This window comes from Semicossyphus pulcher, unplaced genomic scaffold, assembly GCF_022749685.1.
Source record: "Semicossyphus pulcher isolate SPU_LCO1_2020_fin unplaced genomic scaffold, fSemPul1.0.p SCAF_10, whole genome shotgun sequence".
In the NCBI taxonomy this organism is placed as follows: Eukaryota; Metazoa; Chordata; class Actinopteri; order Labriformes; family Labridae; genus Semicossyphus; species Semicossyphus pulcher.
The window spans coordinates 32150868-32222956 of NW_027211604.1; the positions used below are offsets into that span (position 1 = coordinate 32150868).

General features: G+C 40.3%; 1 protein-coding gene and 1 pseudogene across 3 annotated transcripts; one reads left to right on the forward strand and one right to left on the reverse strand.

Annotated features, from left to right (window-relative positions):
• Nucleotides 1-3064: 3064 nt before the first annotated feature.
• cblb (Cbl proto-oncogene B, E3 ubiquitin protein ligase) lies at nt 3065-55313 on the reverse strand. Of its 3 annotated transcripts, XM_069667903.1 has the most exons (20): nt 55088-55313; nt 54190-54360; nt 52076-52326; nt 41506-41652; nt 40033-40189; nt 38387-38508; nt 33488-33625; nt 32871-32958; nt 32074-32205; nt 30097-30297; nt 27867-28061; nt 26997-27362; nt 14098-14189; nt 9324-9458; nt 9155-9219; nt 8417-8518; nt 7490-7678; nt 7243-7359; nt 5936-6832; nt 3065-3801 (listed from the first exon to the last, which is right to left on the reverse strand). In XM_069667903.1, the coding sequence occupies exons 2-19, from the start codon at nt 54355-54357 to the stop codon at nt 6579-6581; spliced, it is 2919 nt and encodes a 972-aa protein (XP_069524004.1). In that variant the 5' UTR covers nt 54358-54360; nt 55088-55313; the 3' UTR covers nt 3065-3801; nt 5936-6578. The 3 variants fall into 3 exon arrangements, with proteins under 3 accessions (XP_069524004.1, XP_069524011.1, XP_069524019.1); XM_069667910.1 differs by lacking the exon at nt 33488-33625; XM_069667918.1 differs by lacking the exons at nt 3065-3801; nt 5936-6832 and having other exon boundaries at nt 7249-7359; nt 7485-7678.
• On the forward strand, nt 36883-36975 carry LOC138605919 (U6 spliceosomal RNA; annotated as a pseudogene).
• Nucleotides 55314-72089: the final 16776 nt, after the last annotated feature.

Sequence of the window (72089 nt, forward strand, 5' to 3'; positions counted from 1 at the left end):
ATCATATCTTAGAGAGCTCATAGTGCCATATTACCCCTCTAGAACATTGCGCTCCCAGGATGCTGGCCTGCTTGTGGTACCTAAAGTCTCTAAGAGTAGTGTTGGAGGTAGAGCCTTCAATTACCAGGCCCCCCTCCTCTGGAACAATCTACCAGTCAAGGTCCGGGAGGCAGACACCCTCTCTTCTTTTAAAAGTAGACTTAAAACTTTCCTCTTTGATAAAGCTTATAGTTAGGGCTGGCTCAGGCTTGGAGTAGCCCATAGTTATGTTGCTATATTTAGACTGCCGGGGGGATCTGACACACCAAGCTTCTCTCTCTCTCTCTCTCTCTCTCTGTTTCTCTGTCTCTCTCTCCCTCTCTCTCTGTCTCTCCCTCTCTCTCTCTCTGTCATATTAATGCAGCTCATTAACTCTGTATCTTCAGGTCCCATTAACATTACTAACCATATATCTTCCCGGGAGTTCTTGTGCTCCCTTGTCTTGAAGGTTCCTGGGGATCGTTGCTGCAGACCACCTGCTGCTGTGGACCTGCTCAACTGCAACAACTACTAACATCAGCCTTCCCCATAGTATCATTATTGTTGCTGCTAATGCTAAATAGTAGACCTGTTGACTTCAACTGTTACAATTACGATTACCTCAGCCTTTATCATTACTCTGCTTCTCTCACTAATTTATTTATTAATTTATTTTGCTAATCTTCACCCTAGTCTACCACTATTATTGGCATTGTAACCATAAGTATGTGTCTGTTGTTGCTCTCTTTGCCTGTCTCTATCCTGCATCTCCTTCTATCCCATTTTCGGCGCATCAAGTCGAGGCAGATGGCTTTTTCGACATGAGTCTGGTTCTGCTCGAGGTTTCTGCCTGTTAAAAGGAAGTTTTTCCTTGCCAATGTGCCGAATATTGCTCAGTGCTACTCATGGTGATTCATGTTGGGCCTCTCTTTAAATAACATAACAAAGAGTCGGTCTAGACCTGCTCTTTCTGTAAAGTGTCTCAAGATAACTCTGGTTATGATTTGGCGCTATACAAATAAAATTTGATTGATTGATTTGATTGATTGATGTCAACGTCTTGGGTGTTCGTCAACATATAAAAAGTAGAAAAATAGGTTGTAAAGCACTACAGGTTACATGATAATCATGAAATATAAGGAGAGCTCAAGAGTGTGCTGCCGTTCACTCTGCCGCCATAACCGGAACTCTTGTCGTCATTATTAATGACAATGCACTGTGGAACTCTTGGCTCCTAGGATGTGTAGTCAAGGCCCTTCCAGGGTTCCAACATAATTCAAAGACCCATCACCAAGCCTTGTCTGCTCCTGGTTGCAGCTGACTGAACCTATGAGCCCTTTCCTTTCAGTCACATGCACCTCTGACTGACGGATTGAAGGACTCTACGGACTCTTGGTCTCTGAGCCCTCAGCAAAGGCTACCTTTGAACAGTAGAACAATGTACTAACACACCCGTACATACTCATCACTGATCTTACATGGACTTTGAAAGATTGCATAGAATTATGGACTTGAGTATGCAATGTTCTATTGACTTAAAAAGGCAAATTGCCAGAGACAGATGTCTTCCTATGTATAGGACTAAGCAGTTATGGGCTGGTATGTTGGAGCCATTTTTTGCTTTAATCTAATTGTTATAGTTAGAGTAGTTGATGTTTGTGGGATTACTTACTTGCTCTGTGAGTTACCTTATTCAATTGGTCTTGTACCTTTAAAATGACAGTCTACCCCTGCTGCGGCTATAGCGCATATCAAATTGCTTCATGAACCTGTTCCTGCCATAGACTGTACAAATAATGGACGTAGCAACCTAGACGTCACCCAATGGTTTCTCAACTGCGTAAATAAAGCCTAGAGTTCCAGATTTGGCCGCCTCCATGTTGGTTTTCTGGAGCCAGAAGTGACCCTATACGGAAGAGAGGTTAGCGCTGGAGGGTCGAGGGGTTGGCAAACACCAAGTAATCAGGGCTAAACAGTCTACTCTTGTGGCTGATTCATTAGCTGGTGAATGCTAGTTTAATGCTGTTTATTGCTGTCAGTCTCGCCCTGTGAGAGAGCTATGGCTGAATGTCATACAGAGAAACTTAAAATAATAAAATAAGTCTTCTCATCACCGCAATCTGCCATAATTTCTCTGGGGGAAAGCCAACAACAATACTGACTTCTATGCACTGACCGATGAAAAAATAAATGTATGATAATCACTGAACAAGCTAACAAGCCAGGTACAGTGTGCACAGTATACCTGCTACTTAGTGGAATTGTATCACTGCAATAATACTAGAATTTAACTCATTAAATACAAACTTCGTGGACGGCCAGATAGTTCCATAAATTACACAGTACGTCAGATTATTTGTCTGATTTTTGCATGACAAACTCCCCAACAGACTTCATTGACTGTGTGGGTTTGTGTCTGCCAGCAGCCTCCCCCTGTCACTCAAGTGACCCCGCCCCTATAATTTGAGGCTTAATACTGTATAATAAAAAGGGGTGAGTTAGATAAAAATTCACTCCCATACAGTTCTTAGAATGGAGAAATTAGGTATTTATAACTAAACCGTTTTTGTACAAAGCTGTAAACATGCTTTTTCTGCTGTGAAAATGGCCATTTTAATACGGGGCCAAATTAATCTTTTGGCTTTTGGAGCCAGTGTCAAGTGGACACTCAACACTCCCTACAGAGTTAAGAAACTTTGTTCTTTGTCCTCTTTGCACCCAGCATCCCTCATTATCAGCAATTAACATTGTATTTATAAGGTACATGTTAAGATGCTCAGCTAATTCCAAAAACACCACCATGTAAAGACAGTCTTTTACATCCTTACATAATAAATATGTCAATGCTTAAGAAAAGACCAGAAAAAAAGGAATTGATTAGTATCATTAGGACTGTGGCCAGCCTTTCCTCCTGCTTAACTTTCAGGAGGGTCCAAATAAACCTTCATCACTAAAATTAATCAACTGCTTGAGCTCCTTAGTGAATTAAACTACAAAACATGTTGATGTGATCGGCTAATGCTCATTGTGTGTTTATTTGGCTTGTACATGGGTACACGAATGGAATAACTCACAAAGGGGGAACATCAGCACAAACGCACATAGAGATCTCCCTGCTGAAAGAGACCCATTTGCTCAAACAACTGTTAGTGTAATTAAAACTATTAAAGTCCTGATATTGGGTAGTTAGGATGACATACAGTCCCCTCCAAAACTATTGGAACAGCGAGGCCAATTCTGTTATTTTTTGCTGTACACTGAAAACATTAAGGTCATCAAAAGATGAATATGAGACAGTATTTCAGCTTTTATTTCCGGCTATTTACATCTAGATCTCTTAAAAAACTTAGAAGACAGCATCATTTGTAATGGAACACCAAATTTATAGATGAGCAAAAGTACAGGAACATGCTTCAAATAGATTAGTATAGAAGTGAATAATAATTAATATTTAGTTGCAAATCCTTTGCTTGCAATTACTGCGTCAAGCCTGCGACCCACTGACATCACCAAACTTTTGCATTCTTCTTTTGTGATGCTTTTCCAGGCCTTCGCCGCAGCCTCTTTTAGTTGTTGTTTGTTTTGGGGGGTTTCTCCCTTCAGTCTCATCTTTAGCAGGTAAAATGCATGTTCAATAGGGTTTAAGTCTGGAGATTGACTTGGCCAGTCTAAAACCTTCCACTTCTTTGACCTGATGAACTCCTTGATTGTTTTGGCAGTGTGTTTTGGGTCGTTGTCTTGCTGCATGATGAAGGATCTCCCGATCAGTTTGGTTGCATCTCTCTTTAAATTGGCAGACAAAATGTTTCTGAGTTAATTTTGCTGCTGCCATCATGTGTTACATCATCAATAAGATCAATAAGCCTGTCCCAGAAGAAGCCATGCAAGCCCAAGCCATGACATTACCTCACACGTGTTTCACAGATGAGCTTGCGTGTTTGGGATCATGAGCAGATCCTTTCTTTCTCCTCACATTAGCCTTTCCATCACTTTAGTAAAGGTTCATCTTTGTCTCATCAGTCCATAAAACTTTGCCCCAGAAATTTTGAGCCTTGTCTCTGTACTTTTTGGCAAATTCCAATCTGGCCTTCCTATTCTTATTTAAATTCTACAGGTATCATTTTAAATGCCAGGCTTTACAGGATGTTTTAACTTTTTCTTTAACAGCTTGGGCTTTATTTTTGTAGTTTTTGCCACAATTTCTGTTATATCTGCCAGAATTAAAGTTTACTCTCCATACAACAGAGAACTTGACGTCAAGAAACATAGCTAAGGAAATCAAAAAACAAACATTTTTTAACAACAGTGGTGTAGATAATGTACATCATTTACAGCCTGTGTGATTGTCGGTTTTAATTTAAGACTTGTTGTAGTGATCACCATGTTCCCACTTCCAGAACTCAAAAATATTGTGTACAATGTTATCATAATCAGTGGTTAGGGCTAAAACAACCAATTTAAGTCCTAAAAACAATGGAATTATCTTTGAATAGAAATACTATTAATACCCCAGTTTCAACCCATAAATAAAAAGGGGGTAAAATATGACTTGTGCAAGGGAAAAACTGCATCTCAACCAACATCTTGCCCTTCTATCCTACCCTTCTAAAACCAGAAAAAGGTCATTAAACAATACTGTGTTACATTTGAACAAATATAATACACATAGGTGAGATATCTTGCAGCCATTAGGCATAAATACAGCTTCCAGATTCTGAGGTAAGGGGGTTTAACTAAACCTGTACTGCACAGTGAAGGTGCATATGACTCATCTCTTGGTAAAGGTAAAAGGGTAAAGCTATCTCATCCAGAACTAATGCATTCATATGCTTGCTGAAAAAAAAACTAATTTAAAAAAGGCCCCAGGTGATTAATCCTCCCTTCCAGTAAAAGAAGCAAAGAGTAAAATTAATCCTTCCACACTCCCACTGCTTTACTCTTCTAGTTCAAATTAAGACACTTAGGGGGGAATTCACTAAGAATTAATTGCTGCCGCTGACAGCTCCATAAATCACGCATCATTTGCCCCCACTATCTGGTCCGATTCACAAAGCAAAATGCACTGATGTTATTCAAGTGCAAAAACCCATAAAGTTCCACAGATCCATGCTGTTTGCTTTTGTTTTGTGTTTGATTGTGGAGAGAAGCTGTCTGCACCTCCACTCTCTGCTGTGCGGTGCTGCACTCTCAGGCATCAGTTGAGCTCCACACTGATGGATCTCAACTCCATGCAGAGATTGATGATGAGCAGGGAGAGGAGGGGGCAGCTCTTTAAGAGTTTATTTTAAAGTCCAGACTCGACAGGTGTTTACTAGTTTAACTGTCTGTAACTCATTTTTTTTTTTTTTTTACGAGCGTGCAACAGCAGCTAGTCCAGATAATAATCCCCGCCATGTGTAGCGATGTGTAGCAGCTCCAGACCGTATCCACACATGGACAAAATGAGCCTGTGTGCCGGGGTTGAGCCCCGGACTTATTGGTGTCCCGATTATAATAATGACAATATATTATTATCAGATTGTATTTACAGACAAATAAATTTTTTCATCATACAAAAGGTAGAGTTGTCATCATGATCACTGTAAACTCAGAGTGTGACAGCCCTTATCATACTGGGCCACAGTTACCCCCAGCTCTCTGCAGACGGCAATATTTTCACTATAACTGCTGTTAGCGCTGGCATTTATGAATTAGGTGCTTTTTGCCACAAGGCTCATTTGCATAGGTAGGGACTAAATTTGCACTGAATGTCTGCATAATGATTCATTTTAAATACACGCAAATGGCATAGGAGCACAGAGACACTGTTTGCTCTGCAGCGCACTTTGGGGTGTGCTTCAAGATTGAGGCAGAGTCTTTTCCTTTAGTGAATTCCCCCTTAGTCTAACAAGGGTGCTCAACCATAGCTGTCACATACCTTTCTCCAGCTCTGGGGGAAGCAAGTGAGTCAATAAGGCATCCTTGGGCTCCACCTAACCACTCCTGACTACCGACCCAAGAGTCTTTCAGACTCTGAGCAGACAGAGAAGTATCCTGAGATGGGTAAACAACATCGAGAGGAAGAGAAGGAAGTAGGTTAATCAGGAGACATGTAGAAGAGTTAGTAAAGAGAGCAGTGGAGTCCAGCTCCCCCCACTGGATGTAAATAAAAATGACTGTAACACTTTGCTAAGCATGTAGGCTGAAATGAGCAGGATCAGAGCTTGTCTACAATCCTAACCTGAGACAGAAGCATTGAAACCAGAGGCCAGCACTGGCAGAGCTCACTGTAAACAATGACAGGTCTGGTTATTTTTCTCGCAGGTTTAAATCACTATATGCTCTTTTCTCCCTATTTTGGATCCTATGTGTTCTGCCATGATTTGTTTTTTGTCACTATGTTGTGTCGTGTCATCTCTGTTCTGTAACAAAATACAATTCTCCCATTAAAGATTTCTTTGTTTCTGCAGATTATTGTTGTTCCAACAGTCCAAAGCCAAGTAGACCAAAAAAGCCCATTTAAGTCAGTCCATTCAGAGGAACCCCTTCATTGTTGTGCTCCTTTCACAATGTCTCTAGGACTAGAGGTTCAGTCTTGGGGCCACTAAGGCAAACTCTCGTAGTATGTTTCGGGCCATGTCCACTTTGTACTGGGCGATAATCAGCGCCCGCTTCACGTCCTCAAAAGAGTAACCCTCCCCCATCAATTTGGCTATCTTGGCATCCACATTCTCTGGATACAGGCAATGAGGTTCGCCCAGCTGACTGTCTGGAGGAAGCTTCCTGGGGAGTGGCTTGGGCGGCCTGGCAGGGGCCAGCAAACAGTCCATTGAAACTTGGAAATACAGGAGAGGAATCATGTCAGATGAAAATTGCCCCACGCACACAGTCATAAGCTTGTTATTAGTGATCAAGAACTAAGGCTGTGACATTTTTCCAAAACTTTTGGAACCATTTGTAGTGGGTACCTTTATTATTACCAAACACAAAAAAAGTATATGAAATTCAAAGTTTCAGACAAAGAGCTACTCAGGACTTCCTATTATTGTTGTCCATGTTAATTGATCAAGTTTTTCTTTGGGTGTAAGATTACGACCAAAATCCTTACTACTAAAAATCCCTCATATGGTTGTTTCCTCTTTTTTTCCCCATTTTTGTGAATTACACACTCATCAAGTTCTGGACATGTTTAATTTGTAAAAGCCATTTATCTGGATTCCATCCTGTAGTCAGATGTGATTCTACCTTGACTGGCTGGTACATGGTCGTACTCTAGGCAACCTCCGGAGCCTTTTACAGTTTCTGTGTGTCGTCTGACTGGAGGCAGAGGAGCAGAACTGTTCAGCATGTCAAACACCGTATCTAAACCACAGATCACACAGAAACAAAAAACAGCTATCAGTCTCTTTCAGTCAACAAAGTCAGGCTATAAATCATGTGCGGTATGATACTTCTTCTGTTCACTTCAGTTCTATTGAGGGAGTCACCTCACCAGGGGTTAACAGCAAGTGCTCCTGTCCAGAGGACAGCCTGTGTGCTTGTGTGAAGACAGATGAGGAGGATGTGGAGGAGTAGCAGGATGAGGACGGTGAAGAGGAGAGGAGATCTGTGAAGCTGTGTCGAGCTGGTGGAGGAGGCGGAGGGTGGGACGGAGGGTGGCCGTTAAATGCGTCCTCTAATGCTGAAACACAACAGTATCGACAGACAAGACTGAGCTCTCGGCTCTGATTCACATTTATACGTATCCCATGAGGAGGGGGCTAGCGCTGCTATAGAGTCCAAACCAAACACAGACCATGCTATGGATTACATGCTGGAGAGCAGCTAGCATGCTACCCTTTAGAGAAAAGCCCAGAGAGGATATTTTTGAGAGGGGACTTCCCAGTAGACATAAGGGTAGGAGGACTGGGGCGGGAGGTGCAAGAAAGTAGGTTGTGGTAACTTGTGGTAAAAGTGATCAAGAGAAAAGGATCAGGCTGTTTATTGTATTTAATTATTTACCCATGTACACTATACAAATGTCTGTTTTTGTTTAGGCTAACAGAATCCTGAAGTGATACTGGGTTATCAGAATCCTTGAGCAGTATATATGTTTTAATAAAATTATACTGAACATTTCATTTTACTTACCTGCCCAGGGACTTCGGGCAGAAAATAGCAATTTGCTAAAACCCGGTAATCTTTCCTTGTTTTATAAAGGGTTAATGTTCTTTGTGCATTGTCCCTGCTCAAATAAAAAAACATAACAAGTTATTGTTTTGGGGGGTTTATGAATACATCTTCTGTTAATCTGCCTGTAGTGCATCAAACTGAACTTCATTCAAGAAAAGCATACAGTGTGTGAATACTGAAAAAGACAGATAAGGCTGCGACAGACAGGGAGTTGTGGCTAAGTGAGGTGGGTGTCTGAGTAAGCTACCTTGAGGGGGCAGCAGAATGTCATAGTCGGAGGGTGACTTGTTGGTGTTAAAGGGGCAGAGGGAAGTATTTGCCGCCCCCTTGAGCAACTCAGAGTGTCCACCTGAGGAAAATAAGCAAAGTGCAGTAAAAGGTTTACACAGCCTACTCCATTTAAAATTGTGCTTTTTCAATGAACAAAAAAGTGTCCCTTTTTCACACATTGTTTGTTGTTCTGTGTAAACTGCATTAAAAAGAGAATGAGATGGATCCCCAAGCAGGTTTAAAACTTTCTGAATTAAAAACTATTAAAGTTAGTTGTGGCAGGAAGTAACACGGGAAGCTGCCAAAACTGCATTTTCTTTGTTCTCTCTCAGTATGAGGAGTCATGTCTCCCTTTCTCTCAGACTTCTATCTAATATCTGTTCAAGTTTCTAGTTTGTTTTGAGAACGTGATATATTTTTCTGAGTTTATAATTTGGTTCATTACTGCCTCCACAGTTGACATCTTTTTCTTTGTACGTTGAGAATACTGAGGATCAGGACTCTGTATCCAGCATTTCAGTTGTTCATTTTCCCATTTACTTCATGTTGTTGTCAGCTGCTCCAAACTCATTCGTTCTTTGGAATTGAACCGAGCAGGTTTGAGGACTCACTACATTAGACAAAGTTATTAATTATGTCATGGTAAAAGGTACAAAGGTCACTTATTTGTGAATTGTGGTGTTTAAATGTCATCTCTGCTGGTTTTAGGACTCACTGAGCTCTGGAGGGCGAAGCTTCTTCTCCTTGATGAAGGGATCTGAAGAGCCGTTCTTAACGTTTCTGAGATGAGAGAGGATGAGAGAGGTTTACAGCAGCTTAATTAAACTCTAACTTAACCATCATTTGTGTATAATCATGGAAATACAGTGAGAGAAGGCTGGTACCTGCTGGGTATGGAGACGCTGGGGGGAACCTGACTCAGGCAGAGGTTGGATGAAGGAATGTGATAGTCATACTGCTCCCGTTCCATCACTCCCCACTGATGCTCTGTCACAGGACTGCTGAAAGGGTTGGAGGGTCTGTAAAGATGCCCATAAATCAAACTTTACACCAGTGTGACTTATCCAGTTATTACATTCAATCTGCAGTCACTGATATATTGAACCTTTGCGAGGAGAATGGGAAAATGAAAGACACAAGCCTTACATGTAAAAAAAAAAAAAATCTTGCTCAATCGGTATTTTATGTAACTTTTGCTGGTTGTCGAATGCAACATGTCTAACTTCTGACAACCTCAGATACAGCAGTCAAAAGTTGTGACTGAAAAGATTAGTCGGTGTAACTTTGTAAACAGTGTGGTAGTGCTGAACCCAACATTACATGTGTGTGAGCATACTTTTTCATCCCTGATATACTATACATGAACGGTTGGGAAATGTCCTTCAGTTTATTCAACTGCAACATGATTTCTTGCATCTACAGGATCTGCTCTCTTTAACTTTTCTTTACAAAAGATATTATGTACGTATATTTATACACAACAGCAGGTTCCCATGAGCAAACAAAACGCTTGTAACCTGTATTGGTATGTGTGTGTTTTTGCAGATTGTTTGTTTTCATTGTTTGTTTAATGTTAAATAAGTATCTACCAGTGTTGTTACCTAGTCATCTTTACTCAAGTCCCAAGTAAGTCTCAAGACATTTGGTCCAAGTCTCAAGCAAGTCTCAAGTCATTTTTTCTTGGGCAAGTCAAGTCACTTTTTTTCCACCCAAGGCACAGCACTCTTACCTGTAGTATCCGGTCTTGATAAACAGAAAAGATAAGGTGCTAGTAGCTCGTCTAATAACGATATTATTGGCCAATTTATATAACCTGTTCAAAAAGTATGACAATGAATTGTATGTAGGTAGTATCAGCTTAGGGGTAAGCTGATACTACCTACCCTACCATATGGCTTCTATCGGCCCCCACAACTCAAACTTGTAGTTAAATGGACAGCCAGAGCCAGCACATCAACAGGGTTATCAAGTGGGCACCTCCCTTCACCGGTGTTGCTAACAAAATCCTTATGTAAACAATGCAACTATTCCTAGTGCCGACGTTATGAAGAAGGAACAGCATAGAAGAAGGATTACTATTTGTTTTGGCCCCCAACTGGCATTATTTCTCCACATCGAAATCCACAGACTTGTTTCAACTGTTTTGTCTGACATCTCCTTTACTGCCTTTCACAGACTCCACGGACTCCCAGTTCTCCCATTAATGAGATAGTAGATTGTTCTATGAACCCTCTCCATCCCACTTCTACAGGACAAACTGTACTAACCTTCCATCCTCACTATTCAGCTTCTCCTGCCAAATTTGCATATCTGAGCTTTTCCCTTTAATATGCCTCCTCCCAGGGCACTGTCAGTTCTATAAAATAAACTCCGCTCTCGCTGACTCGCAGACCATAACACTATGTCAGGCCTCAAGTTAGTGAAAACTATTTCCTGTGGAACAACGAGTCTTCATCCCAAGTCTACCTTCATCTCAATCATTTGCACCCTTTAGCTGGCCTGACTCTTGCCTGCTCAAACCCCTACCTCCTCTACATTTCTCCCCCTCATGGACAAATTGAATAGCTGCACTCTTTTCCTGATTGCATCCTGAATTCACCTGTAATGTGAAATTATGCAGCACAACTTATCAACTGACTCCATGTTGTGGCTACCTGCTGTATGTGGTCAGGGTGAATTGTGAGCGAGGGCGAGTAAAATCGTCAGGCTGTCCGCCACTTTGGCAAACAGGAAATATGCACGACAGAAAGACTAATTTAGAAATATAAGCGTATATTAGAGCCACACATTCAACAGTCACTCAAACCTACTAGGCTCTATAAACGCAACGCTATTGGCTGTAGAACAGGTTTCGATTTGATAGACAGTCGAAATGCAGACTCGCAGCACAGAGAGGGAGAGCTGCTGCGAAGGCGCTCAGAGGGAGGGAGTAGGTGAGAATGGGCTGAAGTGATCAAGTGATATGAAATTTTGATCATGAAGCCTGATGCTCCCCTCTGTGTTTATTATTGAAATATATGAACTAAACAACATACGGACATATGACAGCATGTTGAGACGGAGTTCATACTTTATAGTAGCCTGTCTGTGCACGGAAAAACGGACAGATCACGACGTTATTGAGTCAAATACAGAGCATGAGAGACAAGCACAGATCGGTGTCCTCACTGCTCTGCATGATTATTGCCACCGTCTCTCCCTCTCGTCGGTTCGGGATCGTCCCCTATTAAAAACTTTTTCAGACTCCTTACTGAATAAACACAGACATGATCTGTCTGCATTTACGTGCATGTGACCATGATTTATGCGGCTCTGCCTGAGAGAAATTTGTTTAGGAACGGATAAGCAGAATCGAAATTAAAATTTCTTATGATTCCTTTGGAATCGGTGTTGAGAATACAGTGCTTCAATGCATTATCATCACACTGTAGGCTAATAACTTTACATGTAATGTTTCTTGTGCAAAGATATCAAACATTAACCCCTTACCACTCCTGTTATTTACGCCTAAAAATAGCATTAAAAAGTAAATAAAGGTCTGTTTTTGAACCATTTGGAGTATATGCATGGTGTAGGGCTTATTTAAAAGGCAAGACTCTGATTTCTTCCTCAATCAGTCAGTAACACTGTCAGTGCTACTAGCATTGAGTTATTTAATTTGGAACTCCTTTCTTTGCAAAAAAAAAAGCCTGCAGAGGATTACAGAGGTATGACCTGGAAAACACAATGGGGCCCTAGCAAAAGTTATAAACGTCCAAGGTAGATGAGAATAACACAAAAAAAGAATTTTTTACACCTGTTTTTCTAAAGGTATTTCATGCTTTTTCCAAAATGGACCATTTGGAGACCCAAAAGGACCCATGGTAACCAAGGCCACACACTGAGGATAAAACAGCTATAACTTTTGAATGCTTCAAGCAACAGACATGGTTCAGGGCTCTAATGAAAGGTGACACTTAGAGGTACCCTATCCCCTAGATTCACTGTCAATACTTCTGACACAGAACTATTGAAGCATAAACAACTTTTTAGTGCACTTTTATCCTTTTGAAACTAAACTTGTGCATATAAAAGAGTCAAAGAGTTTATATAAAAAGTAACACAAAGAAAACTATTTACATATCTACATGCACACACATGTACTCCAATTGGTTCCGGAACGGAGCGGTAATTCAAAGGGAATATGAAGTTATTACAGTAAATACACGGGGAAATGCAGCATTTCTGACGGCCGATTAGTAACGACGAACGGCGATCCATGGATACTTATTGATGGAATAATGCTTTTGGACTAAATACTTTATTATATCATCTGGACCTTTAGCAATGTACCAGGAGTGAATTTAAGAAAATAATATGCATCAGTGGATTACAGTGAGCCTTCATCTGTGAGTTACGTCAATTTTGTAAATGTTTGTTTATGTACTGTTGCCGTTGATTGCCTCCGCCGTGGTGATTGTATTTTTGATGGTTTATATCAATAGAATCTTGAGAATCGTAGCTTTTAGACGATGTGACACACGAGTGGCAACATAGAGCTATCATCTTAGCTGCAGGGCAAATGTTACAGTAATCGCCATGACGGCCCGCCGGAGGGCCGTAGAGTGGATGACAATATTATTTACATGAAACGATGTCTAAATATTTTTTCTTTCAATTAGCGCATATATTTCAAAAGTGGCATATACAAAATCTGAGTGGCAAACATAAAAAATGACTTGCCTGCCACAGTGGCAGGCAGTGAAAAAAGTTAATTTCAGACCCTGGTTACAGTACAATGTTATTGTGCTACAAAGACCACTTATTGTTGCGCCATTTGTAGAAAATTATTAAATAAGGCGACAGTGAAGGAACTGGTATGATTTCTTTGGCCAATCAGAAACAAGAATCACCTAGGCAGCCTTGTCCTGACATAACAGCTGTAAACTAAGCTAAAAGATATCAATAGATAGATAGCTATTACCAAATAAACACTAAGGTTAGGACTGTTGGGAATGAAAAGTCTGTAATTTTGTTCATGACTTACACTGTTTTTATCTATGATAAAATAGCTATTGTTGGAACAACTTAGTAACCACATGATTTCAGTGCATGCCTGCTTGTCCTGTTATTCCAAACCGGAGGCTACACAAAGTCTACTTTAAAACTGCAGCCCACATGGCTATTCTGTCCCCACTTCTTTCAAAGATCTGTTATCCAAACCTGACACAGTGTAATACCAAAAATTAATATAGCTGAGACTCGAAAAGAATAGGCATGCTAGCTCCAACTATAAAAAAATATGTTGTCCTGCAATTAATCATTGTTCTATGTTGATTCTCTCACACACACACACACACACACGCACACGCACACGCACACGCACACGCACACGCACACGCACACACACACACACACTCATTTTGATACACCACTTTTAAGTTGAGTATTGTCATTGAGTAAAAACCCACTGGTTACAGAAATGTACCACTGCATAAATGGAGTTCAAACTCACCCGCTCCTATGAGTACAAAGAAGCACTACAGAGATAGAAATTGAATATCACCTCAATGTTTTCAAGATATTTCCAAGGAAACTTCATTTATATCTTTCTGAATAAATAATCCCACTATATATATATATGTGTGTGTGTATATATATATGTGTGTGTATACTCACTTTTGGTTACTGGTAATTGTGGACTGCGTATGCAAGTACCGCGAGGGAAGGATGTCGTATTCATCGCTGACTTGCACACCTTCAGAGAAGGGCTGCACACAAGATAAGAGAGAGGGTATTCATAAAAATCAACTACTAAAAAGGTGTATGTTAAATCAGATATACTTAATGATATTTTATTATCACTCAGCAAGGTGACCCAAGCGTCCCTTTCCCCAGCAACATTTTCCAGTTCCTCCTGGGGGATTCTGAGGCATTCCCAGGCCAGACAGGATATATAATCCCTCCAGCGAGCTCTGGGTCTGCCCCGGGGTCTCCTCCCAGTTGGACGTGCCCGGAAAACCTCCAAAGGGAGGCGCCCAGGAGGCATCCTAACCAGATGCCCGAACCACCTCAACTGGCTCCTTTCGATGCGAAGGAGAAGCGGCTCTACTCCGAGCTCCCCCCGGATCTCCGAGCTCCTGACCCTATCTCTAAGGCTGAGCCCAGACACCCTCTGAAGGAAACTCATTTCGGCTGCTTGTATCCGCGATCTCATTCTTTCGGTCACCACCCAAAGCTCGTGACCACAGGTGAGGGTTGGAACGTAGATCGACTGGTAAATCGAAAGCTTTGCCTTCAGGCTCAGCTCCCTCTTCACCACCACAGTCCGGTACAACGCCTGCATTACTGCTGATGCTGCACCGATCCGCCTGTCAATCTCACAATCCATTTTACCCTCACTACTATAACGTTAGTTAATACTATATACCGTTAGAATTAGGGCATAGGTTACATGAATTATCTAGCTGGTTTTCCGTTATAAAAGGAAATGGATGACAGCGACATGCTCACAATGTTAGCTGTAACATTGATTAATAAATGTTGAAGATGGAGAGTTTGGAAAGAGAGGATCTGGAGCCATCTTTGGCTACTGCAGCACCAGAGACAGGGTGCCTACGCTAACTTATGCTGTTTCCTGAAAGACTGAAGTGAAATAGCTACATCATTCAGTTCTAAAACCGCATTTGGAGATTTGACCAGTCAAATCTTTTGCAACTCCACGCAACGGCTTCAGACGCTCTGCAACTAACCAGTTCAAGTGTGCTGCAAATGAATGAGTGCTGCTGCAAATGAATGACACAGGAAACTGCATGATAGACCTCCCCTATGACCAAGATTGGTTTTAATCTCACACAAAAAAAGTCTGTTTTCACAAGGAGGGCACGTACTGCCTGATTAGCCAGTTCTGTTACTATTTATACTGCCCTTGTTACAAGATATAATAATAATAATAATAATAATAATAATAACTTTATATAGCACCTTTTAAAAAAAACAGTTTACAAAGTGCTTTGAAAGCCAAACAACATGGCTGACACAGCAAGACAATACAAAGTTCCAGTCAATATGAAGTTAAAGCAAGAGGACAAAAGATGTCACATAAAGACATCACATAAAAGCAAGTCTATAAAAATGAGTTTTAAGTCATGTAAAAATGTCACTGATTTTGCGTTTTTTTCTCCTCATGCAGATCGTTTCAAAGCCGAGGGGCTTTGCCCTGATGGCAAAAGCATGAGTTCCTTTAGTTTTTTTTTGTCTTGAAGGTTCCTGAGGATCGTTGCTGCAGACCACCTGCTGCTGTGGACCTGCTCGACTGCAACAACTACTAACATCAGCCTTCCCCATAGTATCATTATTGTTGCTGCTAATGCTAATAGTAGACCTGTTGACTTCAACTGTTACAATTACGATTACCTCAGCCTTTATCATTACTCTGCTTCTCTCGCTAATTTATTTATTTATTTATTTATTTATTTAGCCAATCTTCACCCTAGTCTACCACTATTATTGGCATTGTAACCATAAGTATGTGTCTGTTGTTGTTCATGTAACAAGGACATATGTTGTTGTGGTAACAAGAACATATGTTGTTGTTGCTCTCTTTGCCTGTCTCTATCCTGCATCTCCTTCTATCCCATTTTCGGCCATCCAGTCGAGGCAGATGGCTGTTCAACATGAGTCTGGTTCTGCTCGAGGTTTCTGCCTGTTAAAAGGAAGTTCTTCCTTGCCAATGTGCCGAATTGCTAAGTGCTACTCATGGTGGATTCATGTTGGGCCTCTCTTTAAATAACTTCACAAAGAGTCGGTCTAGACCTGCTCTTTCTGTAAAGTGTCTTGAGATAACCCTGGTTATGATTTGGCGCTATACAAATAAAATTTGATTGATTGATTGATTGATTGATTGATAGTTTTAAACCTCAACTTAGGAACAAGCAGAAGGCACCTCCCCCCCCCAACAATTCTGTAAGGTAGCTTGGAGCCAGACCCATACGTGCTTTGAAAGTGATAAGTAAAATCTTAAAATCAATTCTAAAAGTAACCAAAAGCCAATGTAGAGAAGCCAAGACATGGGTGATGTGATGTCATCTGTAACAACCAGTAAGAAGCTGAGTCGAGAGAGTGCTTTCTGATTCACTCCAGAAAGGAGGGAGTTACAGCAATCTAGTCTGGAGAAGATGAGTGCATGGATGACTTTTTCAAGGTCCGAAGAAAATTCAGAAAGTATAGGTTTTTTTCTGGAGGTAATGCATAATTGGAGGAAGCATGAACTTTTTTGATGTGTTTCAAAGGTAAGATTACATCAAACATTACTCCTAAATTTCTGGCAGCTGGCTTTTTATTTGCAGAAAGTGCAGCGAGGCCGCGTTATGTGGGTATGTGGATAGCACAGTAAGACTTTGATGACTCTGATTTTGAATTGTTGAGTTGTAGAAAATGTCATGCCATCCAACAGTTGATGTCACTAAGACCAAGGTCTCAAGGTATATCTGCGTGTCGTCTGCATAGCAATGAAAAGAGGTGTTGTGATGCTGGATTATGTGCCTGAGTGGAAGCATATAAATAGAGAATAAAGTTGGATGAAAAACTGAACCTTGTGGTGCACCACAGGTCGTTTTAGTGGTAGAGGAGCAGTAATTACCTATGGTGACCTGGTAGGTTCGTTCTATATGTTTTTTTGTTTTTTAAGATTATTTTTTTGGCTTTTATTTTATGCCTTTATTTGAACAGAGGACAGTGGATAGAGTTGGAAACAGAGGAAGAGAGAGTGGGGATGACATGCGGCAAAGGGCCGAGGGCAGGAGTTGAAAAATATATATAAGTTGGGTTGAAACCACTTTTTCTAAAACTTTTGATAAAAATGGAAGTTTAAAAATTGGCCTAAAATTTTTACGATCAGATGGATTAAGGTTGTTGTTTTTAAAAGGGTTTGAACCACAGTGTGTTTAAAAACAGGTGGAAATCTGTCTTCTTTCAAAGAGATGTTGATAATTACTGGGTCCACAGTGTTAAAAACCTTTTTACAGAACTTGGTGGTAATACATTCAAGGCTGCACGTAGTTGATTTCGTATGGAATATGATTTCGGATAGAAAGTGCAGGGTTACAGATTCAAAACTGCTAAAATAAAGTTTCCCTACTGGCATATAAAATATGGCCTGGCTGGGTGATTTGTTGCCTTATGTCCTTTATTTATAAATGAGATTAAAAACTTCTCACTCGTCTCTTGAGAGGCATTAGTAAAATTGCAGGGGAAGAAGGTGGTGACAGAGTTTAAAACCTTTGAACAATTTGTAAAAATTAAGTTAGAATAAAAAGATCCTCTTACGTCTTTAAATGTCTTTTAATAGTTCTGCATTGCGTCTTTCTAGATGTTATAAAATACAATTTTTTTCTATTTCTGTTCCTTTCTTCCACAGCGGCAATACTTAACCGGCGGCTCCTGAGCCGCATACAGCTCTACTTGAAAAAAAAATCCCCAAAACATATTTAAAAAGGGAAACATTATCAGATGAAATGCAAATCATGTCAATCTCTTACGCCCCCAATGATTTAAGGTGCTATTTTTTGATCAGCGTGCATGGATTGTGTGATCACACAGCTTGCTTTTATGCCAGTCTGTGAATCAGACAGACAGACAGACGTAGATGATAAATAGAGAGAGGAGAGAGAGACCAGCAGCAGCAGATGATGAGAGGTAAACAGCAGACACTACACCTCATTAATGTATCTGAAAATATGTGTGATTGTATGAAACCCTTTGAAATATTACCCGATGGTAAAATAAATGCATTTATTCTCCAACTCTGATCATTAAACGTTTAATAATAGCAGCTGTGCATCAAATGTGAGGTACACACCTCAAATTATTTTACATGATTGTTCTGAATGTAAATAAGGGGCCCAGAGTGCAAAAATAGCATCATAGAGGTTGATTATCGTAAAAATGCGATCTTAAGTTGTGAAGTTTTTTTTCTTCAAGTGAATCCATTTTTGAAGGTTAACAGTAAATAATAAAGTTAATAACTCTCGAAACTCTGACCACTTTCTTTTTCATTAACATCATACTTGTACTTTTACTTTCAATACTTAAGTATAATTAATATGAGAAATATACTTTTGATACTTAAGTACAAAAAAGATCAGAGACATTTACTCAAGTAATATTAGAGTAGCTGACTTTTACCTTTACCAAAGTCTTTTTCTGGTTTGATAGCTGTACTTTTACTCAAATATGGCTTTCAGGTACTTTATCCAGAACTGCACTCCACATTTGCAAAGTTCAAGTGTCTAAATGATGTGATGGCAAATGCAATCAAAGTGGTTAATTACATCTGGGCCCATGCAACAAAACACTCCAACTTTTTTTTTATTTTTAACTTTATTTTTGTTACATCATTGATTTTACAGTATCCAAGAAAGAAAAAAGAGCACAGATGTTAAAAAAAAAATGTACTGGGGGAAGATGAGCCATAATGATAACGTGTTCAATTTAAGAGATAGAGCTAGGTCCAGGGTTTAGAGACACTTCAGTCCTTTTGTTCCACTTGTCCATAGTCTTTCCTTCCCATATAAACAGGGCAGAAGCCCTCTCATATGGGTGCACAATAAGCATTGAGAGAGTACATCGAACAGGACATTAGTGGGCAATTTACTCAAACAAAAAAAACGAAAAAAAATAAAAAAATAAATAAAAATTATTCGAGATGAGCTGTCCATTTCCTCCAGTATGTAGTGAATTTGTCCATACACAGGTTCAAAGAAAAAGTCAGTTTTTCCATGTCATATATTTCTTTAACAATTGCAATCCACTCCTCTTTCGATGGGGACTCTTTTGATATCCATCTTCTTGTAATAGCTTTTTTATCAAATATTTATCAGTAACATTGATTGTGGGGGATATATTACCAAGATAAATTGTGCAAAAATCATATTTAATCTCAAAGCCTACTATTGTTTTAATTTCCTCCACTACATCCTGCACAATAGGATCGTATAGTCGGACAGTCCCAGAAGACATGGAAATGGTCCTCCTGAGCATTCCCACACTCTCTCCAGCACCTTCCATAACTGGGCTGACCTTTCTGATGCTGTTAAATTTTTGGAGTGATAAAAAATCAAATCATATTTTTCCACGAAAACTCCCTCCAGTGACCTGAACTGGAAGTGCTCATTTGAGTTTTACAAATATTTAGCCATTCATCTTCTGAAATGGTTATTTTTGCTTCTTTTTCCCAGTTGGATTTAACGTAAAGAGTGGAAAAGCCATTGAGTGATTGTAAACAGGAATAGATTCGGGAAATCAATTTCAGGTTTAGTTTAGATTTGTATGCGTCAATCAAAATGTTAATTAAATCAGAATTGCCTTCCTCTGTTGTTCTTATATCACAGTTAAAATGAGCTCTAACTTGAAGGTATCTGAAGAAGTCTTGATTTTCTAAATTGTAGTTGTCCTTAAGTTTTTGAAAACAGTGTAGTCTCCCTTTATCAGAAATAAGACAGTATGTTGTAATACCTTTGGAGAGCCACTGTTTGAAACGCCCATCAATCTGGGCGGGTTTAAAATCTTTATCATGTGCCACCCATCGCAATAATTTGATGTGGTTTTCCAGTTTGTATTTACGACATTCACCAAACCAGATGTTTAGGGGCGTTCTTGTCCAAGCTTTGTTTATGCAGCAAGTATAGATTTCTGTCTCCAAGCAAGCTCTGGAGGGGAATGTCCAGTTGGCTTAGTTCTAGATTTTTCCATTTAGCATAGTAACATGGGTTGCACAAATGAATCAAATATCTAAGCTGTGCAGATTTGTAGTAGTTCACTATGTTTGGCAAAGATAGTCCTCCTTTTTCTTTGGACAGTTGCAGTGTTTTGTACCTGATCCTTGGTTTAAGGCCTTTCCAGATGAACCCAGATAGCATTCTCTTCCACTCTGTTAATTGTTTCTCAGGTATTTCTATTGGTATTGACAGAAAAAGAAAAAGCAGTCGTGGTAAGATGTCCATTTTAACTATGTCTATTCGGTTATGTAAGTCCAGTGGTAATAAGCTCCATTTATTTAAATCTGTCTTTATCTCCTTAGTAATTGGCAGATAGTTAATTGCGTAGATGTTGGTTAAATCCTTTGGAATTTTTATTCCTAAATATTTAATGATATTATTCTCCAGTTTAAAATTGCACAGGTTATTTATTTGTACTGAGGGAATATAGTTAAATGAGATAACTTGTGTTTTATGAGTGTTTAACTTGTAACCCGAGTAATAACCAAATGTTTTCAAGGAGGACATTAATTTTGGTAAACTCAAATCTGGCTGCAAAAGAGTGATCAATACGTCGTCTGCGTATAGGCAAGTCTTATACTCAGTGTCTTTAATCCAAATTCCTCTTATGTCCTGGTCTTCCCTCATTGCCTGAGCCAGAGGTTCGATAAATAGTGCAAACAAGGCCGGACTTAAGGGACATCCCTGCCGACAGCCTCTTTTAAGTGGCACAGGGTCGGTCAAACTACCGTTTATTTTGATTCTGGCTGAGGGAGAATGATATAAATTTTTTAGATATGAGACGACTTTAATATCAAAGCCAAATTTATGTAATGTTAGGTATAGGTATTCCCAACTAACTGAATCGAATGCCTTTTCGGCATCAAGGCTGAGAACAATGGATTTGTCTTTATTTTTGCTCATATGCTCCATTAAATGTAAGGCCCGTCTTACGTTATCTTGTGTCTGTCTGGTTTTGAGAAACCCCGTCTGGTCTTCATCTATTATGTCCGGGATAATATTTTCTAATCTTTTTGCGATTATTGAGGCATATAGTCTATAATCTAAGTTTAAAATCGATATAGGTCTGTATGAACCGCACTCAGATTTATCTTGCCGTCCTTAGGGATTACTGAGATAATGGCATGTCTCCAAGAAGTTGGTATTTCTCCTCCATTAAGTGTAAAATTAAAGCATTTCAATAATGTTGGTGATTGTAACTCTCTGAATGTTTTGTACCATTCTGCGGAGTATCCGTCCTCACCTGGCATTTTGTTTGTTTTGATTCTCGAGAACACATTATCCAGCTCTTTTTGTGTTATGTCATTCATCATTATTTTATTCTGATCTGATCCAATGGATGGTAAATCCAGTGAGTTAAGAAAATGTGTAATACTCAAAGGATCAGCTCCTTTCGGTTGTGTGTATAAATCTTTATAGTAATTTTCAAAGGACTTTTGTATTTCTTTTAATTTATAACATATTTTTCCAGATTGCGCGTCCTTAATTTTATGGATGGATCTTTCCTCTTGTTGCCTTCTTATCCTCCAGGCTAACAGTTTCTTAGCTCTTGGTCCATTATCATAGTACCTTTTGTTTGATGAACTTTGCCTTTATCTCCTCATGACTATCATATAGTTTGTTTAAGTTTTGTTTAGTGAGTTTTATATGATCTAATAATTTGGGATCATTAAGTTCCATGTGTTTCATTTCTAGGTTTTTCAGTTCCTGTAATAAGTCTTTTATTTGCTTCTGTTTCTCCCTCTTTTTAATTGAGGACCACAATATAAGTTTTCCTCTTATTACTGCCTTAGCGGCATCCCATACAGTACCTGGAGACACTTCATCATTATCATTTTGTTCTAGATATTCTTTAAATTAATTATGAATGTATTGGTTGCACAAAGGATCATTTAGTAAACTTGTGTTAAGCCTCCATGTCGTGTCTTTAATTTCAGTCCAGATGAAGGGATAGATATACACCCGCATGGTCTGAGATATCTTTGACCCCTATTTGACACTTTAAGATTCTGTGTCTTTCTGAATTAAACATGAAAAAGTAGTCAATTCTTGAATGAGCATTATGGGGGTGGGAGAAAAAGGTAAACTGCTTTGCTGTTGGGTATAGTTCCCTCCAAACATCCATCATACCTGCTTCAAGAAGAAGTTTCTTAACAGTGACCGACCCAGAATTAATTCTTTTTGTTACATTAGTGGAGTCAAGGGAGGGTTGTAATTGTATATTCCAATCGCCACCACAAATAAGGACCCCGTCAGTCTCTTCAGCAATCAAGTCAAATATTTTCTTCATAAATGTTTTATCATTACTTGGGGGTCTATACACATTTAATAGTGTTACCTGCTTGTGGTCAATGTAGCCTTTCACTAGAATGTATCTCCCCTCAGTATCCTTTATCTGTTTTGAGATCTTGAACACAACTTTGTTAGAGATTAATATTATAACCTCTCTTTTGTCCATGTTTGTAGGATGAGTGATATGTATTTTTAAAGCCCAAGTGTTTAAACTTTTCATGCTCTTTATCACTAAGGTGAGTCTCCTGCCAAAAAATAATATGTTGTTTCTCTCTTTTCATTTTAGTTATCAACTTGCTCCTTTTGACAGGATTTTGCAGACCATTAACATTTAAAGTAATTATGTTGTATTCCTGATTTAACATTCTACCTCTTAATTCTAACGTACTTATTTCCCCCCTCCATTATTCCAAACTTGTAAATAAAAAAAAACATCTGTGCTGAACAAAACAACCAAACAGAGATAATCTCCAACAGTGAAGTACAGTAACAACTTCTGAACAGGGAGGGGAGGCCTCTAAAAGGAGGGCCCCTCCAGATGCATCCTAACATCGTCCTATAAGCGTTATTTTAGTTCACACAATCAGTGGTTTGGTGTAGTTTCTGACACCCAGTGAAACAGTCCAGTCAGTATTTTCATAATATTATGAGCTAAGAACTTTAACATTCAACAAGTGTTCAATCAAAAATAAAAGAGAAAACACCCTCACAAAAAACTCCTGACAGATCAAGTCTTTGAAATAATTATCATCATTGATAATTTTGCTTTCCTCTCATTATCACTCACGCGTGCATCTCAGGTCATGCTCTCCTGCAGTGTAGTAGCTTGCTGGAATCTCCGGAGCTTTTCTCTGGCCTGCTCAATGTCAGAAGCCCGGTTCCGACGTCTGGAGGAGCCACTGGTCTGCCATGTGTTTTTTTCAAGCTTCTTGCTGGGTGTCACAGCTGTCTGGGGTGTGTCGGCGGGTATGTCACCCTCGTCGATTCCTTCGTCAGCTGTCAGTATCCCCTTCTTCAGCATATCCTCCGTCGCCTCTTCTGCATTATTGTATGTGGTGGGTCCTTCTTCATAAAAGACCCAGAGTTTTGCTGGTGCGGGTTTTTGAAATCTAAGTCCCCGTTTTTTTTACACTTTCCTCAATGGCGCATATTCCTTCCTCTTCTTTATAACTTCAGCTGGATAGTCGTGGTCAAAGTACACCCTTTTCCCATCGAGAAGTACTTCTTTCTTTTTCCATGCGGTGCTCAGCACCAATTCCTTGGTTTTATACACGAGGAAACAAGTGATCACAGATCTCGAGGCAGCTTGCGGTGGTGGTTTAGGTCCAAGTGACCGGTGACAGCGTTGTATTTTGAGGTCAATGTCGGGGAGTTGTAACTCTGACTTGATGAATTTCTGCAGAAACTCACAGGCATTGTTCCCCTCCTCTCCCTCGGGGATCCCGAAGATGCGGAGGTTATTTCTGCGGGAGCGTGTTTCCAAATCTGTTAACTGGACAGAATGCGCTCTTGCTCCTTCAAAGCCTGGAGAAGCGCATCCTTCGCGTCAACATTCCACTCCTCCACCTCAGCCACTCGTTTCTCCACCTCCTCCATCCTAGCCTCTGTGTTCTTAAGTTCTGCCCCCGATCTTGCTTAGTTTCTGGTTAACTTCTTCCTTAAAGTTTCCGAGCTCTTCCTTCATGTCTCTTTTGATTGTCTCACAAAATCCGCTCAGTTCCATTTTCATGTCTAAGTGTCCCGCTTTTATGTCAGCGCGGATAGCGTCTATGCTAGCTTGCAGGGCATCCATCGTAGCATGCGCGTTAGCTCCACCTCTATCGACGTCTCCTGTCGCCATATCCTCGGTTTCCTCACTATTTGGACTCGTTGTGGTCTTAGCGTTTCTTAGTTGGTATTTCCCCATAAGAATTTCACAGAAATGGTCAAGTTAATTACATTAGAGCCGGGGAAATGTCGGACCGTTCAGGGAGCACTCGAACTACACCACCAACCAGATCACCGCCATAACCGGAAGTCCAAAAACACTCCAACTTTTAACCGCCATGTGAGGAGTTTAACACTCACTGTAAGAGATCAGATTGCTATCCAAAGAACGTATGCTTGCACATTTTATGGACATGCTTGAACCACTGAAAGCCTTTATTGTGGGTCAAGGGAAGACTTCCTGTTTTTCCTTTTTGGATGACAAGGAGTGGGTGTTTCTGCTGCTTTCCTGTGTGACATTACACAGCACTTGAACAAATGTAATGTCAAGATGCAGGGAAGAAACAAGACTGTGTATGAGCTCTACATGGCTGTCTGAGGATTTTTGGATAAATTATATGTATTCGAACAAAGTGTCTGCAGTTCTGATTATCGCTTTTCCTCCCCTCGCAGAAGTGATGCTACAGCTGCAGGTGGATGCTGCCCCATCCTGTCAGTCATAATTCTGTGATGTGCTGACTGAACTCAAGCAAAACAACAAGTCAGGTTTCTCAACATCAATGATCAAAGCAATTATTTTTAATTGCGAAAAACCCATTCCTGATTGAGGTCAATGAAATTAACCAAATAAGCGACCAGCTTGGACTTGTGCAGCTTCAAATGGAGTTTGTGAAGTAAAAGGGCTCGGATGAACTCCACCGTTAGTTTCAGATTAAAGACGTTGTGGACTTTTGGAAATTGTGAGGGCATCTCCCTCTCTCAGTTTGCTAACCAGATGTTTGAAGTTATTTTTTCTGGTTAACTTTTTCTCACGCTGCGCCTCCCCTGAAGTCCTTTGGCGCCCCCCAGGGCTGTGGAGGAGGAAGAGGAGCCAGGAGAGCAGAACCTACCTGGACCAGAGGGGGAGGCACAGCTGGACTTGAGCCACCTGGAGGAGGAGAAGAAGAAAGAGCTCCTTCGAATCCTGCCCTGCACCTGTTCCTGGATACTCCTGGCCGCACAGACATCACCCATCACCACATCACCTTAAAGGATCCCAAGCCCCTTTGCCAGCCCATCTACAGGGACAGGGTCCCAGAACATCTGCTGGTCTTGAAGAGGGGGTTAGAGGTAATGAGGCAACTGGGGGTAATTGAGCCGTCCAGCAAGTGGAGCAGCCCGATCATCTTGGTCCCCAAGAAGGACGGAACCCTGAGGTTCTGTTTGGACTTTCGAAAAGTGAATGGTGTGAGTAAACTGGACTTGTATGCCAAGGACTGATGATCTGGTGGACAGGATTGGAGGCTCGAGCTACAGTACATCAGCACTCTTGAACTCTGCTAGGCCTACTGGCAGGTCCACACCAGAATGCAGAGAAATCCCAGTGTTCCAAACACCTTTTGGAGCCATTTGCTACAGCCTACCAGGGTGATTTTGTGGTGTTCAGCAACTCATGTGAGGAACATTTGTGTCATCTACAGACTGTGTTGAACAAAGTCAAAGAGGCTGGCTTGACCATCCACCCTGGCAAGTGTACTTCTTACAAAGCGTGAGACACGGTATTTAGGTTTTTGTGCTGGGGAGTGTGATCAGACCACAAGTGGGAAGGTGGAAGCCATCAAGTTGGCTGAGAGGACCTAACCTATAGAATAAAGTGCACACACAGAAGTGCTACACAGATCCGCTCATAATTAATTACATCAAGCCGGCTTGGGGGGAAGCAGGAGGCCTTGAGGGAGTTGAGTGGTGGCAGGAGTTGTGGCAGTCTTCTGGTTGTCTGAAGTAAAGTGAAGTGAAGCACAGAGCGTAAAGCTGCAAGAGCCCAGACTTTTGGGCCTTTAATAGAGCAGTCATTTCTTTCTTTTCACTGTTTGCATTTTGTTCTGTTTTTATTTTATTTTTGCAAATATTATTTTTCTCCAGTTTCGTTTTTGCATTGCTGCACTGTTAATATATATATATATATATATATATATATATATATATATATATGTATATATATATATATATGTAAATATATTCATTTCGAGCCTTAACCACTCGGCCATCCTTACAGTTACACCTCAAATTGGGCACATATTACCTGGACTGTCTAAATTCTGTCTGAAATCTACATTAAATCAGTTGTTGTCCTACTATTTTCAGGGTGAATGCATGTTTTTATTATATTTAATGTCTTACTGTTTTAGTTTAAATATTCTTAATTAAACTATGCTGACTGTCTCTTTACCCCATAATTAGTGTTATTAGCCAGTTTTCGTCACTTTGATGTTCTTTTGTAATGTTAGACACATTTTTTTATTTTCAATAGGATTTATGTAAGCCTTTTCTGCACCTTGTGTTTCCACGTTTTAGATTATATAATTTTCTGTAGTGCCTATACTAAAGGGATAGATCTTTAGGGGGGGTTGTACGAGGTACTTATCTGTCTTACTCAGCACAATGGCCCTGTATACCTACACATGCAGGGCACGGTACCGGATCAGCTGCTTGGGTCAGCACTTTGTAGAATAGTCAAGAAATAAAAGAAAATACAATATAATGGAAACTACAAAGTGCTGTTTACCTACTTCTTTTTATTAATGAGTGACATCTTAGCCCTACCTTGGAGCTCTCCGAGTTTCCTGCTTCATCCATTCTGTTATGTAACCTCCCAAATCCTGCAGCTGGACAACTAAGTGGTCTTCCATTCAGGCCAGTGGGTCCTAGCTGGAGCAGATGCTCAGATCCAGTCCTCTTGTCATCTGCAAAGGAGCCGTCTCTGGGGCAACATGGCTGAGGGGGCATCTGGGAATCTGTCAGCACACTGGTAGAGGAAGACATAGAAGAAGAACTGGAGAGCCATAATTGGCGTGACTCTGGAGGGATGGGAGGAGGACGCTCAGGGGGTGGTGGCGGAGGTGGCTCCCTCTGGGGAGGAGGTGGGGCTGGAAGAGGCTTATCCTGCTTCCTGGACATGCCTGGCGAACCCTAGAGAGATGGAAGGATATGCTTTATTCACTGATATCACAGAAGACAATCTAAACAACTTGCAGGTAAAATATTGAAACTTGCCAATTTTTTCCGCAGTCATTTCCAACTTTTTAAGCTACTAATAAGAAATTGTCAAATGACATGATCTCTGGCATATAAGTCCTTTAAAAATCCAAACATGACTCACTTCCACTCTGGTTCACCAAAGTGCTTCTTGTCTTTCCATTGTTTACTTATGTTTTTTTAATGTGTTTAGATGTATTTATTTTTTTGTTGCAGTAACCTAGAACTGTTTTGAACTGTTTCATGCGTTTAAATTCCCTTCTGTAATTTAACATTCCTCTTTTAACCCCTCCTGTTAAGCCCATTCCATATTTTAGGTTATATTAAATTTGTTTGAAACTATTTGGGGTCAGCTTATGGATGCTTGATTTTAAAGATTATGTGCAGGAAAATACAGGTGACGCATTCTTCTTTGTATGTAGGAATGCAGTTATTTACCTTTGGGGAACTGGTGGGACTGGAAGATGGGGAGCAGATGGCACCCTTCTGGATGAGGTCAAGCCGTGGTGGAACGGGGGGAAGGCTGAGGTGCTGCAAGCTGTGGCTTGATTCTCCTCCGTAGGCTTTTCTGTGTTGGCTGACAGGTGAAGAGCTAGGAGACACCATGGGGGAGTTCTGACGCTCGGCACAGTGCTGAGAGAAAAGTAAATTGTCAGTTTACTCATTCCTGATCAGCTTTTGTGTGTTTAAGCATTTTAAGACAATTCGTAAATTTGATTAGCAATTAGTAAATCTGATGTAGATCTAATAAATATGGTGTAAAGATGTATGATTTCCAGATATGAAAAAAGTCTCTACATGCTATACCATAAGTCCAAGAGAAAGACAGCCATTTTACATCACATGCCTTTTACAGAAGATGTGTTTTAACATTCTCCCCCAAAAGATTTTACCACAGCTGCTTCAAATTTGGTATGTGACATCTAAAGACCATTGCAATGCTAAATCGCAAAGCTTTGACTTTATGGCATTGGTGTTGCTGTGGCATGGTGACCAATTTTGCAAAGCACGCATAAAGAAGTAGTAGTTTTACTTAACACTGTCCAAACTGTCCCATATTTTACATTCTGCATAAGAGGCCAGGCTTCAAGAGATATATGCAGTCTCAAATGATTCATAGTCACAAGGCTTTTACATTTTTATGGAAAGCAGTTGCACTGGTGAGGTGGACAACTTGCTTGTTCCACCATGAAACAGGAACCCCTTTGAAAAACTCAAAAGCACCCCCTAAATATGTTTTAGGAATTTAACTCAAGAGATTGAAGTAGTCCTCACAACAAATTATATCTACATAAACTCTCATTGTGCCTACCCTACATCACCATGGTAAGTTGGTCCATTTTGAATTTAGTGTTCATTTAAAAGGTATTCCTGGCAGATGCTTACATGTCTCGAACTGCTCCTAGCACATTAAAAGGATTGGTGACACAAAAGGTGTGCATAAGACTGACATGACACCTGTTGTCATTAAGTGTCATTCGGTCAATTTCATTTCACAATTCAGTCATTTTTAATGCAAAGTTGATCTCAAATTGATCTCAAATAATGTCAACTTTGCATTAAAAATGACATAATTGACCGAAGGCCCCTAATGACAACAGTCATGAACATTCATAAAGACTCATTCATGTTCATGACAGATGTCATGTCATGGTTATTAAGGTGTCATGTCAGTCTTATGCACACCCCTTCAAAGAAAGTGTTACGAAAGGATTTACCTTAAATGTGGTCCGAAAAGACTCAGGACCTTCCTGATGCTTAATAACAAAGCTCTGTTTTTTTTAAGTTGTAAGCTTAACTTTACAGTCTGTACATTCTGGAGCAACAGAACATGTTCGATAACATGTGCGCGACTGAACATTTCTCCATGTCATAATTGAGTCATAGTCATAGCGCCACCGACTGGCATCAGGAAGCAGGCTAAATGTCACCAAAATTATGCAATTCATCAACCTCAAAATTTAAATGGTTATTCATGGACCACTCCTAGTCATACTTATGTTTCATTAGCCATAGATGACCTAGTCACATGTGAAAAACAATTGATTTTCATGAGATCCTGAAACATGTTTTTACACATGACTGATAACTGTCATGTATTAATAATCAAAATAAGAATGTGCATTAGGCTTATTGGCATATTTGTTTACACAAACAATGAATTTTTCATGGTGTTTAAGTGCATTACAATATACTGTAACAATACGGGGGTGGGGGTCGGGGGTGGCTATCCCTGTCATTGGGCAAGAGGTGGGGTTAACCCTGGACTGATCGGCAGTCAATCACAGGGCTGACACACAGAGACAGACAACCTTTCACGCTCACTCTCACACCTATTGGGCAATTTAGAGCGGGCAATTCATGCGCCAATGAACCTAACAAGCATGTCTTTGGACAGTGGGAGGAAGCTGCAGTACTCTGAGGGAATCCACACATGTACGGGGAGAACATGCAAATTCCACACAGAAAGGCCCCCTATGTCTACTAGGACTACTAGCAACCTTCTACCTGTGAGGCGACAGCACTAACCACTGCACCACTGTGCGGCCCGCTTCCTGGACTTTTCCCTGTAATGTAAATAACTAAAGAAAGAAGCAATCAGTTGCCTTTGTGCCCTTTCATCAACCCATCAATAGATTAACGTTCAGATATTACTAGTGGTCTTAACCTTCCTGATGTTGGCCAGTCCATTCATGACAAGGCAATCCTCTCTGTCTTCATCGTCATCCAGGTCCAGCATGGGGCAGCTGTGCTGGTCCAGGAAGAAGCATTTAGTGCCCTCATTTCGTGGGTCAAAAGGATCCACAACAATGGGCTCTGTGCCTTTGATCTCACAACGACAGAAAGGACAACCCTGACCATCTGATTCCTGGAAAAGATAAGTGAAAAAGTTTGCATTAAATAGAATTCACATAGGCAATGGAAGCAGTAATAATCCAACATCTCATGATCTGGAGAGTATGGTTCTGTTGCTATACTGTTTGGTAAACATAAGGGATTACTTGGACCATCTAGCATAATGCCTGTTGCTGCAAACACCTGGGCATGGTTAAGATTAAGTATCTCTTGGATGGGAGGGGGATGTTAGAAACTTAATCCTAATTGGAATTGGTGAAGAATGTAAAGAGAGAGAGTTTAATAGGAACGGAGCCAGACAGATGAAGTTGTATTCAGATATCTAGTTTACATAGACCGTTTGGGCAGTGGAACAAACATTTAAAACAATATATATGCAATAATATGGTGTAATGTTAGCCAATCAGTTGGCTACCTTAACACCCCGTAGACAAAGTGTGGGCGACATTACAATTATTTGAAGTAATGTTTTTGCCACCTGGATGAGTCAATTATTCATTGGGTTTTTTTTACTTTGGCTTGCTCTCCACCATCACTGTGGAAATTATATAACAGGCTTATTGTTCTCTTGAGATGTGGTGATATAAATGGCTCCTTTCACATTTAACAGTAGCAGTCATCTACAGTGTACTTTAAAGTGAATACTTGATATAACAAGTCATAAGCAAATTCAAACATTAGGCTAAAGCTTTTGTGAAACAGTGAGACAGGCTTCTTCCTGTTTCAGAACAAAGTCGGTCAATTGTTATAAATATATCCACCTTTAACATTTAGCCTAATAAAGATTGGGTTGAGCAGTGTATTTGATAGGACAGCTGAAGGGAGACAGGACATGTGGGGAGGAGAGAGTGGGGGATGGCGTGCACCAAATGATCGGCAGACCACGAGTAGAACCTGCAATCGTTGTTTCGAGTACTGAAGCCTCTGTACATGGGGCACCTGCTCTATCAACCAGCGCCCCAGGGTTGGACATTTCTAGCCATTTAATCTAGACTTCTTTTAATCTTAAAGCCACCAAATAAATTTTAAAAATTACAAAATGAAAAGCAAACCATGCTGTCTCTGAAAATAATGGTTTGCTGTGGAGACTGTGGACAATGTTGACTCCATCCTATGTTTAAAGAACTAGTAACAAATTGCCAATTATTATCATCTAATGTAATCTAGAGCCACTTTTGAGGGACACCATAGTCAGCAGAGATTAATAATGGTCATAAAAAAGTACAGGATGTGGAATTGCATGGATCATCAGTCAGCTGTAAGTGAGAGGTGTACGTTTGTTCCACCCCAGCTGACTAATGTGTAAGGAAAGTCAGAACCACCATTGAGTCAGTGCTTACTCGTAGTCAGGAGGGTTCCCTCTTTCTATCCAACTCACTATTTGTAATTGAGGAAGGAAATACGGGACAACTTGGCTTGGCAACTTGGAAAGATGCAAGGACACAGGAAGGAAGTAAGAGAGGGGTTTTACCATGTATCTCGCACAAGAGGATGAAAGAACTATTATTTAGTAGTATTTTCTCACTTACATGCATAAACATGCACACACCTATTCAAACTAGGTTTCTTTCATTTAATTTGAAATACACTATTAGCAGTGTTTGTGAGTTAAGTTTTGAGATTTTGGACGGACTATTGCACAGACAAAGATGATTAGATGATGGACATGTAAAGATTCCAACCATGTCCAATCTACATGTGGAATGGCAAAAGCTTTGGCCAAGTCACAGATGCCTCTAAAATACTGCATGAACTCATTTCTAGATCAAAACTTTGAACCATGTGATACCTGCCAGGCTGTAAGACAGGATGTGCACATAAGGTGACCGCAGGGTTCGATTTTGACATCTTTATCGTTCTCAGCACAGATCTTGCAAAGCTGAAAGGTGGAGCCCATCTCACAGTAAAGCTCATACTGCTCCTGTACAAGCAGAGCAAACTCCTGTTAGTCATCAAGTATTGCATGTATCATCGTACAAATGAGAAAAAAACACACAAATAGACAGACACATGTGTACAGAATGCATTACGAGCTTCCCATCATGGCCCATTATGTTGAACTCAGATTCTGTGTTCACAGACATCCCATAAATAAATCAGAAGCAATTCTTTAACCTTAAACTCGTAAGTCAAAATTCATGTTTTTGTCAAAAGGGGAGACGGGTCTATTCTGCCATCTCCATATATTTTATTTTATGAAACAAAATAAAATATCTAAAATACATCATACATACAAATACATACAAAAAATGTATATGACCCATGTGTTAAACCACTTCACATTTACTGACTTCCCCTGTAAGGAAAACACATGTAAAAATATATTTATTTCAGAAAGTCCCTGTAACACATAACAAGCCTCTGATTTTCTCCTTATACATAATCAACTGGTAAAACTCAGACATCAACACATTCAGTAAACACTACTCTTGACTGGATGAACACACCACTAGCTGTGCTAGCACACGGAGGATGCACATATGCATGTGTGAGGCTGTATTTTACACGTGGCTGACTCTGGATCCGCCGTTTATCTAGCAATAGTTACACTAAAACACACACACACACACACACACACACACCTACTTGTGTCACTTTGATGTGATCATGAGGGGTTGGCTCACATAAACCAGTAAGGTCAGGATTGTAACTGCGACCATCAGGGAACAAGTAGCTGCGGACGAGAACAAAGTTGAAATGAGCTAACAGTTAAACACAAACGGAAAGACATTTGCATTGTTGTCTTCTAACATCTTATCCAGTACAAAATATTACTCGACAATGTGAAGAGCTCAAGCACCATATGAGTTGTTAATGTATTGAAAAAAGTCCAATTTAGCCATCAGCAATTATTACTAAATTAAGCAGAAACTCTTTTCCACTTTCAGCCAATATAGTTGTTTTGTCTTGGGGCCGGTCAGTTAATCAGGTATGATTGAAACAGATTGTCTAAAACATCTTCTCATCTTTCTGACACAGTCGTCACTTTATTTCACCCAAGAAGAAGCTTTCAGGAAAGTGTAACACCTTCAACCATGCACTATTCCAAGAAAGAACCCTTAAAGACTGCAAATCACACGTGACTGACTCAGATGCAGTTGATTGTATTTTATTTATATACAGCATGTACACAGTAAAAAATGTAACTGGCAGAACACAGAGTTAACTAATGAGTTTTTGAGTGTGTCATAGTCGTAACGTACAAGCCCTCCCTGTAACCATCAATAAGGGCCTGGAACAGCGGTTTGTTGTGTGGGATGGTCTGTAGTATGTTACCGTCATTGGTTACATAGCCGATGGCCCATTGGCCTAGCCGAGTACAGCTAAGTCTGAAGATGTAACTGTTAGAGAGAAAGACAACAGATATCCATGGTTAACAAACACACGCTGAAAAACAAAACCTGAATAACCAAATGGGAATAGTAAAAAAATACAAGAATGTTATAAACGTCAAGTTGAATGTCAAGAGTTGAAAAAAAATATTTATTTTAAATAATAGTAAGATCTATCCATCCATTATCTTTTAAAGGGTCACAAAGGGACTGGAGCTGATTCCAGCTGACATTGGGGGAGACATACGTGCAAAAAACACAGAGGGTCCTATTTAGACGGTACAACAGACTATTAGGGCCACAGAATTAAAAAAAAAATTAAAAAAAATTCGAGAATAAAGTCAACATGTTACGAGAATAAAGTCGTAATTTTACGAGGGGGGGAGGGGGGTGTCCACGTCTTCCTGCACTTCTCAGCAGATCAGTAACAAATACATTTACATCTTAAATACATGCAGAAACAGACACACACTCAACTAAGAAAAATTCATTATAATCCTCAAACACGGCCTTCATGTCGGACTTCACCAGATTTTACCGGTAAAAAAATGGCAATTACTGGATAACGGAAACCCAGGTATTATTTTGCGGGCCGTATGGGAAGCTTTAGCCCGCGGGCCGCCAGTTGACGATCACTGGCTTAGAGGAAAGCATGCTTCATGCATGCCAGCTTTAAGCAAGCATTCAGACAGTAAACAGACCTACACTAAATTGGCGAACTTGGTTTGTGAAGCTGTGGGCTTCAGGTACTGGTGAGACTCAGACCAAGACTGACTGTCACAGTTTAAAGACTTATCATACCACACACTGTACTGATGCACTGCGATTTCTTCTTTTCAACGACCAATGAATAACTCAAAAGTAATCATTTGTGACTTTCCAGAGGGCAAACCCCCACTCCACACCTCCCCCCTCATGTTTGAAATAAGAATTTAATGCCCTATAGTAGGTAAAAAATAATACTGCCCTTGAGGGTGTCCTTTTAGTGGAGTAAATGGTGTGATTCATGGCCCTATGCCCTTAATTTAAAAGACTTGCACATGATTAAATGGAAAGGTTGGTCATGAGCAAAATGACACAGGAGGTTTTCTGTGTATGTGAATGCTATGGCTGGGGATGATAGGCTCATCTCCCAATTCGATACTATCAGGATTCTCTGGTGCCAATTTGTTTAGTTGTTAAGTTTAAAGATTGCACAAGTAATGCAATTTGATATTACTATTTATTTAGATTTGTGCCTGTCTTTACTCCTAACAATGTGAAGAAATGAAATCATACACTTATAGACTGTATATCATGAGTCATAACTGTATTGTCTTTGTGAGTTAAATTTTATCAGGTGCCTGCTGCTTCACAATATTGGGTTGTTTGTGTGGGAGTGGACTGCTTCTGGTCAAAAACAGAAACTTAAGTTGTTTGTCACATTTATTCTTCTTATATTAAAGTAAATAAAAACCAGCAGAACACAGAATTATGCGATTTCATGTTTAAATCCCTGTTTCTCTGACTCTCATTAGGAGTGGCTGTGAAACAACGAGCTGCTGCTAACATTAGCTCAGCTTGTTCCAAGGTGCTTTGCTGCTTGTATGTAGGTTGGGATTCCTTCAGTGTTCATCGTTCATGGGGTTTTTACCTAAGACAACTTATTCACAAATGTCTGACAACATGATAGCTCCCCAAAAGTGAAGCCAAGACATCTCAAATGCCTCCTACTGACTGGCAGCAGTATAAGACTTAACGCCTGCCTCCTCCATGTTAACAGATGAGACATGGGTCGAGCTATAAAATCTGTACACGGCAGATACATTTTTCGCAAACATGGTTTCTGTCTTTATAGCTACCTATTAATATACTGCTTTATGTCCAGGTGTTTATTTATTTTTTAATTATTTTTTAAATTCTATTAAAAGAGGTCTAATGCCATGATTGACAGCTCTGTTGACAATTATGCCTTCTGTAATAGGGGAGTAGAGTAGAGGAAAAATGGTAAGATGAAGTGTCACTTAAACAATAACTACAGTCACTGAACTTTCCATATCCGTTCATATCTGCTTCAGACTAGGGCTGCACAATAAATTGTAATTTCGTCATTTTCGCAATATGAATAATCGCAACAAACACATAGCAAAAGTCTGAATTTATCCCATTAAAAAAGAAAAAATATTTTAATAGGCGATGCTCAATATGCATGCAAAAAATGTAACTATTGGATTTAGCCCAGGGTATAATAGAGGTGCTTTCACACCATTTTGATGCAATCAAATCAAGTCTCTCTTCAAGAAGACTGGACAGGAAACCTTTTCATTTCCATTATTGCAATATCATAAGTATAATATTGTAGACTTTGACAGTTTCCAAACTTTCATGGATATTTGTCTTGTTTTTAAAGTCTTGGGTCTGGGCTTGCCCCCCCACCATCAAATGATTTTATAAAGAAAAAACAAAACAATACCATAAATACCAGACCAAAAAATAGAGGAGACTGTAATGTACATAGGCGTAGAACAAAATTTAGCCAAATGGTGGTATCTGTCCGAGGCACACAACAAATTACCTGCAAGTATCAGAGGCTGCGACAACTACTTTACCTTTAAAAAAACTCAAACATTGGTTAAAAACTAACCAGTCATTCACTCATGCATAACATCTCTGATGCCCGTTCCCAGGGGTTTTGGGATCATCTTGCATTGTGACTAACTTATTGTATGTGGGTATGTTTGTCATGTAACAAATGTGTCCATTCTATATATAAAATTGTTTGTGAGCATGTGAGGTGTCCTATAATTGCAAAATTTCTTGTATGTGTTTTTTTAAGTACCTGCCTTAGGACTACGGGTGAAATTTAGCTATTGTGCTAATTCCGGCATATTTACTTTGAAGCAAATTGCTGATAGGTTGAGTAATGTGCACTGTCCTAATTCAACAAATGAAAAAATTAAATAGTAACTAACCCACATTTCATAATGTTGTAGCAATTTTGCTTACGCTTATAGTAAAGTAAGAACTAAGTACTCATGTGTAGGCACCTGTCTCCATCTTTTGTCTTTTGTCTGCTTTATAGTCGGTGGTTAAAACAATGCTCAGTCGAGACGCTGCTATATTTATGTGCTTTCAAACAACCCAAGTTGTGCCATTAAAGTATAGAGATGTAAAAATGTTAAAAAAAAAATTAAAAAACTAATTGTTCTGTTTGTAATTTTAACCCCCCCACCCCACACCAAATTGGGGAACTCAGATATTGATATTGATATTTTAAATAGCTTATTGTTAGTTCTCTAACACTAAAATTGGAATGATACAGAGAAGATTACCATGGCCCCTTAAATAACACGCATATTCGTGAAGTGTTCCTTCTTTTTTCCTGAATTTCCCCCCGGGGATCAATAAAGGATTATCTTATCTTAAAATGAAAAGATATGACACAAAATCATTTTTGACCCATGCAGTATATCAGAATGTTAAGAGAGAAGCTCAGCCCCTGCTTACTTTCTGAGCTTCCCCAAGCACACCATCACTGAACAAAATTGCCTTTCTAAATCCAGTTTCCTATACCTAAAATAACTAGCAATGTTGCCTCTTCTAATTTATCTTGTTGTTCACTTAGTAATATGAAATGTTATATAGAAATAAATTTGTTTAAGGTTTTTTGGGTTTAGTTTTTTTTCATTTCTGGATTAACATGACAAGATAGTGACATTGAACAGAAAAAAAAAACCAAATAAACAGAGGAAACAAACAAACAAAAAAAAAAGCAATAAAGTAAACCAATAGTATAGAAAAGTTACGACAGTGTAAGTGTTGATATTATTACAGTCTGGGAGTAGAAATTAGACTTAGGTATGGTGTGTGTGTGTGTGTGTGTGTGTGTGTGTGTGCTTGTGTGCGTGTGTGTGTGTGGCTGGATGTTTGTATGAGAGGTTCAGTTTGTGTTGAGGATCCTGGACAGGTGGGGGGTATGGCAGTTGTGGCACAGAAATAAGTGGTAAGTAATAGGGTAGTATAATAATGATCATAAACGTTATATATAGTATAATGACATAGTTTAACCTAATAACATCAGCAACCACCAAAAAACAATATAATTATATCTTACCACAATACGATATAATATAATATGATATAATGTATGTAATGTGATATAATGTACAATATAGTATTGTGTGTTATGATAATGAGTATCATGATAATTAATCAAAATGTTATATAGCAATGAGGGGTGGGGCTGGACCGGGGCATCGGAGAGGCGAGCAGGAGACCCCCAGCCCCTAGAGGCACAACCCGAAGCTCCGACAGGAGAAAGGCAGGACAGGTCAGCGAGGCCCCCAAACACCCTTTATTTATTTGTTTATTTTTTTGGTTGTTTTTTTTGTGAGCCGTCCTGTACATGGCCCATAGGTGAGTGCTGGCCCGCTGCAAAAAAAAAACGGCCCAAATGTCATGGCCCGATGGCCATCCTGTATATGGACCACTCCCAGACCTTTGGTGAGGGAGTCAGTCCAGTGAGGGGGCACATTTATTTATATATTTTTTTCAATCTTATTTTGAGCCGTACTGTACACGGGGCCGCACCCAGGTCCAGAGTTACAGAGACGGCCCAAATCTCATGGCCCGTCCTGTACATGGACCACTCCCAGACCCTTTGGGAGGGAGTCTGTCCAGAGGTAGGCCCCCCCAAGCCCACTCTCCAACCGCCCCAGTCAGATGCACCGCCATACCACCAGGACTTAACATTTGTTTAAGGTTTGATAAATACACACACAGTTACAATACCTGCATGGCTTGTTGATGTACTTGTGAAGTCGGGCCTTAACTTCATCATAAGTAAGGAAAGCCATGTAGCCGGGGTGTGTCACTGCCAGCAAATTCCAGTTCCTTAAAATCGATCCCCATGGCTAAAAAAAAAACCAATATCATTTTAACTAAACAGATTATCAATTGCACATTCATTTTTCAGATTTAAATTCATGTTGGTTCAGTGCTTCTGCCACAGATGAGTAATGTGATATAAAGTATACTGACATGGCTGAAACCGGCTGCTGTCAAATTTGCAAAAAGAATTGTCAGAGAGAATGCAATGCTGCAGTTTCTGATAATGGGCCAGTGAGACAGCTTGGAGTTTTGAAAGCAGCTTGTGCAATAAAACCACTGCTGTTTGGATTTGTTTACAACACAAATACCTTGATGTAAAGACATCAAGCGTATTTATGTGGGGTTGAGTCTGTTTAATTGGAAAGGCTTTATAAAAAATGTGCTATAAAAATAATTCATGTATAACACTGCAAACAAATACGGAAAACACCTATTCTCACTTTAATAGAGAATTTTGCACTTTTAAGCACATCGATCATCAATGAAAAACTAGCTTTAATCAAGGGTTGCAATTTTTCCTCAGCTTTTCGTTGTTATTGCTTGATAAAAACAACTATTGTGAAACTGATCCTGATAAAATTATCATTCAATAATTAATAGTCTCATTGTTCCTGTTCAGCTTTAACATACTAAATATGGAGGAGAAAGAGGAGCTTGAAAGGAGCTAGGGGTTGGTAAGCACTAATCTATCAAAGCTAAACAGTCTATGCCCAGTACTTATTCATTTGGAGGCTAATTACATAGTTAACCAAAGTGTTTCCCATGAAAAGATATTCTCTATCTAAAGTGGTAGCTGACCAGAGATGTTAATTAATTAGACTAAAACCTAAAAGACCACCGGTTGGAGAACATTGGCAATGGGTAAATTAAAAAAATAAATGGGTGAAAAAAAAAAATGCTTACAGAAAAGAACAAGAAAAACCAACAAATCCTGACTCCCATGCACAGGCAACCTAGAATACAATAATGTCTGAGAAACACTGAACAAGCTAACAAGCCATGCAAAAGTAATAATAATGTTTTAGACATCTCTAATCGCTTCTCAAAACCCTCACTGTCTTTAACTGTTTCTATAGTTCTTAATTAGATTGGGAAATATTCTAAAAATACACGGCATAATATGACATGTAAAGCATTATTGCTCAAAGAATCATTTAGCTATATCCTGAATTCTTAATTAAAGGGAGTTATGACTCATTATCAGGAAATACCTTTTTTGGTTTGAGCTGCTAAGTTCTGTTGTTCCTCTCGGTTTTCAGAAAAGATAAATGACTTGGAAAATATAGATAGCATTAATTTGACAGGATGCGTCTGGCTTGTTGTCTATATCAGTAGGAGCCAAAAATGCAATCCACAGTGGAAGAGATCCTAAAGACCTTTTTTGTTAAGAATTTTATACAAAGAACATGAGTGCAAAATGAAAGGCACAGCATGAAACTGCCAAACCCTGTAGTGCTTGAATAGAGAGTGAATTAATAGTATTGGGCTATGTGCCATGTGTGCATAAATTATTTGATATCAGGTTAAAACTTCTTTAGTTGACCAACCTGGAAGAGGCGTGTGAAAATGTCAAACTCAAACACCGAAATATAATCGTTGCAAGTGAGGTCGATGGTTGATTTGAGGGCCATGGCCTCCAGGCCTGAGCTGATGAGATGCACTTCATGAAGGCATTGTCTGAAGACTTTCCATGGCACTATCGTCCTAAAAGAGAACAGTAATTCTTATAACAAAAGCACAGATACAGCAACTTGCAAGACAAGAGGTCTTTCCTCAAACAGTGCTTTTTTTGTGCTTTACGTATGTACAGTACCAGTCAAAAGTTTGGACACACTTTCACCATTCACTTGTATGAGAAAATGTGTCCAAAGTTTTGACTGGTACTGTACACCATAAGTAAATTCACTGCTTATTCATGAATAAAGTTGGACCTTTTTAGAGCTCCCCCTATATGTCTCAAAGAAGGTGTTACAACCCAGTAAAGGTGTAGGGGTAAGGGAAGCAACATAACGCCGATGTAATTGGGCAAACAAGCCGTTAAATGAGGTTCATCACCACAACATTATAAGCTTTCTTAACTAGACATCATTATGTTCCTAAAAAAACAGGTTACAAAAAAATGCAATGCGGGTACATGGGAACCTATTTCTTGTGCTGGACTAAATATATTAACCGGTCTTTCTCTAAAGAGATTGAAAATTACAATACATGTTCTGAATCATTTACCTGCATACAGAAATTAAAGATAAATTGTAATCTAGGTTTTTTTTTTTTAAAAGGCAACAATCTGCTTCACAAAGATTAACATGTTCAGGTGAAAAGACATGGTTTAACATTTTTGAAGACTGGTAACCCCCTCAGATTGTAAAGAATGAGTCCCCTCTTTGCTTGAACACAATAACATGGACTGTATTTATATAGCGCTTTTCTAGTCTTTGCGACCACTCAAGGCTGGTTTTACACTACATATCACATTCACCCATTCACACACTGATGGCAGAGGCTGCTACATGAAGTGCCCAACTGTCAATCAGATAACACATTCATACCCGTTGGCTTTGCCACCGGGAGCAATTTGGGGTTCAGTGTCTTGCCCAAGGACACTTCGACATGTAGCCTGAGGGAGCTGGGGATCGAACCTCCGACCTTCCGATTGAAAGATGACCGACTCTACCACTGAGCCACAGCCTCCCCAATAACAGAGGTCCCCTGTTAGATGGTATGGAAGTGTATGAATGCGTGTTCGTGTGTGCATGTGCGTGCGTAAGCTGTAACCAGTGTGGCAATTGCCACTGTCTTGTACTTAGAAGTGTCATCATATTGAGAAACAGAATTTGCATTTTTTTTAACCACTTAGAAAGTGCTAGTATATAGGATATTAATAAAAGGAGGGCATTCACACACCAACATCACAAAGGTCATGACAGCAGCTCATAATCAGAAACTAAATAATGATTTACAAAAACGGAAAGCATCAAATCAAAATGCTAAATATATAGCAGGAATTAGATGTAGCTTACTTTTCTCCAAAATTTTTCCTCCAGAAGTCAGCTGCATCAGCCTTGGTGATCCTGAAGGTGTCCCCCTCAAACTGTCCTCCAGGGAAAATGACTTTGATTTCAGCCAGCATGTGGCTGAATATCAGAGACAGCTTGGTCAGGTTCCTCCTGCAGAGAGGAACAGTAATAGAGGAAACCTTTGATGCAACATGATGGCCTCAAGCGCACGAAAGACACCATTTGTATTTGGATTTTATTTCAGATTCACTAGTACTAGGACATGGACACTGATCTGGATGGATGGACCCACTTCCACCGCAGCTCCTTCTTCTCCTCCACAAGTGTGTTTCTCCACCACAGCTCCTCCTTCTCCTACACATGTGTACATCTCCACTGCTGCAGCTATTCACCTCCTCACACCTGCGCCTCCAGCCTTGTCTCTCACAGAGACAGGTGTGAGGTTGGAGCTCGCAAGACTTTGCTCTGGGAAGGCAGCTGGCCCAGATGGTGTGTGTCCAAGGCTGCTTAAAGACTGTGCTGCACAACTGTGTCAACCTCTCAACAGGATCTTCAACCTGAGTCTGGTGGCCCTTTCTTCACACATCATGAAAACCCTAGAGCGGATGATTCTACACCTACTGAGGCTTGAGGTCAAAGACAAACTCGATTCCCTGCAGTTTGCATACAAAGAACACATTGGAGTAAGTGATGCTGCTGTCCTCTACATGCTTTACCGTGCATCTCATCTGGAGGAATCTGGCGCTTATGTGAGAATCATGTTCTGTTCAAGAGCATGTTCAAGTGCATTCAACACAATCCAAATGATCATACTCAAAGACAACCTCATAGAAATGGGAGTGGGTCCTTCCTTTGTTTCCTGGATCACAGATTACCTGACAGAAAGGCCACCGTTTGTCAGGTTGGAGAACTGTGTTTCTGAGACATTAATGAGCAGCACGGGGGGTCCACAGGGGACTGTCCTGGCTCCATTCCTGTTCACATTGTATAAAGCGGACTTCAAATACAACTCTGAGTTCTGCCACATCCAGAAATACTCGGATGACACTGCTTTTGTGGCATGTATCAGGAATCAGAATATAGGGATCTGATAAAAGCCTTCAGTGACTGGAGTCACAAAAACTGCCTCCTACTGAACACCTCAAAAACGAAAGGAGATGATAATAGATTTCCACAGGTCCAAGCCCCCTCTTCAGCCAGTGAACACTTGTGGGGTGGACATCGAGGTGGTGCCAACCTATAAATATCTAGGCGTGCACCTGGATAACAAGTTGGACTGGTCCCTTAACACAGACGCACTCTATAAAAAGGGGCAGAGCTGCCTCTTTTTCTTAAGGGGGCTCAAATCTCTAGACATCTGCAGTAAGATGCTGCAGATGTTTTATCAGTCTGTGGTGGCAAGTGTTCTGTTTTATGCTGCAGTCTGCTGGGGAGGCAGTATAAGACACAAGGATGCAAGGCGGCTGGACACACTGGTGAAAAAAGCTGGCTCTGTGATTGGAGTCAGGTTGGATTCACTGGGGGATGTGGTGGAGAGATGCACACAGAAAAAGGTTGAGGCCATTCTAAACAACACAGATCATCCACTTCATAACACCTTGATGGACCAAAGAAACAGCGCTGGTGGACGGCTCCTCTCTCTTCGCTGCAGGACGGAGAGATATGGAAGATCTTTTGTACCCACAGCCATCAGACTTTTTCATTCTTTAGTAAATGGTAGATGAGATGCCAAACAAGTGAATTTCTCTTTCCCTTAGGTCAAGTATATTATACCAACAAAGTCATGTTACCTGGGATGATGATGATCACAAGAGATGTCACTACAGAATCTTCTCATCAAGATTTCGAGTGGCAGAGAACTGTATTTCATTCTTCCTGACTAGGGATGTATCGATACACTCAACCCACGATACGATTTAAATCCCAATGCTGATTTTCACGATTTTCTCACAATTTTTTAAGATAAGACTGAAGTCATAATGTGAAATAATATTATACTTTTATTTCAACTATCAAACAAGAACAGTTTAAGGTTTCTGAAAGAAAAAACACAGTATAATTTTAAATTGCTTTGTAAAAATTTTAACTAAAAATGTTACAAAATACCTTCCTTGAAAATCTTTTTAAAATAGAAATAAATTGATTTCATAACAAATCCCGAATCAAATAATTTACTTTATATTTCTGCATATATTATTTTCATTTATTTTATTACAAATAAGGAAAATCTATTTAATTAAACAAAGGTGCAGGTTGTGTTTCTAGTTTGGAATTTACATGTTTATTTTTAGGAAAATAAGCATGTCCACATTTTCAGGCAGAAGCTGTGATCTCTGGACAGTGACAATGTCCCCTGCTGTTGAAAACACTCTTTCTTTGGTATGGAGAGATACGCTTTGGCTAAAGGAGTTGGGTACAGCTGACAGTTTTCTTTCTACCACTTGAGCTTATTAGGTGACTGGCTGTGCCTCTTGTGTAATTCTCAACTTCTGTCTCAATCCCACTGGTGGGCTGTAGTACTGCTGCTTCCCTTTCAAGGAGATCCTCCAGTGCTGTCTTCTTGAGAGGAGGTTGTTCCACCTCAGCTTCTTGTGCGATGCCTATCTGGTCAACAGGCTGTTCTGCTGCAGGTGTAGGGACACTAATGCCTGCAGCTGCCTCATCAGTTTCCTCCACAGTGATATGGGGCTTTATAAGTAGCAGATATATATTGTATATAAAAAAGAAATATAATATAATCTAAAAAATGAATACCTGGCTATTTTGCAACTTTCTCCTGCCGCCTGCGAAACACAACCTGGCGCTGTTCTTCCTCTAGATGAGGAAGAGCTCAGAATCTGGGGTCCAATGCAGTGCACTCCAACAGGTAGTTGTATTTCTCAGTGTACCTGTCAGACAGATTACTGAGTAAAGCTCTTTTTATGTTGGTCAATGTAGGGGAGTTTTCTGGGTTGAACGCTATGCTTTGCTCGATCATATGCTTTAAAGGCACAATGAGAGACACAGTTGGGCTTTTTTCACTGCACAGCACGGTGTTGGCTTTTTTCAGAGGTGTAAATCCTTAGTGTCACTGATGTCTGCGGCATCCAGAGTGTCAACTTCATGGGCATTACGTCGGACGTCTTTGCTCAAGAGAGCTGCTGCCACATCCGTCTGCTGCTCAAGATACCGTTCAACCATGTCCAGACTGCTGTTCCAGTGCGTCGCAAAATCAATGATTAGCTTATGACATGGATGCTCCAGGAGTTTCTGCTTAGACACAAACACAGCGGGGGCTGTGGAGCTCCAGTGGAAGAAGGCAGCAACTCGCCTCACCCGCCTTAGTAACCGACTGACTCGGGGTTCACTCAGAACCGTTAGGTGGCCAAGTTAAGCGTGTGGGCAAAATACTTGATGTGTGGTGCTAGTCCTGCCTCCCTCACTGCAACGTCCATCTTCCGCGTGTTATCTGTCACCACAGCAATTCCGTGATTCGCCCTTTCAAGCTCCCATTCTGAAATAGATAACTTCAGAACTTCCCACTCGCTGAGTGATCGTGAGATAACTCTGGGTTGCCCTTGAGGTCCAGCCGTTCGTCATGATTGAAATGCTATCTGCGTCTTGGAGAGTCTGAACGACTTTTGATTTTGTTTCCATGTAAAGCGCTGGCATTACACACTGACTAAAGTATGGGCGCGATGGAATGCAATATTTCGGCTCTAATGTTTTATCAAAAGCCGAAATCCCTCATCATCAACAACGGAAAACAGCCTAATATATATATATATTTTTTTGTAATATTTTATTTTAAATTTTCGGTTACAGAAGATACAGAATACACACGAACTGAAAAACAAAGATCTAAGCCCCCCACCCAGTCCCAACCAAGATCCCCCAAAATAAAATAAAATAAAATAAAGTAAAGTAAAGTAAAGTAAAAGAGAGACGCAATGTAAATAATCCTGACTTAGACGACCAATGGTGTATCAAGTCCGATAACATCTTCATATGAAGTCTGATACAGGCTTTGGTAAGGTGTCCATATAGGTCAAGTAGGGTTGCCAGATCTTTAGAAAAGTGTTGTAGTCATTTCTTAGAGTATAAGTGATCTTCTCCAGTGGAATGCAGCTATTAATTTCTGAGAACCATCTAGCTATGAGAAGATGGGAATCCGACCTCCAAGTAATTGCTATACACTTTCTGGCAAGGAACAATGCTATTTCTAAAAACCTCTTTTGAAATTTTCTTAAATGTGCACTAATGGTTATGAGGTTCCAGAGTAAGCAAATTTGTGGATCCAATGGGAAGGTAAATCCTACCAGTTTTGTCATGATATCACAGAATTGTTGCCAGAAGGTATTAAGTTTTGTGCACAACCAGGTGCAATGCATAAACGAGCCCTCCTCTATGTTACATCTAAAACACATATTTGATAGATCAAGCTTGTATTTATGCAATCTCTGTGGTGTAAAATAGAGTTGGTGAAGAAAGTTATATTTGACCAACCTGTACCTAGCATTAATAGTGGCCGACACACTTTTTTGGCACAACTCTGACCAAAGCTCTGCATCGATTGTTGCAGCTAAGTCGGACTCCCGCCTCTCCCTAGATTTATGCAACCCCGGCTTCGAAGCTCCTTCCATCAACAGAGAATACACTTTTGAAATAAACCCTAGTTCCCCATTCCCCTCATGAAGCAGCTTTTCTATATCACTCAGCACAGGTAAAGTCATTGTGGGTCCCAGACTGGTTTTAAGAAAGGACCTTAGTTGTAAATAACAAAAAAAGGTATAAAGGGCATAAGTTCATTCTGTCTCAAGGGTGTTTTGGGTGACTAGCAGCTTCTAGTCCAAGGCTCTTACGGACATCATACCATATCTTTATGATATGTATCAAAACAGAGTTATCAGTCCTAATAGTTATGATCCTTGGGGTCCATTTATAAATGAAATCACCAGGTACTGTCTCTTTAAGAGTGTTCATTCCAATAAAAGCCCAGCTGGGAGGATTGTGCTTCTCAAATAGAAAGGAAACAAGTCGCATTTGAGCAGCCAGATAATACTTTTTAAAACTAGGGAGTCGAAGACCACCCAGTTTGTAGTCCCATGTAAGTTTTTCCATAGAGACCCTTGGATTCTTATCATTCCATATGAACTGTCTAATATGTTTATTAAGGGTGTTAAAGAAGCTCTGTGGTACCAGAATAGGTAAGGATTGGAAAAGAAACTGTACCCTCGGTAGGTAATTTTTTCGACCAATCAAGGTAATAGTTAATGTATCTCCCAGGTATCTCATCCCGTTAGGAGACCATTTAAATGGGATACTTTGTTGATGCTCAACATACTCAAAATTTGCAAGTGGGATAATTTTTTTTCACAATTCACTTTATATCCTGAGATGGCCCCAAAAGCATCCAAGAGGGTTTGTAGTTTAGCAAGGGAGTTGAATGGATATGTCAAATAAAGGATTATATTATCTGCTAGAACAGCCTTCCCCAAATGGTGGACCGCGTTCCGGATCCGGACCCAACTGACGTCGTCTCCGGATCGGGACCTATTTACAATTTTGACAAGCGCATCTATTTTCACCTGCGCAGCTTTTTTTTGTGATTTGAGGGTCCAAGAAACTCGCAGTCCAATGAATTCGTTGTAAATCATCATACGTGACGCTACTTAGCCAATCAAATCTGTCACTCAGATCGCGACTGACCCCCCCAGACCCCCCAACATACAAACACACACTATATTTCCTTACCAATATTGAAGTATTCATTATTATTATTGTTAAATTATGAGAGCTCTGTGTAAAAGTTATTAGCATTGTTGTAAAAACTATTTAGCCTAATTGTATTTTCTTTATTTGATTTGACAGACGTTCAAAATGTATAAATGTATGGTACTGAATCATAACGCAGGTCAGACATTATGATGTTCTGGACCTTTGCTTGAGAAAAAAAATCTCTAACTGGACCTCTTTCAAGTTTAATTGAGTACCCCTGTGCTAGAAGATTAATTTTGTGGGTTGTTGGACCCACCTTACAGCCCTTTATGTCTCCATCTTGCCGAATTGCTTCTGCAAGAGGCTCAATGGCTAGGACAAAGAGCCCAGGAGACAAGGGGCAACCCTGTCTGCTATATCTATTCAGAGAGTAGGCAGAGGAAATTTGATCATTTGTGATAATCCTGGCTTGAGGTTTTTTATAGTGTTCTGATCCAGTTAATGAAAGAAGGGCCAAACCCAAACTTAGCCAAAACCCTGAACAAATAAGGCCACTTGAGCCTGTCAAAAGCCTTCTCAGCGTCCAGAGTAATGGCCACGCTAGGTTCAGCTCTGGAGTTTGCCAAATAGATAATGTCAATTTTGATAAGCAAATCAATCCTGGATAGAAATGCATCTATTGTTGTGAGGTCCTCTTGTAATTCTGATTTATATACATTATTATTTATTTATTTTGGGTCATATTAAGTCTGACCGGCTTCATTTTGAATATGATTAATTGTTCTTGAGCTTTCTTCTGCCTTTAATTGCAAGGACAGGACGTTATGAGCTTTCTCCCCTAATTCATAGTATCTTTGTTTCGTTCTCAGAATGTTTTTTTTTTCAGTCTTGTAGGTACATAATGTGTTATATTTAAGTTTTTTATTAACCAACAACCGGTAGATATCTTTATCTTTAGATTGCTGAATTTTTTTTTCCAACTGATGAATCTCTCTTTCTAACCCCTTAATATCAGCTGTATATTTCTTTTTAAGTCCTTTTGTGTAAGAGATTATTTGTCCTCTTAAATAAGCTGTTAATGCATCCCATAGCACAAAACTATTTGGGGAGGAAGGACAATTTGTTTCACAAAACACTCTTATCTGTTCCCTTATAAACTCACAAAAATCAGGTCTTTTAAGAAGGGTTGGATTCAAACGTCATCTATACATGTTTTGCATTTTTTCAGGCATTAAAATGGACAAGGTAAGTGGTGAATGGTCAGACAGAATTCTTGACAGATATTCCGATTCTAGTGCTCTATGGGTTACTTACTGTTGATAATAAGAAGAGGTCTATCCTGGTGTGAGAGTTATGACGGCTAGAGTAAAAGGAGTAATCCCTGTCTAGGGGATGTATTTGTCTCCAAATGTCTGTTAAGTTGAAATCCCTCATAAATGCCAGAGTGGATTTGGCTGCCTTAGTTTTAGCAGTAACAGTTGCTGACTTATCTAAAACAGGATCCAAACATAAATTAAAGTGACCCCCTATGAGCATTTGTGGATGGCCTTCTGCTGCCTTAAGAAAAATGTCCTGAATAAAATGGATGTCATCGTAGTTAGGGGCATTTAAGTTCAAGAGTGTCCAATGCTCTGAGTAAATTTGTTTTAATTTTATTTATGATAAAAGTATAAATATTAAAGTATGATAGCACCCTTTTCCTCTTGACTGGCCCATTTAAACCATTAACATTGAAGCTAACAAATTTCACTACCTTATTCATGTGAGAGATAAACAGTCTGCAACCGGGCCATCATAGTCTCTTTGGAATAAATCAACAAAAGATGCTGCGTATGGTATAAACAACATGACATAAGCAGAGGCACCATCCTAGTACAGTAACTTAACACAGCAAGAGCTGGCTTTTTAATATAAACAACCTCTTAAATGCAGCCTCACGATGGCAAATTCGCCTCAAATATCTATAATGTCCAAACAAATAAAAATATAAAAAATAGATGGCGATGCACTTACAGGAGTCTTAGTAAACACTTCACTTCTCTCATTAAAGAAGTTACCATGCAGGTGATGATCAGATACCCACGTCACCTGTTGGGGAATCTCGGAGAAATGAAGCCGCCTCTTTAGGTGTTTTTAAGAACCTCTTTTCTACATCAGGCAGGATGACTCTCAATGTCGCAGGGTGAAGGAGACTTGAATGGAAGTTTTCTTGCATATAGTTCCTTCTTGACGTGATTATATTCCTTCCTGCGTTTCACCAGGGTCACACTCAGGTCTGGGAAAAACAGCACCGTGTGATCAGGGGCTCATCGAAGTGCTCTGGTCCCAATATGGCAGGTATCCAGTCCATAAAGAAGCGCACCGGGTCCTTCCCTTCACAGCCTTCATGAGGTTGACAATGCGAATATTATTATGCCGGCTGTAATTTTCTAGCTGGTAACCTTAATCCATCAGGTAGTTGTTTTCTTTACTCAACTTAAGGACATGGGAATCCAGCTCCGCTAGCTTATCCTCCGCCGTGCTAATTCGCTCCTCTGCTTCAGTGATGCGTGAACACACCCCATCTTTCAATGTTTTCAGTCCTGAAATAGACTGGTTAATTACGGCGGTTTTAAAGTCGAGCTTTTCGGAGAGAGCATCATTGCCACGTTTTATCTCTTGTAGTATCAGCGAGCCCTCATGTTGGTCTTCTGCCGCCGTCGCCATTTTGCCCTTGTCACTTGCTTCATGTGTTATCAATTACCCAGGTTGAGTTTGCTCAGTAGGAACGTTTTGAGTTTTAGTTCTAGGTCTCAAGTCCATGCCGCAACTTTTAGATGAAGTTCGAGGTAGATTGGGTGTTTTTAATAACTTTAAACCGAGTCAAGTTGGAGAGCTCCAGGCCACACGTCTGCTTACCTCCGTTGCATCACGTGACCCCCGCCTAATATCTTTTGCCATAAACACTCCAGTGCACTTTTTAATTTCCTTGGCTTGCAGCCATTTAGGTTAAGGGGCTTGCAAATCCGCTTGCAAGCGTTGTTTGCCTTTTCAACAGTTTTCACTCATGCCTTGGTGTCTGTAGCTTTTCACTGTGGTGCCGTTTCACATGCTGTATCATGTTTGTTGTGCTATTTGAAAAGTTCATCTGCCTCTGCAGTACTTGCACACAGTTTTTGTCTTGTCCGTTATCGTCTTTTTCTGACGTGGGAAAGCCAAAATGCTGCCACACCTCTGATGTGAAACTGGAGGGTGCATCCTCAACTGTACGGTCTTTTCCACTGCTGTCTGCTGCAGCCATGTCTATAATCCCCTGATCAGCCACTGTCGCAAAAGACGTAATTACTTCAAGCAAGGGGAGTCAAAAGCAAACAGCGCCCTCTGGTGTTCAAAAAAGTATTGCAATATATTTTCTGTTTTATTGATTTGACTCGTCCCTTATTTAAATCGATCATCCCTGATGTTACATTCCTGACTGCCAGCTTTAGCACTGGATGAGTTCTACCAGCATAGTCACGAGTAAACCCCCTCACCAAGATAGGCCTGCAGGTTTATGAAAGACTGCTTTGGTTAGGCCAAAGTGCCACCCCTGTGCCCTCTGTGTTCCAGCGCAGACACGCTTCACTCACTTGTCTGCTGATGCCATTGCAATTAGAAAAGCAACCTTTGTTGATGATGGTAAATGGTAAATGCACTGTACTTATATAGCGCTTTTCTAGTCTTTGCGACCACTCAAAGCTGCTTTTACACTACATTTCACATTCACCCATTGACACACACATTCATACACTGATGGCAGAGGCTGCTACATAAAGTGCCCAACTGTCAATCAGTTACAGCATTCATACCCATTGGCTATGCCACCGGGAGCAATTTGGGGCTCAGTGTCTTGCCCAAGGACACTTCGACATGTAGCCTCATGGAGCTGGGTCAAACCTCCGACCTTCCGAATGAAAGACGACCAACTGTACCACTGAGCCACAGCCACCCCGAAGACGGCCACTTAAGCCCAGACAGCTCCAAAGACTCAAGGGGCGAGCCGAGCTCCCATCACCATAGGCAGGTCCCATGAGGGAACCTTGACAGCCTGCAGGGGTTTTGTTGCTGGGCTCCTTCAAGAAACTGGGTCCCAAGAGTATTGGATTACTGGTTATCTACTCTTACTACTCTGCAAAATATCTTCCCCCTGTTGGCATGGAGTGCACTGGTAGAAGGTGCTCTAGAGCAGAGGTTCCTAACCACCAGGTCGCGGACTAGTACGGGGCCTTGGGTCGTTTAGTACTGGGCCGCGAAACCCAATAGATGTCTGTGACATTTCAAACATACGCTGAGTCAGAACCATTGCATTGGCTGTGTGCAGTGTACAACCGCACAGGGCCTCGCGCCTCTAAAGACACTACAAAAGTAGCCCAATTCCGCAGGACAACCACGGACCTGGCAACCCTGGCTTCGCAGCCTTTTGCTCCTCTACAGCTTTGTGTTTATCAGTGAAATACTGTAACAATCAGGATCTATGCATTCATACCCGATGGCTATGCCACCGCGAGCAATTTGGGGTTCAGTGTTTTCAACATGTGGCTGTAGCAGTTCGCGATCGAACCACCAACCTTTCGATTGAGAGACGACCGGCTCTACAACTGAGCCAAAGCCACCCCAAGACTATACAGAGTATAACAAACCCTTTTAATTGCTGCAACTAAGACCGTTCTAAATGCTTAAATCATAACCGTATTGTCCATTTTAATCCGTTTTGTCAATTATTCTGGGAGGCATCAAATGATCATCGCTTCTAATGTGCTTTTCCAGTCGAGATAAGATTTTAGGTCTAGACATGTACATCATGAGCACAGTCAATTTATCATCTGAAAAAACAAAAACGTATCAAATTGTCTCTTACCTGTCCTGTGATTGCTCCTCAAACATCCTTTCCTTTCCCTCTTTGAAGAGCCGAATGGCTCTTTTGGATTTCTTCATAAGGCTATCAATGTAGATTTTAAAGTATTCATTCTCACTGAGCTGTGTGAGTCTCTGGTTGTCTTCATATTTGCCCAGTATAAGCCGCAGGTGCTGATATGCATCAGGTAAGATATCCAGAATGTATGGTGGACTATTTTTCAGCTGCAGTCTGGGATTTTGGCAGAGTCTGACCTGTGGCAAAAAAACAATTGGTGACTGATCGCTTAATGCAGTTAAGTTAAGTCAAAAAAAGATGCTTGTTATGTGACCTGTTGTAAAGTTAAAGGCATAGTTCAGTTTGTTTGAAGTGGGGTTGTATGAGATATTTATCAATAGTACGTGTACTACATACAGTGGATGCCGGTCAGCACGGCCCCAGTGTATTGCAATCGGCCGGAGTGCTGGGCACGGAAGCTAGGCTATATGCCGCTGCAGATAGGGTCGCTTTCACACGCAATTTATTCACTTATAAGGACGTCCCACCTAAAAATCAATAGTGGTTTCAATTGTACACTATATTTGAATAATTTCCCGCGTTTCACTTTTCAGTAAGAAAGCCTCTTTATTTGGCACAACTTTATGAGGACTGCAACACATACGTGTTACTACGCCTGCAGCGAATGGTGTCCGATCAGCTGTTTGTGTCGGCGGTTTGTAGAAGACACAACAAACTACAATATAATATAAGAAAATACAATATTATGGAAACGAAGTGTGGCTCATGGTGGGGACTAGAGGACATTGTTTTCCTTCATGCCGTGAAGTGTTTTATGCTGTTGAGTTACAATGGCATCAGACAGCGGTGGCTAGCTGTGCTAAATGTTAACATCCACACTCATGGCGCACCACTGAGACAGTTATACAGCTGCACCGATCATTTTTCTGAAGAGGATTATGCAAAATCAACGCCGATTGATCCAGCTGGACTCTTGCTTGCTCTTCACGGTGGAGACTAAAGGATACTTTTATGAACTAGAGAACACAGAGGAGGTACTTTTACAGATGAGACTGACTGACAGAGAGACAGGGGGACTTCAGCGGTTGTTTGGTGAGCTGTTTTATACATTTATTTGGCGCTAACTTTCCTGATGGTTAGGTACATATTGCTCTTTAGCAAGAGTCCAGCTGGATCATTCGGTGTTGGTTTTGCATAATCCTCTTCTTTGCACGTCGTTGTGTAGACAGGATTTCACACACCACAGCAAAATGATTTTTGAGAAATGCTGCTACAATCATCACTTTCGTCACCCTTTCCTTGCTAAAATGAACAAATGAAAAAAATGATTAAACAGAAATGTGTTTCTGACATGTTGATGTCGTAACCATATTTTAGCCGGTTGAAAAAAGGTTGAAATTAGGTCTTAGATGTTCAGAACTGATTTCACCCTGTTTTCAACCAAATTTCAATGTTCAATGTTCAATCTCATTTGGTGCTCACTGGGTATGAGATGCCAAGCATCTGCTAATGCTATTTCACCTGATGGTCTTAAAGCAGGCTACATGCAGCCTGTCTAATTCAGAGCTAAATCGTGGCTAACATAAACCGGCACTCCAGCCGGTCTCTCAATATACGGGCCGTGCTGACCGGCATCCACTGTATGTAGTACCTACTATTGTACTGTATGTAGTACTTACTATTGATGAGTATCTCATACAACCCCACTTTAAACAAACCGAACTATCCCTTAAATAACTGCTCAAAGTTGAATTCTAAGATGTCAGTTATGTCAATAATGCAAAGAGCATTTTGCAATTAACTTTATCCCTTTTTTTATAAAGAGACACACAACTTGTTATTCAATATCTGTATAAATTAGGTTAAGGCAATCAGTATTCTGTTTTGCTTGGATAATGAGTTATTATGAGTATAATAGTATTTCTTTTTTTTTTCAAGTGCTCCAACCAAGACATATAACATTCAAGTGTTTAAATACTTAAATTTACTCAATATGATCAGAGAACAAATATGATTTAGCATTAGCTTCTTCTCTCTAAGTGAATCCATAACAATTAGTGTTCTTTTAATCTGGCGAACCTGAACCACTCCATACTTACAACTTTATCCATAAGTTTCCAAGTTTTCTCCACAGTCCGCCGATCGGCGGCTGCTTGTTTAGGTGGTCCTACTGCCTCATGGATGGCATCAATGATCCCCAAGATGCGACCCTTACTTCGGTTTTGTCCACGTCCGCCAGGGTTTCGGCCACTGAAAGCAGTTGCCATTTCCTACACACCAAATCAAACACCAACCAAACTGTTAAATTCAGTAACTGACAAAGTGAACTGACCCCATTTAAATAATATTGTATTGTTGATCATATATTTTGAAATTGTCCTGCTGCATAATCCCTAAAGCTTTCTTCTGTAAAACTAATCAGTGATATTTAACCTATTGTTTAGTTGGGTTTTTTTTACACATTTTGGGGCTTCTTTTGGCTGATTGTTATTGTTTGGCTTTTCTGGGGTAACACTCAACTTTAACATGAGAAAATAAAGAGCTGGAGCTGCTTTAATGCATTCTATTGTCTTCCCTCAGTAATAAATGTTATATAAATAATGAATGATCATTAAGTAATGTTCACACACTAATAATTCAGCACTTTACTGCAAAATTAAAATATAGGCAGGATTCTCTAAACGAGCTGCTTTTCAGTGTTGTGTTGTGTGATTAAGCATTTGATTACAGTTACCACTTCTGTGGTCGATCCCGATGTTTACTTGGCGTGCTGGTTTTGCTTGCGTTTACAAAATGACCGGCAGTTGTTGGAGTTGGGTGTTATTAATGTAGCCTACCGTCCAATAGCAACGCTCTATTGTTTCCTGTAAATTTATAAGCGACTCTGACTGAGCTCCTGGAGCAACTCCTCCACGCCCGCGACGCCCTGAAGACGAGATCTCCTTTAAGTTACTGTGGCTTTTTCAACGGTTTTTCACATTCGCGATCAGAACTTACCAAACCACCAAGGAATGTCCGCGAGGATCCCTCCTGATATCGGTTCACATCCAACGCACAAAAATAAAGGAGTGTCCAAGGGTCCAGAGGAAAAGTGTGGCAGGAAAAGTAGGCTTTTGCGCTTACTAACTGTTTTTAATCAAAAGCATCCTTATAGCCTGGTCGTCTTATAATAGCTCTTCCCCAGTTCTTGTCAGCGGAGTTAGATAAACGCTTAGAAGGGAGATCTGTAATGTAGCCTATGTTTTGTAAGGTGACATTAGTGTAAAGTTATCTATTATAATGTTGCACGTCCAATCGAGCATTTCAAAATAAAGGCTTTATAACCTAACTAAATAATTAACATGTAATTTGCATTTGCAGCGATGCACTCAACGTAATTTGAGCATAGCGTTCTATCAAGTGTTTTAAGTTAATCATCTTGTCCTACTCACCCAGGTACGTGTCCGTTACAGCTAATTGTGATACGTTGTCTTCCTTTACTTTGAAGAGAGACTGGTGAGTTCCTGCACTGCCTGTCATCGTTCTGGCTAACTTGATGCATCTTTTCCAACGGAAGGAGGGTCAATGGGAGTATGAAGCAACATTTTCCAGGAACCGACCAACGCAATACCAGAAGCGCTAGACACTCATTTGTGATTTGTGAGTATGTCATTGTAACGTTTGGCAGACTCAGCGACCTCCGGTCTCAACTCTCAAAGAAAAAGGCTTTTTTGATGACCACCATCTCCAAGGGACCAAAGTTGACAGCTGAGCGTATCGTAATTGCAGGGTCGCTGAAGTAATAGGCCTTGGAATTTTTTCAAGAAAGATTTATTCAGAAGCATATTGCATTCACTTGAAAAAGAAAAATCTGCTCTGTTTTTCTGAATTACCGCAAAATCCTGCAATTACAGACCAGCTTTAGAAACATACTTTAGGTATAAGAAGCCTAGTGATAAGGGAAGGATTTTTTACTGTGCTTTTTAACTGGCAACATTGAGAACCTTTACACCTTGACAAACGTGCACTTTTACGTTTAACAGAAACAAGATGGTATTTCAAACATGACAAATTATTAATAAAGAAGGTTTTACATAAAGCTGTATAACACATTTTTCAGCCAAAAAAAACGTATTTTAAGACACAAATTTAGGTTACGTACCGATACTGTGTATATTATTCTCCACACACTAAACGTACGTAAAGCATGCTTTTAATAATGCAGGCACAGAGGTGAGGAACTGTAAAAAAGCCTGCTCCTAAAAAATCCAAACAGCTCACTCACTCTCTAAACAAACTAGAGTGGAGTCGGAAATGACACAAGAAACAGTGTGGGTGTGCAAATTACAGTTCTTTAATTAACACATGCCAATAACTCGTGCCATTATTGTAAAAGGGCACACACACTCTCTGCTACAGTACAAATTCTATAATGTGTGAATGTATCACACTGCGTGTTGGTTGGTATATTAATAATCTTCCAAAGCCCAGGAAGGGAAAATGTTTTCCTTGCAATGCATGAAAATATGTAAAACTTTGCACTTAGGCCTATGCGAAAAGCCTTAATGGACTTTGTGGGGGTAATAATCCTGATGGTTGAGTTATAGCAACAGTTTGGAGTTGAGTGTGAGAACTGTACAAATTAACAAATTTCAAGTGCTTTGAGTTGGCAGGAATAATTTATTTATGTATTTATTGTGGTGACTATCCAAAGTTTCAATGTTGATTAATGAAAATGCTGAGAAATCCAATACTGTTGCGGTTACATTACAACTACGGTTACGTCGTGTTTCCTTTCCGTCTTATGGTTTCATCACAGTTAGAGCTGTGTGTTCCCTCCACCTATGCTGAACTACCATTCACCTGTGACCTATAAACCATGTGACCAGTTAAACCAACTCAATACACACCCTAGTGGTCAAAGTGAATCAGTGCCTCAATATTTACACAAAACTATTTACCACATAAAACAATAACACATGCTAAAATGGCTCCTACATTAATCACTGTAAAAGTAATTAAATCTATCACCATTTCTTTTCAATTGACACCAAATTAAATACATGTCATCTTTACCTGTCCTCCACAAACACTCTAGCTGGATATTTTTTATTAAAATTTAAGCACTCAGCTCGAAAGAGATTGTATTTGTATTTGTGGTGGTTGACTGCAGGCGTTAATCTACCAGACTTAATGAGTTAAGAGCGGCCTTCTTATAACCACTGTCCACTGTAATCTCTCCGGGGAAAAGCACACAACAATCCTGACTCCTATGCACTCGCCGACAATTAAATAAATGTATGATAAACACTGAACGCAAGGTAATAGCGAGGGCAGTATACCTGCTACTTACCTGCAGAAAATATGAATACAATAATAATAGAATTTTACACACTGAAAAGCATCAATACAAACATGGCCCAGAGTTTAAGTTCAGTGACTGAATTGGCTGTGTTGATATTAACCAGACATCCAGCAGTACACAAGGGATGCACAATATTGGATTTTTTGCTGATATCCGATATTTTCCAACCCTTTTTGCCAGTTGCCGTTTTCGATACCGATATATCAGGCACATGTTTTTTTTCTCCACCTAATTGCAGAGAACATCAAGTCTCCCCTGTTGTAGAATTGGTATCATGCCTACTCTTATTGTAGTGGCCCACTGGCAGATGCAGAAAAAATCTAATACAGTGCTTTTTAAAATGCACACATTCACTGGTCAATATGAGAAAACTACTTAAACTTGGGTACAAAATGCCATATTTATTTGTTTGTAACATTTTCTTTTAATTTTTAGGCAATCATTGAGCATTTAGGCAGAATTAAAGCAGCTTAATATACTTAAAATGGATGAGGCATATAAAAATTCAGCCCCAGAACAGTTGTCATGAATAGAAAACATTGCTATAGAGACCAATCCCATTTTTTGTACCAGGCTGTGAACATGTTTATTTCTGCTGTAAAGTTAGTTTAATATGGGGCTCATGGGAATTCTATGGCTTTTGAAAACCAGCCTCAATGGACAGTTGGAGAACTCCAGTTGTTTGCATCTCTGCATTGGCTTTATTTATCAACACCGGAGGTCGCCACTTCATTTTACAGTAAACAGCAACTGCAAATAAACTGCAATCTCCATTAAAAAAACATGACATGGTAGGTGTTCAGAATTTGAAATCATTATCATTATCATTATCAACATCTACATCATCATTGAAGTCACCTACAATAATGATCGTATCTGTACTCAGGAATAAATCTGATAAAAACTCTGAGAATTCAGTTAGAAAATCAGAGGATCCACCAGGAGGGCGGTATACTATCACAAATAATATAGGCTGTAAAGTTTTCCAGGCCGGGTGTGAAAAACTCAGAACAAGGCTCAAAAGGGCAGAAACTAAGTTTTGGTCTAGGGTTGATTAGAAGACTAGAATTGAAAATAGCTGCCACTCCACCACCTCGACCAGTATCTCGAGGAATATGAGTATGACTGGGAGGAGTGGATTCATTTAAACTAACATATTCTTCCTGACACAGCCAAGTCTCAGTTAAAGATAGTAAATCAATATGATAATCTGATATCAGATCATTTACTAATAGGGCTTTAGATGACAGGGATCTGATATTTAAAAGGGCACATTTAATTCTCATATTTTTTGGCATAACTTCAGTTGTTGTTTTAATTTTAATTAAATTTTTTTGATTTATTCATTTTTTATTTTAGTTTGAATTAACTGTAATAAAAGGCCTGGGTCAGGGGGCAGACACAGTCTCTATAACATTAACATTGTGGCTGGGAACCTGCCCATAGGGAAGCACAGAGGAGTGTGTTGGTCTACAGCTCTGCCTCCTGGTCTCAACTATTGCTTATCAGGTTTTACAACTAACAGACTTAGCCATATTACGAGACAAAAGAGCTGCACCATCCAAAATGCCGTCATCACTGGTCAGCAGGGGTGCAGAGAAAACTACGGAGTCTGACATCGTCTTTGCAAATGCACACACCCACTCAACATTAATTTTAGTGACTTCCGATTGGAATCGGGAGTCATTAACGCCGACATGTATTAAGTACGATTATCCTTTGTCAGCAGTTTAATTTGGACTTGATGTCACCCGCTCTGGCCACAGGAATACATTTCACTATGGTCGTTGCCAACTCCTGACTATGGAGTTGCCTATAACCAGAGTTGGTTTCTCAGCGGGTGTGTCGCTGAGTGGGGTTTGACGCGGCTCTAGTTTGAATTTGGTGTGGCTTTTACCTGTCACAGGGGCGGGGCTTGGCTGTTTTGAGAAGGGCATGGCTTAAACCTGTCACAGGGACGTGGCTTGATTACCTGTCACAGGGGTGGTGCTAGGCTCTGGTTTGAGTGGGCTGTGGCTTAAACCTGTCACAGAGGCGGAGTTTAGTTTTCAAGGCGTGGCCTATACATGTCACGGGGGTGTGGCTTTACTGTGGAAGGGTTAAATTGGTCATGTGGGCGGGGCTTGGTTTTCAAGGCGTGGCTTACACATGTCATAGGGGTGGGCTTGATTTTTGGGGCGTGGCTTACACCTGTAACGGGGTGTTGCTTAAACCTGTCACGGGTGGGTGGCTTTGTTGTGAAAGGGGCATGGCTTAAACCTGTCACATGGGCGGGGCTTGGTTTTTTAGCGGCGTGGCTTTAACCTGTAACAGGGGCGTGGCATATACTAGTCACAGGGCGGTGCTTGGCTGTTTTGTGAAAAGGGGCGTGGCTTTCCTGTGAAAGGGGCGTGGCTTGGTTCTCGTTTTTAAAGGGGCGTGGCATCAACCTATCACAGGGGCGTGGCTTGAACCTGTAACAGGGGGCTTAAAGCTATCACGGGATGGGGCTTATTTTTTAGGGGCGTGGATTAAACCTATCCCGGGGGCGGAGCTCTATTTTTGGGGCGTGGTGTAAACCTGTCAAAGGGGTGTGGCATGAAAACCGGGATTCATCTGTGAAGACACCTCCCTAAAGTGCCAGACGCCATCGAATGTCAGCATTTGCCCACTCAAGTTGGTAACAACGACGAACTGCAGTCAGGTCGAGACCCCGATGAGGACGACGAGCATCCAGATGAGCTTCCCTGAGACGGTTTCTGACAGTTTGCGTAGAAATTCTTTGGTTATGCAAACTGATTGTTGCAGCAGCTGTCTGGGTGGCTGGTCTCAAACGATCTTGGAGGTGAAGATGCTGGATGTGGAGGTCCTGGGCTGGTGTGGTTACATGTGGTCTGCGGTTGTGAGGCCTGTTGGATGTACTGCCAAATTCTCTGAAACGCCTTTGGAGACGACTTATGGTAGAGAAATGAACATTCAATTCACCGGCAACAGCTCTGGTGGACATTCCTGAAGTCAGCATGCCAATTGCATGCTCCCTCAAAACTTGCGACATCTGTGGCATTGTGCTGTGTGATAAAACTGCACATTTTAGAGTGGCCTTTTATTGTGGCCAGCCTAAGGCACACCTGTGCAATAATCATGCTGTCTAATCAGCATCTTAATATGCCACACCTGTGAGGTGGATGGATTATCTCGGCAAAAGTGCTCACTAACACAGATTTAGACAAATTTGTGAACAATATTTGAGAGAAAGAGGCCTTTTGTGTACATAGAATAAGTCTTAGATCTTTGAGTTCAGCTCATGAAAAATGGGAGCAAAAACTTAAGTGTTGTGTTTATATTTTTGTTCAGTGTATATATATATATAAGTTAGGCAAGGCAAGTTTTTTTTTTTTATAAAGCAATTCAAATTCAGTTCTTCAAATTCAATTTCAGTTTTCTGAGACACACATCTAGTTGTATATAGTTAGCATTAGTAATAGTTATATTATTACTTTTGGTGGCTACCGAGCAGTGTTGCCACATTGGCGACTTTCTCGCATAATCTGGCGACTTTCCAAACCCTTTTGGCGACTCTTTTTGTCAAAAGCCACAAGTGACAAATCTAGACTTTTTCTGGTGTTATTGGAGACTTTTCTGGTGTTTTGGAGACTCTGACATATGAAAGCACGCATTCTTCTGCAGATACTGTCCTCAACGAGCAGCAGGTACTGCCGTGAGCCCCCCCCCTTCTCCCAAAGCACTCACAGGCGGCCAGTCCTACAGTAGCCTCCACATCCACACTGCAATTGAATCGCGGGGCGCAAAGCAGCTGCTGATCCCACCCTGGCTTACAGAGCGGGATGTAAATGTAATTGATTTTTTAAAATTTGATTTTCTAACATTTAACAATACAGGACAAAATTGATTTATGTAATGTGGGTCTAGACAAAGCATTAGGCATGAAGTTATTTTGATAAGTGATGGCCTATTTCAATAATATAAAAAAACAAACCAAGAATCAAAAGAAGAATGTTCATTTATAGTTCTAAACATATTTAGGGTGTTTTTTACTCACTTTCTGTCTGTACCACGTCGTTATTCCTCTCTCCTACGGCGTCCATTACAATTACATGCACATTGACAATTATGCAAATTAGGCAATGACCTCATTTAGCGACTTTTAGGACAGCCAATAGCTACTTTCCTTACTGAGGAGTTGGCTGCTACACTGCTACCCAGACCTGCCAGAGCTTCCGCGGACTACTGGGCTATTAGTTAATGATAGCTGCTTTATTTATGTTTGTGCTATGCTAGCTTTGTTCGGGAAGCTCTGGGGGCAGCTGGTGCTGCAACAGGGAGCTAAAACCGACTGATTGCCAATGTGCTGGGGAGGCAGTATAAGACACAAGGATGCAATGCGACTGGACAAACTGGTGAAAAAAGCTGGCTCTGTGATTGGGGCCAGGTTGGACTCATTGGGGGACGTGGTGGAGAGATGCACACTGAAGAAGGTTAAGGCCGTTATAAACAACACGGATCATCCACTTCATAACACCTTGATGGACCAAAGAAACAACAGTGGTGGACGGCACCTCTCTCTTCACTGCAGGACGTTAGAGATATAGAAGATCTTTTGTACCCACAGCCATTAGACTTTTTAATTCTTCAGTAAATGGTAGATGAGATGCCAGACAAGTGAATTTCCCTTTGGGGATCAATAAAGTTATTGTTATTGTTAGTAAACTACATCTGTAAGAAGCAGTCGTAAAGACAGTAAGAACCCTTTAGACTATCACATAACTGTATCAGAGCTACTGGCTAAAATCCAAGACGTGCAGCCGAGGAAAGCTGAGGGTCCTGACTGTATCTTAAATGAAATGCTGAAATTTAGCGACCATACATTTAACACTGCTATATTAAAATCGTTCAACCTCATTCAGAGTATTGGATATTTCCCTGACCTCTGGAGCGAAGGAATTATCAGACTAATCTTTAAAAATGGAAATAAATTTGACCCAAATAATTACAAAGGCACACGTGTCAGATTGGATTTACATTGAACTACAGACCACAACTATTCCCCTCAACACCCTCAGGTCCACCAAAACAAGAACAAAATTATCTCCTGCTTTGTAGACTTCAAAAAAGCATTTGATTTGATTTGGCTGTCTGTTAAAATTAATTGGGTGTGGGAGGGAAAGTTTATGACATCATTAAAAGCATGCATACACATATGAAACATGCTGTAAAAATTGCCAATATGGAAACAGAGTTCTTTTTCCAAAGTAGAGGGGTGAAACAGGGCTGCAGTCTCAACCCCACCCCCTTTAACATTTATATCAATGAATTGGCTAAATCACTGGAACAGTCTGATATCCCTGGTCTCACCCAGTCTGAAACACAAATCAAATGCCTACTGTTCGCAGACGATCTGATATTGCTGGCTCCATCTAAGGGGGCATTATAACAGCAACTGGATCATCTGCAAACCTTCTGTCAGACCAAGCCCCTGACAGTTAATTTAGACAAAACAAGAATAATGATATTCCTGAAACAACCCAGGGGTCAGGGAAACCAGTATCAGTTTTTATTGGAGTCCACTGACATAGACTAATTTCCACTTTTAATTAGAATTTGAAAAGAGAGCTATCAAATTTTATAAACACCTCAAAACAAGTGACCCATATTCGAACCATCACAAAGCTCTGCAGTGCCAAAAGGAGAACATGGAGAAAAATTCCCTCAGCCAGCTGATCCTGAGGCTCAGCTCCTCTAACAGGCCTCAGGACAGCTCTCACACAATCCGGATCAACCAGATAATAGAAAAAGATAAACAACATTACATCAACTATTATACATGTAGCACAAACACTCAGAGCAAACTGTAATGTTATACGACTCTAAACAGACAGTACACAGTAGCAGACGATCTGAGCACCGTGACTGATGAGACTTTAACCAGGTACAGACTCAGCGAACACAGCCTGGCCATTGAGACAGGTAGTCTGTCCTCTCTGGGCAGCCAGGTGCCTCTCTATCTGTGTCAGCTCTGTCCACACAGACAATTGGAGACAGAGACACACTTCCTGCTACACTGCAGAAAATATGAACACATCTGAGCAGAGTTCTTCTTCAGAATGAAATGTAAAGTCAATGAATTTGATATACTGGACCAAACCAAAATGCAATGTGCTTGGAGAAATCTAATTCAGCAGCTGAGCTGCAGCAAGATATGTCCACTCCTTTCACAGCCTGAGGGACAACTTGAACACCTGACACCTGTACTGAGTCTACTGAGGTCACACTCTGCATCTTCACTAATCTATTACATTATTTAATGTGCAACATTTTCGACTGTTATCAACTGTTGCTTTATTGATAGAGAAAGACATAGAGAGAGAGTGAGAGTATGAATAGGGACAGAAGTGCAGACGTGCCATAAAAAAAATGTCATTTCATTTAAGCTCTGAATAACTCCCAGGTATATCACTGAAGATAATGAGCACCATTACAGCCTGAAGTCAGTGTTAACAGTGAAAAACAGATTGGCAGTCATGACCACGGGTCCTAACGCAGGTTGAAAGGCATTGATTGATCCAATTATATATATATATACGTATATATGATCAAAATTGTGGATGGGGACCATTCATCAGTAACTTATCTAGTGGCTGAAAGGACTAATAATTAATAACTAATTAATATCAAATTATGTAACAATAATCCATAACTCAATTTTTTGGCATCATTATCACAGACATTGGTGTAAAAGCTTAAAGAGAGTGATGGCACTCATTGCTCCTAGAAACGATTAGTTCATTACTAAATAACAGAATTTAGGTTTACCTTAAATTCAATGTTGGACGCCACCCAATTTTAACAAAACTGGGAAAACGTATAATTAGTTATTAATTAATTTAGGCTTGTGATCTCAGGGTTTCTACGAGGTTCTTGGCCATGGTGTACAGGAACTTTACAATTTCATACACACACAAATCACAGAATCAAGGTCTTTATAAATGAAATATTTATTAAACTACTAAGTACATGACTAAACTACTAAACAGAAAATACACAAATAAATTAGGAATAAATGAGTGAGCACAATGAATATCCTAGGATCCTAGTTTAAGTCTAATGCTTAATAAATCTCGATTAATATCTCAGTTGGTAATTTAGCATCAATTGTCTGACATCAACTCTTAACACTTGAAATAGTATTGTACACCTGACGATGGGCAGAGTGGCAGCAGCAGAAGTTCTTCCTGGCGGCCTCAGCATTTTGGGTCCCACGTTGCAGACTGCAGGCTTTGAGTCTGTGTCTCTCCGTCTCTCTCAGCAGCAGCTAGAGCATCTCTTCATGTCCTTTGGATGAAGGGGTCATAAGGGCAGCTTTGCCATATTCAAAGTCTCTTCCGTTCAAAGTCTTTGTCTCTAACGTCAACTTAATTCAAATGCTTTATTCAATAGTTGCAAGATTTGGCTTTTAGGCAAGTTCAGTGCAACTTAGGATTCAGCAGAGTCACAGCAGGCGGCGTTTTATGGCCCAGCATTCCGCAGGGCAGCATCAAGGTGAGAACCAGAGGCGAAAGAGCACAAGCATCAATAAGGGATCCTGGCTGGCAGGACTCAAAGTTCTAATTGTTCCGAAATCAGAAGTTGGTTTGGGTTGGTTTGATGTTCCTTCCAACATGCTCAGTGTGGCTTGAACTCTGCAGCAGCCCTTGGGCAGCCAGACTGCAGGCTTTACCCCCTCTCTCCTGCCTTCGGCCATAGGCCAGAGAGAGGGAGAATCACAGTTTTACATCAGTCTTAGGGTCTCAGCAGAAGAGCCACAATAGAAGAGCAAGTCTTATCACTTCTCCTTGGGTATTATCCTTTGTGAGAGGGGTGTTTTGCATTGGCGGGAGCTGCTCACCATTCCCCATCATAAACCATCTGTTGATTCTTTCAGTTAAACTTCTTTTACAAACTTAATATTAATTTTCTTCACCTTTTTAATTCTTACATATTTGAAAGTTTTGCTCTCTCTCCTTTGAAATAAGACCAAATACTTAATACCACTCACCGAATAAGACTTGATCGATGGAAATAAAAGTATTACCCGATTTAAACAACCACATAGATGACAACCTTAGTTGTTATGACAAATATGTATACCTGTACACATACATGTTATACATATATGCATCTGTATACCCTTTTGTACACCAAATGAGTGAAATCACTTTAGTAGTCTTATCCATGCTCCCTCTACTACAGGAATGTGTCTGTGTCCTGTGACGTGCAGAGGTGCTCAGAGAGATCTTGCGGGCAGATGAATTCACACAACATACAAAACACAGGAAAGGCAACCATTGTCATTCAGTGTCCTTATCAACCACTTCTTGTTGATTCCCTTTTGTTTTGTCTAAGGGTTGTTCAGTCCATAAGAAAGTGTTTATTTGTTAATCTCTCGATAGAGGTCCATGGCTCCCACCCAGGCGCAACTAGAGAGGTATAAGGGTTGTTGCTGTTTAACCCCTTTATCTTCTGGTCATTTCCTGATGTGTCTGGGGACCTGGGATGCCACTGGAAAGCATTGCTTTTGGCATCTTTATGACTTTGAGTGCAAAAGCCCATGAGAAGGTGTCAGGATGTCTGCTCAAACATCCTCCCTTGTATTAAACCAAAGGTCCATTCCATTAGGATGGAATGCTGTTGAGTTAAACTCACCGACATGTGGTATCAGTATTACCACACTCCTCTGAGCTTGGAGGAGTGGCAGCTATCTTCAGTTCTAGTCTTCTAATCAACCCTCGACCAAAACTTAGTTTCTCCTCTTTTGAAAGCCTTGTTCTGAGTCTTTCACACCCAGCTTGGAAAACTTTACAGTCTGTTTTATTTGTGATAGTATACCGCCCTCCTGGCGCATACTCTGATTTTCTAACTGAATTCTCAGAGTTTTTATCAGATTTAGTCCTGAGTTCAGATAAAATAATTATTGTAGGGGACTTCAATATTCATGTAGATGTTGATAATGATAGTCTTAGCATGGCATTTATGTCCCTTTTGGACTCTATTGGTTTCACTCAAAGTGTAAACCAGCCTACTCACCGCTTTAACCACACCCTCGACCTTGTTCTAGCTTATGGCCTTGAAACCGAAAACTTAATTGTCTTCCCACAAAATCCTCTTTTATCAGATCACTATTTAGTAACATTCGATGTCCTATTAACCGACTACTCTCCAGTTAACAAAAATGTACTCACAAGATGTTTGTCTGATAGGACTGTAGCTAAATTTAAGGAAACAATTCCAGCTGCTTTTAATTCTTTACCACATCTGTTTACTACAGAAAGCTCTTATGCTAATGTTAATCCCTCTCAGCTTGATCAGTTTGTTGATAGCACCGCAGGTTTGCTGAGAAGTACTCTAGACTCGATTGCCCCCTTAAAAAAGAAGATTATTAAACGACAGAGGCTAGCTCCATGGTATGACTCAGAAACTCGTAACTTGAAGCAAATGTTGCGTACATTTGAAAGAATGTGGCGATCCACCAAAACAGAAGAGTCTCGTTTACTCTGGCAAAATAGTCTTAATAAATACAGGAAGGCCCTACGGCATGCTCGAGGTGTCTACTTCTCCTCTCTCATAGAAGAACATAAAAACAATCCCAGGTACCTTTTCAGCACTGTAGCCAGGCTGACAGAGAGTCACAGCTCCACTGAGCCAAGTATTCCTATAGGCCTCAGCAGTGATGATTTCATGAGCTTCTTTAATGACAAAATCCTAAAGATAAGAGACAAAATTTGTAACCTCCTGCCGTTAACTGGTGCAGATGTATCTTTGGAAACTGCTCAAAAACCTGATGTTTACCTTGACTGTTTTTATCCAATTGACCTTCCTGAGCTAAATTCTCTGATATCTTCGTCTAAACCATCAACCTGTCTTTTAGACCCGATTCCAACTAAGCTGCTTAAGGAAGTCTTTCCCTCAATTAACACTTCTTTACTAGATATGATCAATATGTCTTTATCGACGGGCTATGTACCCCAGTCTTTTAAACTAGCTGTAATTAAGCCACTTCTTAAAAAGCCTACCCTAGATTCAGGCACCTTAGCTAACTATAGACCTATATCTAACCTTCCTTTTATCTCAAAGATCCTTGAGAAAGCAGTCGCTAATCAATTATGTGACTTTCTTCATAACAACAGTTTATTTGAGGACTTTCAGTCAGGATTTAGAGTCCACCATAGCACTGAGACAGCCCTTGTGCGAGTTTCAAATGATCTACTTACTGCCTCAGACAGAGGACTTCTCTCTGTACTCGTCCTGTTAGATCTTAGTGCCGCTTTCGACACGATAGACCATCACATCCTGTTACAGAGATTAGAACATTTAATTGGCATTACAGGATCTGCACTAAGTTGGTTTATATCTTGTCTATCAGATCGATCTCAGTTTGTTAATGTTCATGATGTGTCCTCTATGCAAACCAAAGTTAGTCATGGAGTTCCACAAGGTTCTGTGCTCGGACCGATTCTTTTTACCTTATATATGCTTCCTCTGGGTAATATCATGAGGAAACACTCCATTAATTTTCATTGTTATGCAGATGATACTCAATTATACTTATCTATGAAGCCAGATGAAACCAATCAGCTATCTAAACTAGAAGCATGCCTTAAGGACATAAAGATCTGGATGACTAGAAACTTTGTGCTACTTAATTCAGACAAAACTGAAGTTATTGTGCTCGGCCCAAAACACCTTAGAGACTCTTTCTCTAATGATATAGCTGCCCTAGATGGCATCAGCCTGGCATCCAGCACTACTGTTAGGAATCTGGGAGTTCTATTTGATCAGGATATGTCCTTCATCTCCCACATAAAACAAATATCAATGACAGCCTTCTTTCATCTTCGCAACATAGCAAAAATCAGACACATCTTGTCTCAAAACGATGCAGAAAAACTAGTCCATGCATTCGTTACTTCCAGGTTGGATTATTGTAACTCGTTACTATCAGGCTGCCCTAATAAGTCACTAAAAACTCTGCAGCTGGTACAAAATGCTGCAGCACGTGTGCTGACAAGAACTAGGAAGAGAGATCACATCTCTCCTGTATTAGCCTCTCTGCACTGGCTTCCTGTAAAATCTAGAATAGAATTTAAAATCCTTCTTACTTACAAAGCTCTTAATGGTCAGGCACCATCATATCTATAAGAGCTCATAGTGCCATATTACCCCTCTAGAACATTGCGCTCCCAGGATGCAGGCCTGCTTGTGGTACCTAAAGTCTCTAAGAGTACTGTTGGAGGTAGAGCCTTCAATTACCAGGCCCCCCTCCTCTGGAACAATCTACCAGGCAACGTCCGGGAGGCAGACACCCTCTCTTCTTTTAAGAGTAGACTTAAAACTTTCCTCTTTGACAAAGCTTATAGCTAGGGCTGGCTCAGGCTTGGACTAGCCCATAGTTATGCTGCTATAGGTTTAGACTGCCGGGGGGATCTGACACACCAAGCTCCTCTCTCTCTCTCTCTCTGTGTTTCTCTGTCTCTCTCTCTCTGTCTCTCTCCCACTCTCTCTCTCTCCCTCTCTCTCTGTCATATTAATGCAGCTCATTAACTCTGTATCTTCTGGTTCCATTAAAATTACTAACCATATATCTTCCCGGGAGTTCTCGTGCTCCCTTGTCTTGAAGGTTCCTGGAGATCGTTGCTGCAGACCACCTGCTGCTGTGGACCTGCTCGACTGCAACAACTACTAACATCAGCCTCCCCATAGTATCATTATTGTTGCTGCTAATGCTAATAGTAGACCTGTTGACTTCAACTGTTACAATTACGATTACCTCAGCCTTTATCATTACTCTGCTTCTCTCGCTAATTTATTTATTAATTTATTTTGCTAATCTTCACCCTAGTCTACCACTATTATTGGCATTGTAACCTTTGGCATTGTTGTTGTTGTAACAAGAACATATGTTGTTGTTGCTCTCTTTGCCTGTCTCTATCCTGCATTTCCTTCTATCCCATTTTCGGCCCATCCAGTCGAGGCAGATGGCTGTTCAACATGAGTCTGGTTCTGCTCGAGGTTTCTGCCTGTTAAAAGGAAGTTCTTCCTTGCCAATGTGCCGAATTGCTAAGTGCTACTCATGGTGGATTCATGTTGGGCCTCTCTTTAAATAACTTAACAAAGAGTCGGTCTAGACCTGCTCTTTCTGTAAAGTGTCTCGAGATAACCCTGGTTATGATTTGGCGCTATACAAATAAAATCTGATTGATTGATTGATTGATTGATTTAGCTCGAGCTCTAGCAACAGCTACAAACAGCACAGAACAACACAGTAGCAGCGAGAAAACAGGAAATGACGCATTGCGCTCACACACGGCAACCAACAACCTCAAATATTGTCTTTGTGTAAACAGTCTAACACAACTTCTAACACAAAATATGAGCTCCCCTCCTTTTCATTATGACCTACCTCATTTTAAATACATTTGAAGTGGTACTACTCAATTTTTATCTATTTTCTACCTGTCAAAATTAGCTAGCCTCCCTGTCAATATGACCTGCCTCACTTTAAATACATTTGAAGTGGTACTACTCAATTTTCATCTATTTTCTCCCTGTCAATTTGAGCTACCTTACTTTAAGTACATTTAAAGTGATATTACTCAATTTTCATTTATTTTCTACCTGTCAAACTGTGCTACCCTGCCTGTCAATATGAGCTCCCCTCCTTTTCATTATGACCTACCTCACTTTAAATACATTTGAAGTGGTACTACTCAATTTTTATTTATTTACTACCTGTCAAAATTAGCTACCCTGCCTGTCAATATGACTTAGCCTCCCTCTCAATATGACCTGCCTGACTTTAAATACATTTGAAGTGGTACTACGCAATTTTCGCCTATTTTCTAACCGGCAAAATTCATTACCCTCCCTGTCAATATGAGCTACTGTAATTTAAATACATTTAAAGTGGTATCACTTAATTTCCATCTATTTTCTACGTGTCAAAATATGCTACCCTCCTTATGAATATGACCTACCTTACTTTAAATACATTTAAAGTGGTATTACTCATTTTTTAAAATCTATTATCTACATGTTAAGACGAGCTACCCTCCCCGTCAAAATGAGCTTCCCTCCCTGTCAATATGAGCTACCTTACTTTAAGCAACTCCAAAAAACATTTAAACTTTGTTATTATGACAGTCGGTTTTATATGGTCCTTTTCTTGATAATCTGTTCTCCTTGTTGGGCTATATTGCTAATAACAAAGATTATTCACAGAAGTTTTTGCATCAAACTACATGTATGAAATATAGAATACAGAAAGTAATAATAATGATAATAATGATAATATTAATAATAATAATAGGAAATACTGCCATCTGATTAATGTGACGTACATTTTGTTACAGTTGTAGTTACTTCCATACATTTCTATAACCCTTTGAAAATACAAAAAATCCTTTCTCACAGTACAGCAAAGGGCTTTAATTCTTTTATGTACACTACAATCTGACATCTGTTCACTCTCCAAGGGGCTGATGCCGCTGCCGGGGACAGTGAGGGAGCTGTCCAGTATCCTTGGAGAGCGCAGTGGCGCACAGTCTGGACAAATACAGACTTTCCTTGAAGAGCCTTTTTGAAGCTATCCATCCAAACGAAACTTATGCTGTAAGTTGTGAATCTGAAGGCTCACAACTTCAAGCTGCTGTTTAAAGAATACATTAATCAGTGCACTCAGAAAAAAATTAATTCAAATCCCGGAGGGAGGAGCGCTGAAATAGCCCTCACTGTGTCTGGCAGCAGGATCGGCATCTTGGCATCAACTCAACTCAAGTGTTTTCGAGAGACTGGTGCTGTACCACATCATCAACATCCCCTCTGATCTCTTACATCACTTAGGGCCAAAAGGTCCAAAAAAGATGCTTGTTTATGCATGCAAGTCAACGGCCGACCGGAATTTCTGAAAGTTACATATAGCACCTTTAATATGTGTGATTTATTGATACCGCTTGGGAAGTCATGACAAAGACATTTTTAAGAACGATTGTTCAATGGTTTGTGTGGTTTTGCACTAATATGATTTATATTCTAAAAAATAGTTTCATGATTTTGAAACTCAGTATAAATATGAAATTCGTTTTGGTGCTGTCATGTTTTTTTAATAACAATTCTGACACAATATCGCAATTAACTTCATGTTTAAGGTGTTAAAAAATGACAGTTAAGAATGTAATGAAGTTTTATGCTAATAAATGTGCTTTTTTTTAAGACATTTTTGGGCAGTTTCTCATGTTGCACTGAGTACACATTTGCCATCATAAGGTACAAACGGTTTTTCACTGGGGCAGTACCCTCTAAAGACCAAATTTGCACCATTTCTAAGCGTACTTATTTGTCCCCAGAGCATGTAGGTTCATAATTGTCCCCCAGGGGTGCGTAATTGTCCTCACAAGGTACAAGTTGGAAGGGCTAATATGTAACCTTGTTTAGGGGTACAATGGGTGTACCTTTGAGGGTACTGCCCCAGTGACAAGCTTTTGGACCCCATAGGTACTAATTTAGCACATTATTTCTGACAGTGGACACAACTTACACTAGACAAGAGGAGAAAGAGTATCTGGCATCCATGGGATTAATTTAGTCCAGATGTGACAATTCGGAACAATAATGGTGTCCGGAAGT

Bases quoted from the DNA above. Each gene is read 5' to 3' on its own strand.
- cblb (XM_069667903.1), bottom strand. From the start codon at position 54,357: ATGGCAACTGCTTTCAGTGGCCGAAACCCTGGCGGACGTGGACAAAAC. The intron at 28,062-30,096 runs GTTAAGACCACT...CTTTTCTCTCAG, and splicing joins GACTGGCCAACATCAGGAAG to CACTGTGCCGAGCGTCAGAA. The intron at 7,360-7,489 runs GTGAGGTGACTC...TCTGTGGTTTAG, and splicing joins GCACTTGCTGTTAACCCCTG to ATACGGTGTTTGACATGCTG.